Source organism: Lissotriton helveticus, chromosome 10 (assembly GCF_964261635.1).
Source record: "Lissotriton helveticus chromosome 10, aLisHel1.1, whole genome shotgun sequence".
Lineage (NCBI taxonomy): Eukaryota > Metazoa > Chordata > Amphibia > Caudata > Salamandridae > Lissotriton > Lissotriton helveticus.
Genome location: NC_136071.1, coordinates 706,660,244 through 706,732,332, shown reverse-complemented (window position 1 = coordinate 706,732,332; position 72,089 = coordinate 706,660,244). Strand labels below are relative to the sequence as shown.

At 43.7% G+C, this 72,089-nt stretch overlaps 1 long non-coding RNA gene across 1 annotated transcript; it reads left to right on the top strand.

The window, feature by feature from the left end:
• Positions 1–28,093: 28,093 nt before the first annotated feature.
• LOC144785462 (uncharacterized) lies at positions 28,094–29,827 on the top strand. Its single transcript, XR_013601908.1, has 5 exons — positions 28,094–28,233; positions 28,342–28,407; positions 28,512–28,618; positions 28,872–28,951; positions 29,373–29,827. It is a non-coding gene; the product is annotated as an uncharacterized LOC144785462 (long non-coding RNA).
• The last annotated feature ends 42,262 nt before the right edge of the window (positions 29,828–72,089 follow it).

Sequence of the window (72,089 nt, the reverse complement as noted above, 5' to 3'; positions counted from 1 at the left end):
ACTCGTTCGCGCATAACAATATTCTACAATTATCCCACTCACCTCCAAGTATAAGCTCACCAAAGGAGCATTTTGTTGCGTTGAGTCCTCGGCACACAGCTCTCTTATCACCGGTATCCTTATCGATCCCCCCACAAAAATCGCCCAAAAACCCTGATCCAAACGACCAACTTTTAGCTGACCTCTCATTCTTCTTTAAAAATAACCAAAATCCAACCAACCCCACGCCAATCCTGAAGTCCAACCAAGAAGAGTCTACAGCTATAGGGGCTTGGCCGCAACTTCTTCAGACGATGCAACAAATAGTCAATGCGCTGAACTTTCATTCGGACAAACTGGATGTGCAGGTCGATCTTCTGAATACTCTGGCACTATTCACGGCGGGGATCGACAGCAAACTTGACAAACTGAACAATCTAATAATAGGAGCGCAAGCTTCAACTAAGCTCATACAGTCAGTCTGCTGCTGCTCCCCAATTATTGACTCACTATCATCACTTCCAGGCTTTTTAACCAGCGTAATAAATGAAGTTAAGCTGCTGAAGGGAGGCAATCCCCACACAACTTCCTGTCAGCAACCACAAAGTATAGAAGATCTAGACAACCCATGGTCTATTGCAAACAAAGGCATTAAGTCAAGCTGGGGAACCACTCTCAGGCCAAACCTGCTCAGCGAACAGCTAGAAACCGGCAAATCCAATGCTTCACCAACGGGTCCTGCACCGTCCAAAACGATGACCGATAACACTGGGGCCCTCAGCGAGTGTTCCATCCGTCCGGACCACCAAGTGACAGGGCAAACGGCCTGCTCAATGTCTTCAGACCTTATTAAAGCGGAAGGAGCATCAGCCCCCCCTCCACCCTGCAGTAAGAGAGAGCGTAAACGTTTGCGCAAACAGAGAAACAAAATAAGGGCAAAAGCAACAGACGCCCACCCAAAATTCTTTCCCCTTTTCGATATGGAGGCCAACAAAAAAACCCTAAGTGAGACAGCTCCACCATCAGCCCCAGCAAACTCTAGTGCCAACAATACTAAAGCAGTTCCACTAGAACCTATAATTCAATTAATTGAGGGGAACGCTCACGACTCAACCAAATCAGCTGTGAGAACAGCAGCTGCCGAGTCCAGCACAGTGATAGAACAACAAAGGACGACCACTGATGACCCATCTTTACCCGAGCCCATAGTGCCTCAAGAAAAATCTAAATTAGCAACAGGCACGACACAGCCCAGTGTAAACCCTAAAACAATGACAATGAATTTTACAAAAACTATTCATAATCCAAAAACAACTGCATCTAAAAACAATCAGCCTTTATGGAAGGCCCCTTTTAGGCCACCACAACAGGATCAAGAATTGCACGCAGACCCCGCTTTGAATAACTTCAATAAGATGGCTCCAAGTGAAAATAATAAGGAGAACAACAATGACTCATCACACTCCCACATCCTATTGGTACCAGAATACAAATCAAAGGGACGGCAAGACATTCTCAACAGGTCGACTATAATAAAGTTAGCGGTTGGTATCCCGGGGCTCACAGGACTGGTATCAAAGGACATCGAAGCTATCGAATTCCTTCCACCAAGAGGTGCCCAACCTTCGGAAGCTACTTTGGTGTCTTTTAAATCAGCCAGCTGGGTCGGAGCATTTCTGGATCATAAGGACATCCTGCGGGACTGGGGCATCCGAGTGTATCCATACTCCATCCCAGGCTATCCTCCTGCTTTATTAAACCAGCCAATTACCTCTCGGAAAACAGGACCCATCAAATTGGAGGGTCACCCAAGACCCTACTCAATTTTAAAAAATGCATCGGGCCCAGACGATCAATACAAAAGCCCTCCAAGACTGGTCACCTACGCCGATACAACTCAAGATTGGGAGTGGCTTCCAGCCATTTTGTCAACTAAAAGTTCAGTATGACCGTCTGAAGTAGAGAGCAGGGGCCCCAAGCCAAAAACCCCGGCAAAGCCAACACCCTCAGTAACCCCACCAGCAACTGTGCCTAACTCATAAGCAGACTCCACTTTCTCAATATGTTCTTGGAACATAAGTGGCCTTCTCCAGAAAACTGCGAATTTGGAAACACTTTCCTTTCTATGTGAGCATGCCGTAATAGCTATACAGGAATCCTGGGCACAACAAGGATGCCCCATTCTTGGTTACACAGAAGTATGGAAACCAGCACTCAGAGCTAGCCGCTATGGCCACCCCAAAGGGGGCCTGTCAATATACATATCCAACAACCTAAAAGGCCCCCACTCACGATTACCTATAGATGAAGAATGGCTCCTCGGGGTCAAAATCAACTCTTGGCTGAATCAGCGCTCACTTTTCCTTTTAAACGCGTACATTAACCCAAGTACACGAACAAAAAGAGATCACCTGGCTCGTTTATCGGAAATTATGAGCGACATAGCTGCGGAACACCCCAACACTGACTGTATCGTCACAGGTGATTTTAATACCAACTTATTCCAATGTATCCCAGTAGACAACGAAGGGCCTTTCTTACCTTTGATCAACGAGCTTGTTACACAATCAACACCGCCCAATCAAGCCCATTGCGTACTGGGAGAACTCTGCGTGACACGATTCTATAGCGCTGGCTACCTGGTAATCAACGGAAGATCGGAGGGAGACATCCCCCCTAATTGGTCTTGGACAAATGGTAGCAAGCGCTCTTATTTGGACTACACTATCTGCAATACATCCTTGCTCCATTTTTTGGCAAGCTTTCACATTTATCCACGAACTGAAAGTGATCATAGACCTCAGGTCATATCATTTAATATAAAACCAGCAACTCACAAACCTGCCTCCTCTACTTGCCGTGGTATATACACAGAGAACCTAAAGCGCCTCAGGTGGAGTGAAGACCTTAGCCAGAACATCTTGCGAGAAAGCATGAACGCAATAAGAGGCGGAATCAAACAAGAAGCCTCGCCGACAGCGACATGGTCAATGCTCTGCTCACACCTGATTAACCTCTTTCCAGCCAAACAGCAGTTCCAGAGGCCATCCCAGCATTGCAAGTTCACTTTGTCAACTCAGACAAAGTCACTTAAGAAAGCGAGAAACAACGCTTTGCGGTCACTCGCAAAATCTCCAGGGAACAGTGGTTGTCTAATACATTATCAAGCTGTACAGAAGTCTTTTCAGGCTGGCGATGACCAAAGACAAACAGCTGCATGAAACCCAATTCTGGTGTAAATTGGTGTGGGAGAGTAAGAGTAAAAACTCAAGAAAATTCTGGGCCTTAATTAACAATGTTAACCAGAGCACATTGAGCTTCGGAACAGCAAATATACAAGAATCGGACTGGGCAACATTTCTAACTGACCACTTTGGATCCTCTGAACATTCAGGACCAACAGGTCCCCATTCTCCAAGAGAGATCAATGGAGTACACTCTGCCAATGAGGTCCTGGAGGTGACACAAGAAAAGGTGGCTATAGCAGTGACAAAAGCTAGATCAGATGGAGCACCTGGCCCAAATGGCCTGCCACAGAGCCTGTTCAAATCTGACCCACCCTTTTGGTCAGGAATTTTAACAAACCTTTTTAACTACGCCCTGAACACTGCAACAATCCCTGACTCGTGGCGGGGCGCCATAATCCACCCAATTTACAAATCAGGATCCCGCTCTTCGCCGAATAATTACAGACTTATCGCCCTATTGGACATTGAGGCCAAGCATTACGCAGGCCTCCTCTTGCAGGACCTGAGGTTATGGGCAACAGAATGTAACTTGATCCCGCTGAACCAGACAGGGTTTGTGGCCAACTCAGGGACCATGACTAATTTATTAGCTGTATCAACCATAGTCGACAAGGCACTCTTAACATCTAGGCAAGTGTTTTGTTGCTTTGTCGACTTCAAAGCAGCATTCGACAGGGTCCCCAGGGCAGATCTATGGGAAAAATTAAGAAAATGGGGGATCCCAGACAAACTTCTGGAAGCTATCTTTCAACTTCACTCCCGCACTTGGGTTCGGGTGAAATTGGGGTCCGGCACACACCTCTCGCGGAAAATTATGACAAACAGAGGCGTGAAGCAGGGATGTGTGCTGGCCCCTCTTCTTTTTAATCTTTTTATATCAGATCTGTCAAGTTTCCTGGACGACACAAACAGTCACCCCCCAAAGGTGGGAGGCATGGCCATAAACAACCTATTGTACGCCGATGACCTGGTTCTCTTTAGCCTTACCAGGGTCGGGCTGCAAAGGCTACTCGATAAACTGTTCAGCTACACAATTTCTAATCATTTAGAGGTCAACCTTAAGAAAACACAAGTTGTCCCTTTTGGCAAAAAATGATACGCCGGGGGTGGGTGGCTACTTGACAAGTCAAACATCGCTATCGGTCAGTCATATAAATACCTAGGTGTCCACTTAGACTCCAGAGGTAACCATTTAAAACAACGCAATGAGATCGCAGCTAAAGCCACCTTCCTGGCAGTGTCACTAAGTAAGCTCTCCAAAAACCTATCAGGTCCAACACTGGCACCTCTCCTGGAAGTCATGAGAGCTAAAATTGGCCCCACTCTTTCTTACGGCATTGAGATACTCAGGGGAAAACTGAACACTGCCTTAAATCGGCACACAACTAGAATTTATAAAAGAGTTCTCCGTCTGCCAAAGACTGCATCCCCAGCGCAGATCAGACTGGAGATGGGGCTTTTGAACTATGAGGCTTTAAACATGGGCACTTACCTAAAGCTTTGCCATAAACTAAGACAGGCGGACCCATGTACACTAGAAGCCTTAGTCTGGCTAGAAATCACTCAGATCAACCCATGTGGAACGTATGGTCGCCTCCTTAAGGACGCCATTGATCAAATGTCAGTGAGTGATCTTTGGGTCCTGAACCCCAGTCAGTCAGCTTTTAAAATTGCTATTAAAAAATGTGTCAGAATGAGATCACTAAATATGGACAAAGCATTTTTTGCAAAACGTAGCCACTCCTGGGCACTTATAAACTCATACAGACGGCTAGCCCCCGCAACGTATTTGTCGTGTACATACTCTCTGTATCTTAAACGTAGTCTTGTAGCTATCAGAATGGGTGACTGGCGTTTCTTGCAAGACCAGCCCTCCTGGCAACGTTCGGTGGAAGATACAACCTGCAGAGGTTGTGGCAAAACGGGGGAAACTTTGCTGCATGTGGTCTGCCTCTGCCCTTTTTACAATTCTCAACGTAGGTGCAAACTAAAAGCTGAATGGAACAGGTTGGGTGCCCGGACCTGTAGGCAAGCCATTATTATGGCCTTGAACCCAGAAAACACAGTTTTAAATATAGGGCTAGCCATTTTTATACAGCAAGCATACCGTAATTTTAACCAATTGAGTCCACACTGAGTCTTGCCGAGATCTTTTTAACTACTAATATACCATACAATACCTATTAACTTCTAAGGAAGTAAAAATGAAACGATCATAAAATGTATTGTAAGAGTATTGGTCTGTTTTTATACATAAGATACTACTGGTTGTGTTCAGCTTATAATGTTATTTAATAAGAAGGATCAAGCTGTGGGTAATTTCCACTTTTTATACAACCGTCAAATAATTAACCGCGTCTTTTTACTCTTTTTCAATACTTGTATTATAATGTGAATTTTGTATTCTTCTTTTAAAGATATCCGTGTTATATCTAAATAAAGACATTTGAAGGCTGTCTGGCTTTGGAGTGACAGGGGCTGAGGATGTGCATACTCTCAGACAGCCACCTGCCTTTCCTGAATGAGTCAGGGCTGGGCTGAATAGACCTGGACTGCATTCAGAGTTGTAAGAGAAGATTTCACTAGACTGAATAGGCCTGGTCTGCATTTAGAGAGGTGGGAGGAGATTTCCCCTGCACCTGAATACCTCCTGTCTGCCTTACACAATGCTGTCTCCACCTCCTGCCAGGAAGCTGCACCAGAGAGGACAGAACTGGTTTTGGTTGGGCAAAGAGCTTCTCTGCCAACAAAAAACAAATGAATTTGTTCTATAAAAAAGTGGGGCCCAGACCCCAGAATTTTAGATTACTGCTGAACTAAGGAACCTGCTAGGAAGAAGGGCTGGACAAGCTGTCAGGAGGAACTGCCACTTTGCTGCATGCTCTGCTGTGTTGGCCTGCTGCTTGACACTTCTGTCTTGGGCAGGGAAAGGACCCGATTGTACTTTCATCATCCTGGTGTTTTCTCTAAAGGCTTGAAGTACAGCTTGAATGCTGTTAGAAGTCTCAGGGAGATAAAAGACTTCAGAGAACTTGCTGGAATCAAGGAACCTGCCAAAAAGAAGAGCTGGAAGAGCTGCCAGGAGGAGTACTGCCCCTTTGCTGTGTTGTTGCTTTGTTGGGTTGGCCTGGCAATTGCTGCTTCTACCGTGGGCAGTGAAAGGACTGGACTGAACTTTCTTTACTAGTGCTGAGTATCTCCAAGGGCTTGAAGTAGAGCTGGCATTCTGTTCTGAAGGCTCAGGGACTGTAAAGACTTCACAGAATACACAATTAATAAGGGGTCCAAGGGGAATTGCACTTATTGACCAAGTAGTATTCTATCCCCCAACCATAATATGCCAAAACAAAATGGATACTACTGGTCTCCCAACAAAGTAATATACGGCCAAAGAACAGAATCTGTAGCAGCTAAATCTGTGTTAGGCTCGGTCAATTATATTTACCTACATCTGGCCCTATGTTGTATACATTTTTCCATGACATATTGTTTGTTAGACTTCAAATACAACACCGAGGATGTGTCTTAAATCATTGAGGCTAATGAATCAATTGACACACAAGTGACAATTGAGAACAACACATTTGTCAATCTTATGCCCATAACTACAACTGAAACTACTAGGCTGTCTTCTTCTGGGCACAGGAACCAGCTAATGTAGAGTCAAACAACAAAGAAGCACATGGCATGCTATGACGAACTTAGAAAATCAATACATTGATTGGCAGTAGCCACCACCACTCTTGCCAGGTAATTTGTAAACAACCAAAATTACATGAGGCACTGCTGGCAAGCTGTAGTACATGGGTTGATCCAGGGGACCACAACTCTGGAGAACATTCAGACACATAACCTGTCTGTCCCCAACTTATTACCACCACCTGAAAGTGAAGATGGCCCTAGCCTCAGTGGCATATTGTGCCAGATGGATGCTGTAAAGGCAAACACACCGACAATTGGGGCACAGATATATCTCCAACTGCACAGCCATGTCCTGCTGAGAAGGCGACCAACCACAGAGAAAGTTACGTCTGCATTCTAAAAATGTGTTTAAACAATGACGTCCTATAAGGATACAGTTGATGATATACAATTATAATACATTGTTAAAACTTGAATAAAAGTTTATCTTCCATTAATGGAAAAAAATTACCATCATGTGTGTTGGCTATTTCTTAGATTTGGTCATCATTCTTACTTTAAAGATAGTTGTTTGTGATCCCTGTGTCGTGCTTCACCCTCTGCTGCACGTGTCCTGTACTGCTGATTCTGAAGTGGTGGTAGGTCATCATCTGAGTCTGACTCTGGCTCTATGTTGACATTTTGAAGATCTTTCTTCATGCCTATGTTGTGAAGAATAGCATATGTGCCAATGATCTGGCAACAGGTCTCTGGTATGTAGAGTACTGCTCCCCAGTCTTATGTAGGCATCTAAAACGTGATTTCAGTATTCCAAAAGTCAGTCCAATTATTGATCGAGCTGTTTTATGTGCCCTGTTGCACTGCCTTTCACTTCTAGTTCTTGGATTCAAGTATGATATCTTCATCCAAGGCACAGGCATATGCACTGTCTCCTTAAATTGTATGAGAAGGAGAAACAGATTATTTTACAAACATGCTATTGAACACTGTAAGAACTAAGTTTGTAATCCTCTTACCAAGCAAAATAACTATCACCACATCTATCCTGAGACAGACGATTACTGATTCCACTGTCTTGGAACATAAAGGAGTCATGTGTGCTGCCTGGGAATATGGCTACAAGGCCAGTTAGTTACATAAGGCATCACATACTGCCTAGACATTGAGTGAATAGATGCTTTTCCTGTTTCTATAAATTAATTCATTTAAAGAGAGAGGACATATGGCAATATGTGTGCCATCATCACAACCAATAATGTGTGGAAACTGTGCTACCTCATAAAACATTAGTTGAGTGTGTTGCATATCTTGAAGAGTGTTTGGGAAAAACATATTGGGTCCATTTGCCAACCATGATGTCCAAAGACTTTTTTAAAAAAACTAGAAAATTCACTTTATGACACTCCCCATGCCACTGCTATAGCTTCCTGATAGCTGCCACTAGCTAAAAGGTGTGGACTGCACAATACCTGTCCATGTGCTGGAATTGTAATGCTCACGGCTATTAGGGTTCATTACTGAGACTGTAACTCAGCTATTACATTCAAAATCACCTCACTATTTAGTCTATACTAAATCTCCTCCTCAGTCTGTTCAAACAGGGTGATTCACCCTAAATATCCTCCCATGTCTCCTGTCTCCTTCTTCTACTCTGTCTACCAGCCATAATCCTCATCCTCTTCGCCAAGACATACAGAACCGCCATTCTGAAAGAGCCAGATGCATCTTGGGTAACTTTCTATAGTTTGCACCTGATTACCACCTCAAACACATTGATGGTATTTGCATTTCATAAATGGACATTTTGTAACTGCAATTAGGAAATCATTTTTACATAATGTTATCGAATAGCTATTTAATAATTGCAATTTCCAATTTCAAAATGCAAATGATGCAATTTCTACATAATGGAAATCTCAAATTGCACCATTGAAAATACCTTGTGTACATACCAAAACACCATTTTGGATTTCCCAACTATGCTAAACAGTGATTCGCATTGTAAGGAAATGCAAAATAGCTTCATACATATGGCACATTGTACCTAAGCATCCTTCCACTATGTGATTCAGATGTGTTTCATATTTTTTCTCTCCAATTATTAGCAACCTCCAGAACAACAGAAAGAGGTGTTGGCCATGAAGGTGGCCAAGCAGATGTCCGGTGGTTACACCAAAAAAGAGGGTCCCAGCAACATGGAAGTTGATAGGGCTGGAGAGGTGGCCTTTTCAAACCAGCCCCAAGTGATGGTGAAGCCAACAACATCTCATGGACTACCATCATCAGCGACCACCAGCAAGATCATCACCTTCCCCTGTTCAGTTAGCAGAGATGTCTGAGGAGGCTCTGGAAGTGTTGCACATCATATCTTTGATCAGACTCCACTGTTCTGTGTCATCCATTGAGTCACTCACTAATTGACCCATTTACTGGCCTTCAAGAATGACATGCAGTGTGCAGTGTGCGCTATACAAAGAGGCACTGCACTTCTTAGACGCCACTCAGACATCACTGCTTCTCTCCCACCAATACCTGCCCCTTAGTCTCAGGGTACTTCCTCTTCCATAATCCATCCTACCATCTCCATAATCACACCAAGCATCTCTGTCCCAACACCAACATCAGACACTACACTCACACACACACACACAATCAGATAAACATAAACACACAGGCACCCTCACAGACTCTCCTAGTAATAAAAAGAAACCTACCCACGAAACATACACATGCAGACCCACAAAAGTAGCCACACACCCTCCAAAACCACAGACATGTCCACAACACACAGAGACTCACATCCATCGAATTCATTCATCCACTAATGATTTCTATTATCAGGCTCCAAACTCTCAACTACCTCCACACCCTTAATCACCACAACACTCTCTACCATCCCTACACCCTCTACTATCACTACACCCTCTATGAACAGCACATCCACCAACACAACGTCTATTACCACCACAACCTCATCCAAACACAAAACAATACACAAAGTATGCCATAAAAACACACACCCTCAGACAAACACACACATTCACCCAAACAAACCACACCACAGCAAAACACTCTCTCAGACAATCACACACCATCACCCAAACAAACCATACCACAGAAACACACATCCTCAGACAAACATACATAATCACCCAAACTAACTGCATCACAGACATACACCCTAAAGCCAGGACATCCACGTGAACAACACGCTCATCTAAACCTGCCCCACAATACACAGCCACCAACACTGCAACAATTGCAACAACCTCTGCTTCCCACCCACTTGTCAGACTCACCCCATCCACTGTTCCTCGTCCCTCCCAAACTACCTCTAATCCTCTCTAGCTGCTTAAAAAAAGATAAACTGCTAATCCCCATTGATGATTTAAGGTGCCTGGCTCTCACCTGTTAATGGAGTGACATTTTAGATACCATGGACTGAAAATATGTCAAATTGAACACCACTGCCCTGATTATTTGTGTTTATTCATCATTTATGGTTGTTACAATTGTTTATTTGAAGAGTTTTCTATAGCGCTGGCTAGACCCAAAGGTTTCAGAGCGCTTTACATGAGGAATCGTAGCCTTAAAAGTTATAAATTACATCCGTTACCAGTGCATAGTAAAACATAGGCAAAACAACAATGTTACAGTAATTTGTCGAAGGGAGGGGGAGGAAGGAGACTGGGCGGGGAGACTGGGAGAATAGTGCCCAATGTCCGGCTGGGTAGGTGACTACCGAGGTGGTGAGCCAGGGCAAATCTCCTCTATAGCTGTCTAATAGCTCCACCGGGCTTCAGCCATGTTGCTCAGGTCTCAGCGGTCAGGAAAAACAAGGTTGCATTAGTTACGGCTGCATCGACGAGACGGGGAGAACAGTGCTCAATGTCCAGCTGGGTAGGTGACAGCCGAGGTGGTGAGCCAGGGCGATCTCATCTATAGCTGTCTAACAGCTCCACCGGGCATCAGCCATGTTGCTCAATTCTCGGCGGTCAGGGAAAAACAAGGTTACAATAGTTATAGTTGCATAGTCAAACACAGAAAAAACAAGTCCCCAAATGAGGAATAGAGGGAGTGTGGGAGGGGGGGGCGTAGTAACAGGGGACTAAGAAGCAGTACAGTTCTGGCAGATCTGCAGTGGTAGAGAAATACCTGACAACAAAAATTGGTAGTGGTGTTCCCTGAGAGGGAGTAACCGCACCTTCACATACATATTAGATAGAATACTAATTAGGGACACACGGTATATCCGAAATATTAGGAATCTAGTCGGAGTGCTAAGGAGACTACTGTCACTAACTACCAAGGGTGACTAAGACAGACCCAAAGGATTTACGGCCACAAGCACCATTAGTGACTATTTCGGTCTTTATTATGTCGGACTGGCAAATAACCAGAATTTTGGGTATGCGTAATTGTAACTGACTTTTGGGGCCATTATCACTCTTACATAGAGTTTAAACATATCCAGTGTTTTTGGCAAACTAGCTAACATATCCTCAACATCCCCTCTTATAGAACTTTGACGGCTATACTCTGGAAGATATCACATCCATATCGTTATCTACAGTGGGTGAGTTCGTCTATCGACAATATATAGTAGGTCATATCGCTAATCTGGGTGTTTTTAATGTTATGCTTACTGTTAGGCTGAGCTAACAGGTTACTTATGGGCTTACTCTCTTCTTTGTATTTAACAGGTCTCTTACGCTCACAGGTGTAGACTTTACTAAAGTTGTTTTCATTAATAGGTTCATCACTTAACCTTCAATATCCCTTATAGGGTTGACCTCATATCTGTTTAAAGACTTATGGGCACATGCATCAAAAATCGGTAAAATGAGTCCTTATTTGCGAAAATTAAGGATTCGCAAATAAGGACTCGCATTCCGCGATGCATCAACAGATTCGGTATTTAAAACCGAATCACTAGAAATCGGTAAAATATCCTGAAACCACGATAGCGAGTGTCCAAAATAAAGAATAGCAAATACCGAATTAGCAAATACCGAATAGGTATTTGCGATTTCGGTATTAGCGAATTCGCAAAAAAAGGTCGCGATGGAAGCAGGTTGATGGCATCACAACCAGGAAGTCTCCCTGCCCATGCTTCATTCAGTGCCCTGAGGAGCTCAGAGGAGGAGGCTGAGCACAGGAGCTGAGGAGAGAACCAGTGATAGCACAAACCTGCTATTCCACTGCATACCAGGATGGAGAAGGATGCACACCAGAACAAGGACACGCCCAGAAAGGGGAAGAGGAAGCTTTCTGACAAAGAGCTTGAACTTCTAATCGAGGGGGTGAGCAGCAAACATGACAGGCTGTTTGGCAAGCTGTCCCTAGAGGTGCCTGAGGCGGAGAAGCGCAAGATCTGGCTCCGCATCAAGGAGAGGGTAAATGCTGTAGGAGTCACCCACCGCAGCATAGACGATCTGAAAAAGAGGTGGTATGACCTCAGGAAAAGGGCGAAGGAGAGGATTGCAGAAAGGGTGAAGGATGCAGCTGGCACAGGAGGGGGAACATCCAACGTCACACCCAACACAGCCCTCGAGGATCTCGTTGAGGGTACCATTGAGCCTGAAGCAGTTGTGGGGGTCACCCAATTGGACACTTCGGGTGCTGCGGCAGGAGAACAAGTTAAGATGCATGCCAGTGCAGATACGCAGCATGTTGTCTACCCCTGCCCATTCCCCCAGGGCAATCACAGTGCACATGTAGTAGTACCTAACGCATATACCCACACCAAAGTGGTGCATCATGGGAGTTGTAGTCATATCATCAACGTGTGCATGTATGATCCTCAATGTTAATGAAATGAGACCAGCAGCACAATGACAATAGTCAGTCCAAATATGTCATTTATGTAGTTGAAAGTATGCAACACATATACATCCAGACAAAATAACCCCGGCAGGGACGGATGCAGAGACTCCGCCAACACCATCACCACCATCACCACCACCACCGGGGACAACACCACCACCGCCACCGCGGACAACACCACCAAGCCGCAAAATGTCCCCTCCCTACAGATGATGGAGACGGAACAGAGGCCAGCAGCCACAAATGTTCCACAGCAGTCAGTTGTCACTCCGCCAGCTCAAACACCAGCACGTGTCCGAGTCCGACAGCGGGGCAGGCCCCTGGGAAGAGCTGCAGAGAGATCTGAGGAGCCACTACACGGCTAAGGTGTGGTAGAGTCACGGATGCTGCATGTTCAGCGCCTGCAGGGGAGACACATGGGTGCTATCAACATCAACATTGCAAAATTGGCAAACAAAACGGGCACCATGACAGACGCTGTGCGTGAAATGACCACAGCCGTTGCTGAGGGTAACAGAGACATAAAACCGTGCCTACAGGAGCTCACACGTGCCGTCATAGCAGGGCAACAGAGCGAGTGCAGGAGGCATCACCAGAACATGCTCCGTTCCAATGCCTTCATTAGGGCCATCACAAAGCTCTGCAACAGCATAGCTGTACTGTCACGGAGATCTGTGTCCCTGCAGGTCAACCTAGGCCATTACTGTGGAGATGTGGCAAAGGCCTTGGGCAAAGTGATCACTGCAGTGGAGCATCTGCAGTCTGGGACTTTTAGTGCCAGCAGTTTGGAGTGGAGGAGGGGAGTGAGGCTGCATTAAGCGTCAGCAGCGTCTCTGTGCCGGAGGCCTGCGAGAGGAGGCGCAGTGCGCGCAGTTCCACAGCCACTGACGCACATCGTGGTGATATGGAGGAGTCACGTGACAGGAGGCTGGGGGTAAGTGGGAGTCGCAAATAGCCATGTTCCATAGGGTCCTTGGCCATGGTGATGTAACCATGGGCCACCTACACTACTACAAGATACTCCCATGATGACAACGGACATGTATCCTCACCTATGTTTTGAGTCTGCGTCATGTAGACGTTTCATTAATATTCACCTCACAAGTGCTCATGTGCATTAAACATTTGCACACCAGATTATGTTGTGATGGCTCATTCTTACCTGTCTCTGAAGTGATGTTGTGTGATGTATGTCCGCCTCCTTTGACCTTCAGCTGTGTTAGGCACGTGTGCCTGTTGGTGTTGGGGGGGTTGCTGTGCACGAAAGTCGTCATCTCCGTCCACCTCTATTTGTATCCCCCTTTTTGTGGCAATGTTGTGCAGCATGGCACACACCGTTATTATCCGGCAGCAGGTCACCGGGTCATTCTGCAATGCACCTCCTGTCTTGTGTAGGATCCAGAAGCGACTCTTGAGGATGCCAAAGGTTCGCTCTACCACATTCCTGGTACTGATATGTGCTGCGTTGTAGCGCTGCTCCTGAGGTGTTGCTGGGTTGAGGTAGGGAGTGAGGAGATATTCATGCAAGGCGTAGGCGCTGTCACCTGCAGGGTGGGGAGCAAAGGGTTAGCAGCATGAATACAGTTACATATGTGAGGATGGAGTTAATGATGAGGCATTAGTATGTACCTAGTAGGTGTCCCTCTCCAAATTCAACGTTGAGCAGACGCCTGTGGATGCCACTGTGTCGAAATATGTATGCGTTGTGTGTGCTTCCAGGAAATGTGCTACAATGTCCGTTATAATGTGCTTGGCATTGCACACAACCTGCACGTTGATGGAGTGATAGGACTTGCGGTTGCAGAAGATGTATTCGTTGGCTGAGGGGGGACAGATGGGGACATACATGCAGTCAACGCATCCTATCACATGGGGAAATTGTGCCACCCGGTAGAAGTCTTGTTTGGTGCGGTTCAACTGCTGTGGAGTTGTGGGGAAGGTGATGTGGTTATGAATCAATGTCAGCATGGCATCTAGGAATTTTTTTGGAAGAAGCGTGAAAGTGCACTTGGCGACACGCCTCCGGCTTCTGCTATGACCCCCTGAAAGCTTCCAGACGCCAGCAGGTGCAGGCTGCATAGGACCTGGACGTGGGCTGGGATGGCGTTGGTCCTACGGGTCTGGTGCCGCAGTACTGTTTCCAGGTCAGCAATGAGGCACATGATCATTGCCCGAGTCAGTCTGTACTTGTCATAGATGAGATCCTCTGTCTGGCCCAGCAATGTGATGCGCACCCTGAAAACCCTGTCCTGGATCCTCCTCCTGCACTGTGCAACAGCGTTGATTCTCATCCTCCTAGCAAGCATGTAGAGGGCAGCCATTTCGGAAAACATACAGGGTCTCCAGAGGCATATTTGAAGGGTTTCTGATTGTATACACCTGTCTGTTTCTTTTTTTTTTATGCCTTCCACCAAGTTTACCTCCTGGTTGAGTTTCCCCTTATTTTGCTCATGCAAAATAGCGATTCGGTGCATTTTCGTTATTTGCGATTTGCGGTGCATATCGTAGCGACTTTTTTATAGCGATTCGGTATTTCCAGGGGCTGATTGCATTCTCGGTATTACCGATTGGCTAATTTGCGATTCGGTTATTTACCGCGAGGGTTTTTTAGCGATTCTTTATTTTTTCCGTAATTGGGGGTGATGCATTGGGATTTGAGGTTTTGCGTTCGGTAACAGCCTGTTTTACGAATTCGCTATTTTACTGGGAGCTATTTTGTTTGATGCATCTTAATGTTCAAGGCTTCACAGAATAGTGAGGCCTACTGTCTAGGGCTTTATATATGAATATGTCTCCGCAATTTGTACACTGTATTATTTTCTTTATTTTCTCCTTGGTAATACTCTGATTTTTTATCAATTCCTATATTGAGGGCTACATGGGTCCAGTATTAATTTATATTGAGGTTTTTCGATGCACCAGTTGATACTGTGATCTTTTAATTACATGACGTTGGTAATACTAGGTCTAGTTCATTCTCTATTCTTTGCCTTTTAGAGATATACTGTGAACACGTAATCCGGCCACTACCTAACTCCCCTCCAGCGGGCAACTGAGAGTTGCTCTACGGCTGCTTTTTTCACTGTTTCTTTCTAATCTTCTTCTAACGGCAACTGAGATTTGTGCTCCGGGACACTATTATTGTACGGGTGAGCTAATCTAACCACATGTCCCTTTATTTATATATGCCGGATTCATGTCCTCTGTTATTTCTTGTCCCTATGACCGTTTTGCTCAACAATACGTACATTGGTTCGTTGTTATGGTGCTGAACTTATTGCTTTAGATTTTCTCTACCCTAACTATGCATATGTTATTATTGCTCTACTTGTCCCCTCTAGTGTGTAGCACTTTGTCCTCTACTGTGGTGTTATTTGATGACTAGATTGCTTTGCCATCACCTTAACAGGATACAACACTGGAACCTTATTTCCTATTGCTTCTCAACTCATAGGTCTGGGACGGTACATCTTCTCGTGCCCTCACCATTCTTCTATTTACAGTGTTCCATTCATCCATTGAGGTTTGATCAGTATATGTTTGCATTATATGTTCTATTTATTACCTTGTTTATTTTGTTTTTGTGCACTCACTCACTAAGTTTAATATCAGGTTTTACCTACACTAGTCATTGTGGCTAATATGATCTTGATTCGCCTTGTAACCTTCTCTGACCTACTTCTTCATCCGTGCCAATATCTTCTCTCTATCAATTTATTTATGACTAAACTGTTAACTAATCTTCTCTTGTTCTCCTCTTGGCTTTCCTCATAGTCCTAAATAATTTTCTATTTACTAAAGCACCAACAATCTTTAATTACCACTTCTACTTGGGTCTGATTTCTCGTCTTCTTCCGTGACACAACATCTGGTTCCATCCACACTTTTTCGGGTGCCTGTTCTTTCCATCTTATCTCGATAGTGAATTTTTATAGTAGGACAATTTCCTGATATAATCTAATGTCCTTTAGGGGTTATTTATATTTGTATATTTATGCATTGTTTTTATGTTTACAGCCTTGAGAAAGTCTTGGTACGGACTGTGTACCGACGAAACACGTGTTGGCTGTTCCTTTGATGTTTATAAATAAATTGAATAACATATATATAAGGACTTCGGCTTGATCATCTTGTCTCAAGGATCATATTATTGATGACATTTGCATATTCTATGATCACCTTGCTTTGATTTGAGAAATAAAACTGCTACGACTAATAGGTCAATGTTGAAACTGATTGCAGGATAGTTCTTAACCGACCCCCTTTTTTGTGGTAGAGAAATACCTTGTGGGGGTCCAGGAAGTAAGATTAGATGGGCCCATAGCTCAGATGGGGTCACATAGTCATTAAGTCCAGTGTCAAGATTAAGCGTTATGTCATCTCGGCAATAGGGGGTACCGTGCAGCATCGCGTTTCATGCCTCGGTCTGTGATATCTGTAGTCCAGAGCGAACCATCCATGCGATTGGGAGGTGAGTAGCAGGCTTCTACACTATCGGGTCAGAAGTGCGTGGATGTTGAGTGTACAGTCACAAATGATGTGGAATGTCAGGTTTCCACTAGGTGGGCGCCATCTTATATGCTGGGAGATCAGAGTCAATGAAGATGTTCATTATTGTACCAAGATAACAAATGGGCAGCTGGCAAGTGAAGAGTTAAGGATCTGGTACAAGTGAGGTAAAGCGTTAACTTCCCTAGACTGGTAATAAGCGAGCGCTACTAGCTCGATCGCCATTTTAGAGTCAGGCAATGTTAAGGGGTTGATCGCCCCGCAAATCATATTGGGCTATTGCAGGTAGGAAATAAAAGGTTACCTTGAATAGAAAATTGAGAGTCATTGAGAGGCCCTCTTTTTAGGGGCGCAGCAGCTCGGGAAGGTACCTCTTAACAAGCAGTAAAGGCGATGCCTGGTCAGGAGCTCCCAGCCAGAGCTCCTCACCGGTCGGCCATCTTGGGAAGTAATTTCCAGTCAAATTGGCAATACCTGTTGGCTTTATTTTCTTTGCAAACTCCATCACTAGAACCATCAGTACACATCCTTGCCGTAATGATTAATAGAAAGCGGTGTATCCTGGAGACATTTCAAGTACACAGAAATACTGTGCTCTTCTGTGACTATTACGAGTGATTGCAGCGCATCATTCGCCACAGCTGGTGCTTACACGCACGTATCAGTTAGCGCTCTTTTTCGTCTCCGCTCATCCCCCTGCACAGTACCTTGGTACAAAACCTCAATGCCTCTTCACGCGTCCAAGCGGATGGTGGGAAATAAAAGAGAGAAGACATACAGCCGGACCATTTTCCCCTCCAAAGAGTCGCCACAACATGGGCATCACTCGTTCTTGATCACTCCAATATGGCAGAGCCGATCTGCAGATCGCCTTTACAGAACAAAGAAACCACTCGCAGGGTGCGCCATTCCGCCATTGTGAGATCAGGCTATGTAACGCGTAGCTTTGCGACCCAGCTCTTAGGCAGCAAAATGGATTTTATTTTCCTCATCAGAGCATGAGAAGGGTTGTAGGCATGATGATCTGATGCTTGGCAGGGCTCAAAGTAGCTTCATTCACCTGCCGCGGCAAATAAACTTCAAGCAGCACCGCCCGCCATCTTGGAACCTCGCATCGTAAAATTCAAAGTCAGTTTAAACTGTTAAATTCGCTTTTCCGGGATCACCAAATTATAGCATTAGATGTCAGCAGCATTCCGATATCAATTTCTATTAATATCAAGCCTGAGTATTTCCATTAATGTGGGAAATCCGGCACTTGATTTCTGCACTCGACAGAGTGACGGAATCAGGCAGCCATCATCACTATATATATAACACTTGTTTCCGCATGATTAGGCCTCTGCTGCTAAGGAATGTACTATAAAGAACAAATGTTGATTAAAATGTATCTCTGAGCTGACCTCAGGGAAGACTTGGGTCTTTCAGTTTCTCTTTCAATTTGCAGTATTTTGCCAAAGCCATGCATCAACTTCACCTCTTCCTGATTCGCCAACCCTCCAGCTTGGAAACAATTATGTTTATTTTTGTGGATCACACAGACACATTGTTCAGGGTGTATTTGTTTGTCCTCATTCTGCCATTGCTCTTGTTTGGACTCCTCTTACCTCGCTATACCAACATGTGAAGCCCCCCCGGGAGGATAGAGAGAGCAGAGATTCCCCACAAAGACAGTGCTGTTTCCACTTCCATCTCCTGTTCACTTAAAGGGGCCCTTGCAAAAAATACTGGAGAGGCCAGGACCAACAGCATGTTTGGCTTAATCATTGGGCTCACTTGTCTTCTTCCTCCAATCCACCAGTACAGACCAAATCTTATTTCTACTTCTTGGGTCGCAAGCCTTGTCTGATTCACTAGTGTAAATAATGTTCTTTAAACATTCAACAAAGTTTGGGGGATTTTCTGATTTACAGAGCCTGCATATCTCCCGTCTCGCCAATTCTATCACATAAAATATTAGCTTAGAACTAGGTGTATTCAACTGGTAGTCATTCGAAGTCCAAAGAATATCAAACTAGTGCTTACTTCCATTGGTTTCCCAAGTATTTCCTCCAGGAAATTGCACACCCCTGTCCAAAAAGTTATAATTATTGGGCACTCCATAAACAGATGCTTATCATCTGCTGCAGGATACTTGCACCTTGGACAGTTATATGTGTTACCTGTGACATTTGATAACTTCTGGGAGACCAGTAGACTTTGTAGACAGTATACAAATGATTCCTCTTAAGCGATGCAGGTTTTACTACTGTCTGTAACATACCAAAGGAGTCAAACCAGAGTTTCTTGATGTCTTCATCCCTGTATTCTCTACTGATGAGCTTGTAATTTCAGTTTCTATGTTGACCTTGGTTTTCAAAAGGACCCAATACCAAAAAGATATTTATTTTTTCCACTTATCTGTTCTTGTCACTTAGTCCAATTTTGGGTTTTCCTCCTCCGGGGGCCAATTTTATGTAGCCCACCAGGAGCAAAGCTGGTAAAATTTAAAACTGTAAGGCTGTTAAGCACTTCCAAGCTTACTAAACTGGATTACTTTATAAGATCTGCTCAGTAATATATGCCTCCCATTCTCAGAGGCTGACTAAGTTGATCTCTCAGGCGTTCAGGGGTGCCTGGAGATTCCCAAATCGGAGCCCGTGATGAGTAGTATGGAATCTTCAATCTCTTTCTTATAAAAACCTAGGTTTCTAAAGCCGCCCTTAAAATCTTCAGCCTTACTTTTTTTTTACTTTGGATCTCAATATTTATAGAGAAAATGTTGCTGACCTTTGCAAACATCTCCTGACATGGCTTCAAATAGTAATCACAATGATGATCTGTCTGTCTTATTGGCCAACATACACATTTTTTTTTAATGGAAGGCATAACAATAAGTAAGTAAATCCGGTAAAGCCAATCCTCCTGCATCAAGCAGTCTTCTAAGCTTTTTCTATGCTATACTTGGGCCTTTGAGGACCAGATAAAGCTACAGATTTTTCCCTGTAGCTTAGCTATATCTTCTTTCCTGAATGATAGGGGGATAGAATTATAGAGGAAAGTAATTTTGGGGAAAATAATCACTTTTACAAGGTTTAACCTCCCATAGATGTTTAAAGGGAGGGTTGCCCATTGTAAAAAGAAGCTCAACATCTCCTTGCTAAATTTCTTCCAGTTTACTAAAGGAATATCCTCTCATTTTTGGGTTAACTGTACATCCAAGTACCTCATTTGTTTTTTGGCTCCCTGACTCCTAGACCTCTGATTCCACTCCATTATTTCAGTTGTTCCCATATTGACCTTATACCCTGAGATTTTACCAACACTCTCTGCCTTCTTCATTAAACTGGGGATTGCTTCTTGGGGGTTTAGCGTATAAAGAATCAGGTCATCTGTATATAAAGCTAGTTTGATTTCAAACTTGCCAAAACTAAAGGGAGAGATTGAGGTGTCTGCCCTGATCCAATTAGCGAAAGGCTCAATATACAAGTCAAACAAGAGCGGGGACATGGGGCACCCCTGCCTTGTGCCTCTTGTAATACTAAATCAATCTGTTAAGTCCCCATTGACAAGCACCTTTGCCATAGGGCTTAGGAATACATTTTGCACCGCTTTAACCAGGTTTCTCGGGAAATCAAAGCTATTTAACGTCTCCCACGGATGTGCCCAGTTTACTTGATCAAAGGCTTTGGCAGCATCTATTGCAACTACAGTTAATGGAACCTCTCTAGTTTCTGCCATATCTATAGTCCCCATTATCTGGAAGGTTAATTCATTGAGCAGTCTCCCTGGTATAAAGCCCCTCTGGTTAGAGTGGGCAACCCTCTTTATAACCTTAGCAACCCGTAATGTCACGATGCCTGAGAAAATCTTATAATCTATATTTAATAAAGATATGGGTCTATACGAATCTAACATCTGCGGATCTTTATTTGGTTTTAAATTAGCATGACCGTAGCCTCTGCCCATGAGCTGGGTGGATTTTCCCTATTTATATATATTTTATCAAACATAGTTTTTAAGATTGGCACCACTCTACCTATGATACACAGATACAACTCCACTGGTAGACCATCTGATCCTGTGCCTTTCCCCTTGCCATTTTTATACACTGTACCCTAACTTCTTCTTCTGTATGTCTGTTTCTAGGAATATCTTCTGTTACACTGTTAATTGGGGGAGTGTTATAATTTTTAGCCAGTTCTCTATATTATCTCGACTTGGTGTTATATCTTGGCTATACAGATCGCTCATGAAACTTCGGGCTTTTTCACGAATATCTATATCCGCCTGAAGGACTCCTCCAGACCCTCTTTTAATTAGGTTTCTTATTGTATTTCTGGCCCTATCTACTTTAGCTTTCCACGCCAGCAAAGAACTACACCTTTCCCCATATGCGAAATGCTGAAGCTTACTTGCTCCCCATCTGTCTAGCAGCTTCTTATCTAGCTGTGCTTGAATCTCAGCCTGCCGACTCTCCAACTCTTTCGCTAACACTAGTATAGTTACTTAGGCCTTCCATTGATGCTTTCTGCAATTCTCCTTCTTTTTCCTTAATCACTCTAAATTTTCTCTCTTCATCTTGTTTCATAGCCTTCCTCTTTCCCCCATTATTAACCTGATTGTCCCCCTTAAATATGCTTTGAAAGCATCCCAAACTATCTGATCTTTAGCTGAACCTATATTAAATTGAAAATACTCATCATTTTTTTCCCCACAGATCACTTCCTCATCTAATAAGATCATCTTGTCTAATGTCCACTTCCTCTGCCCTTCTTTTTACTGAAACCTCAGACTCATGGCCACTGCTGAGGGATCCGATAATACTACAGGTATGTGATTTACTGTCTCCACCTCTGTATACAACTCCTGATTTAGAAGGAAATATCCTATCCGTGAATAGTGTTTATACTTTTTACTATAAAAAGTAAAATCTCTATCTTTCCCCATCTTGCTACGCCAAATATCAAACAAATTGAATTCTCTTATCTTTATTCTTTAAGCTTGCAAATATTTTTGGGGGGCTATTGTATTTTACTTGTGAGGTGCAGTCTAATTCTTTGTTTAGAATTAAATTAAAATCACCTCCCATATTAATCGGTACTGTTGTCTCTAATAGGCAAAATTCAAGATCTAATAGTGCTCCCGGATTATCTTCGTTTGGCCCATAGTATACTGCACACACTAAGGGTCTGTCCTGAATCAATATAGTAGCCACCAACTATCTCCCTGATTAATCTATCTCATATTTAACTACTTTAATTCCTGCATTGATTCTTATGATAAGGGCCACTCCCCTTGTACTTCCTCTTTGCTCAGAACAGAGCACCTCCTGGACCCATCTTACTTTAATATAACTCTGTCTACAGTCTTGTTCTTCCATATGAGCCTCTTGTAAAAATATAATTTGTGCCTCACTGTTATTTAAAAATTATATTACCAGGGACATCTTTCTCCCATTCCTCAGCCCATTCACGTTCCATGTTAGTAATTTGATTGTATTCGACCTATCCATGATTAAAGCTTTTTTCCTTGTCGCATCCTAAATTCTTCAGTCTAGAGCCCAACTCAGGACTACATTTTTTCTTTTTTTTCGCTCTGCTCCCCACACCCTGTGCTCCCCCCACCCCTGGGAAACCCCCTTTCTACTCCTTAGGCAGTTAAAACCGCCTTAGTGACCCCCCATCCCAGCTAGAAGCGTTAAACAAGAAAACAAAGAAAAAGCCTATTTCTTCCTTTTAAATACTCTACTGACGGTACCCCTTTCTATTCTCGTATAGTTGTTTAAAACTCATCCCTCCATCTGTGCCATAAAGGTATCCACTTCCTCTGGACTACTGATGTTGTACATTTTGATTTGCCACATTATTTTTAACATGGCCGGAAACTTCATTTGGACTTGGGCACCCCTATTTCTCAGATCACTCATTCTGATCCCCCGCTCCCACTGCCTCTGAGTCATTCTTTTCCTGAGATCCGATCTTATTTGGTAGCTGAATGATTCGTACATTAGAGAAGCCTCTTTCAGAGCTCTCCCCAGTACTAACTCTTTCACCTCATAGGTGAGGAAATTCACCAATATTTTCCTCTGCGCCTTCCTGGCCGGGTTTAACTTGAAAGGGCCTCTATGCCCTCTCTGGATCTCTTTCCAGAGCTCAATATCAGGCCTGTCTCTCAGAATTCCTTCTCTCAACATTTTACATATATAGGCCTTAATATCTCCTCCTTGTGGCCTTCCGGTGCCTTGAGAACTCTTAAGTTGTTTCATCTGGCCTGCATCTCAAGCCTCTCCATGTCCTCTTGCAGGGCCCTGTTCTGTACCTTTAATTTCTCTAGATCTTTAGTGTTCTCTGCCACTGCTTCTGACAAGACCTTCACCTCGCTCTCTAAAGCCCCAGTTTGCTGTACTATGTCATCCAGCTTTTCTTTCAGGACATCACATTTATCATGAATCCCTTTCTGGTTGGTCTCAGAAATATTAAACATCAATTCAACCTGACTCTTCGCGCACTCTACTCCTTGCGTGTTATCCATACTTGCCCCCTCCAAGGCCCTGCCACTTTCTTGAGGTAGACTGATACCAGAGGTGAAAAGGTTGGAGGAGAGATTGGCGTTCCTTTCTACCCCCTGGCTTTCACACTGGCCATCTCCCCCTTGTACACATTCTAATGGAGCAAATCGATTTTCCAACTGAAGGGGGACCGAGTTTAGCCGGGTGAGCTTATTCCCTCCTCCCTTAGGTGCCGCAACATGCTCCATTTTTTTAAAGTAGGAGCTAAGGGACGGGGCAGGTTTTATCAAGGTTCGAGTCGCCTTATCACCACACCGTTTTAATTTCCCCCGGTCTTTGTCACTTTTCTTTTTTGGGGAGACTGGTACCACCTCCCTGACCTCCTGTTCTCTAGCCACATTGATTCTGCCCCCTCTACTTTTGGCCTCGGGTGGGACCTTAACGGTTTCCTATTTTTAGTCTGTGTGGGCTGAACTTCCTTGCTCACAATTGTATTAACAGTGCCTCTGCCCGCCCTTCCAATATCTCTGACCCTCTCCGTGGCCCGACTGTTCCTTCCTTCGCTATAGTGTCGCCCACCTCTCCCTTCTTCCTCCTCTCTTTATCGCGCTGCAGTGGCTAGAAGAGCGGGTCACTTTCCATCAACAAAGTTTCTATTACCTCTGTTTGTTGATTTTCCGCGCTCCTGCGCCTTACCCCCTCCTCCGGTCTTGGATTCAGGCTGGCTCCTCACCGCGGCACACAGTGCATCCCTTCTCTGGCTTTTCCGCAGCCCCCAGTGGCCATCATCTTGTTCTTACACTGCCTCCCCCAGCCTGGAATCTGACCAATGCTGAAGCCGCTCTCATTCTCCTCCAGAGGTCTGCTGCACGCCTCCAGATCCCCAGCAGACTCTCGGTATCTTGACCCATGTATCAGGCCTTCATAAGAATTCTCTTTTGTTTTAAAGGTCTGTCCTGTCCGTTTTGTTTTACATTTCTTTTCCTGGCTGAATCTTTGTTGAAACTCCGCTTAATTCAGCTCATGCCTCCCGCTGCTCAGGGAGCTCCTGCGACCGGCGTCAGCCTGCCGCCATGTTTCCCCGCATCCCTACAATATTTACATTTTGCCGGGCCCCGGGGGAAGCAGAGTCGCAGACTAGTCTTCCCCCGGGGTCCTTCGTGCAAGGGGTAGGACCAGGCAGGGGAAGGGGTGGAGTTAGGAGGTGGGTATAAGAGCACAGGGGAGGAAGGGAACTTCCTCTTCCTGCGGTCGGCACCATCGGGAGGGAAGTTTTTGAAGGGTCACCCTCCCACCCTGCAGTTAGTAGGGTTTGAGGGTAGGGTTGGCCTTAGCCCTGCCAGTTTAGGCCGGGCTGTGTTTAGGCGATTCTTTGGAGGGGTAGGGGGGTCAAGAGTGGGCGCACCCATCCCACGGGGGGGAGATTAAATGAGGTGGGGAGCTGGAGGCATGACTGGAATGCCAGAGGATATCGGGGTAGGATGCTAGGTGATTTGTGGATATGGATGAGGTACGGAAGGGGCATGGAGTGGTTGGAGACATGAGTCAGATTGGGTGGAGAGAGTGAAGCAAGGAAGAGTTGATATGGGGGTTTGCTGTTATTAATGTTGATGTTATTGGTTTATTGTTTAGTGGTGCAGCCTGGTCCTAATAAATGGCCTTTTACGCTTTAACATCTGCATGGTCTGTTTATTGCGCGATTAATACACACTTCAACTATCTGGATGTATAAGTGGACTCTTAGTCATCTGCTCTTATAACTAAACTGCTATGTGGGGTACACTTCATTATTTTATGACACATCTAATCTTCCATCCCTTTCAGGTCATATCTGTTTATATAGAATTGTTTAGTGGTTGAGGGTATTATTAACTTATTCTAACAACAAGCAATTTTATTGTCAGGCTAAAACATGTTTGTCTATACATGGTTTACGGCCTGATTCACAAAGGGCCTCCACCCTAGCAGTGGAAGACAGGCAATCATGGGGGGGTAAGAAGAGATCTTCCCTTGGCAAACTGATTCACAGGGCACAACCAATGGGGTTGTCGGAGCCACCCAAACTTTAACCACTAGATCCTTTTGCTATCTAGTACACTCACACAACAGTAATATAGCTCATTGTTTATTATCATAAAAACATATTGTCTACAAATACAGTTTTTGTTAAAAACAACTCATTGCGCGCCTGCATTGAAACCACATACCAATTTCATAAAATACAATTTTGATACACGTATAAATTAAAAAAAGGGTTTTTCATCAATTTATGTTGACATTCATTAGCTATAACTAGAAGAATTACACAAAAGAAAAGGAAGGAGAGACATACAGAGACATATGTTGTTTGTCATTGAGTTATGCACGTTTTGAGACCTAACATAAACATAACCAGAACCTGGACTTGTTACATTTTTTTGCTACAGGCTAGGTTTGGTCCCTTGATCGTGCGAAGAAGGCGTTGACGCGTTTCGATGGTCTCTATTGATACTCTACCATCTTTTTCAAGACTAGGTTATGAGTCTCTCCTGTTGTTAGGCACTGGTGGGTTGCCACTGAAAGACTCCTGCAGATAAACATATTTCCATCAGTGTTTTACATGGATTTCATCTTAATGTTATCTATACATCCTACATATAGTAAATGCATTCACACTATTCCTAATATACATGGTAACAGTTTCATAATAGGTTCAACAGTATGTAGCCCTTGCGTGGTTATATTGTGGTCATGTTCACATAATACAATTTGGTGGGATTGTAATCTGGTTTTAATTATTATCTGCACATATTTGGCTTGTCTGTTTAGACCCACTCATGTCACATATTAGTCATTTGTCCCTACTTTAGAGGCATATTAAATCACATCGGGCATTGGTATCTTAACTTAGTAGATAATTACATCAGTGTCTTATTCCTCTAGATCTATACCCATACTGTGCATGGTAGAGCAGTTTCACATTAATTCAACTGAACTAAACAATAGTATCATTTACCTGATCACATAGCACAAGATCTTATTGTCGTAGATTTTCTAAGTACAGAGTGTTCAGACCTTCATTTTGTTCTGTTCATTCTGAAATATGGATACATATTTTCATTATACTATACGTTTTTGGAGGGAACTACAGATGTGGGTCATGCTCAATCTGCCCTAACTGCATCGAAGGGAAAACACTGCAATTCAATGGAAAAACATTGACTCCTAAAAGCTTGAACAACTGCAGGAGTAAGAGCGTAATCTACCTCTTGATCTACCCATGCGGCTACGGCTATGTGGGGGAGACGGGGAGAGAGCTTCACATCAGACTGCTAGAGCACAGATCAGCAATCAAAAACCAGAAAGAGAATGCCCCCTTAACAGATCACTTTAAAACAAAGAATCATGGCTGCCATGATTTCACATGGTTCATTCTAGAAAAAGTGAATGTGAGCAGGAGAGGAGGAAATTTAGAAACAATAAGAAAGTCACTGGAACAATAGTTTATGATCCACCTCAATACAACTAATAAAGGCCTAAATTCCAGGGAGGATTGGATTAAAATAGTGGCAAGTCAGTAAAATAAAAACTAGTGTAATTACTGTATGGTTTCTGGAGTAGGGCATAACAACGACAAAGGAACGTAATACAGAATAACATTAAGAAGTTCATAATACAAACAGAAAGTGTTCTTGCTCACTTATATCTAAAATTCCTATATAATCATTGAGGCTAAAAAATTCAGTGGTTTTTAACCCTATATACAATCTTAAGGATCACAAGATAATATAGTATCAGCTAGTATAACAACCCATAGTAAAAAAGAACTAATATGTGACTACATTGAGACATAGGATCCAAACCGAAATCAAAATACAAAAATAGTGTGATTACCTTTCACAAGATATGCCAAGAAATAACCACATGAAAATTATCCATTCATGATGCTAGTTTTGGGTAACATCTGTACTTAGCAAGATGCGGATTCCGAATGAGCAATGAACTTTCACCAATAGTCGTGATAATAGCAACTGCGCAAAAGTGGGTCAATTAACATTACAGAGAGGTGCAATATACAGCGCCTCAGTTTCCCGAAACGAGGCTTGGCAAGGAAAGATGGCCGGCAGCGAAAGCGAGGCTTGGAACTCGCTCGCGCTGCGGTGTAAAACTAAGCTATAGGTAACATTTCTGATTGAGCAAAAAGTGGATTTCCAATGGAAAATGGATGTCCACTAATAGTCATTATTATAGAAACTGCAATAAGATAGGTTAATCAACATCCATGATAGGCGTCTTCTTGATTCTCATAACGAGGCTTGGTGAAGCAAGATGGCCATGAGCGAAAGCGAGGCTTGGAACACGCTCGCGCTGCGGTGTAAATCTAACTAAACCCAGCTGATAACTATCGAGTGGAGCCAATGATAGACCAGGGTCTTAGGTTTAAATAGAGCCACATCAGTCACGAACGGTCTTTTACATTTGATCGTGACGTCGCTGACAACACGAAGGACCGCTGATTCTAGAACGGGGTGTGGAAGACTAAAGTTTTGCTGATAATAGGTAAGGACCCCTCTCCCCTCTCCCCAAAATACCAGAGCTCAAAATAGAGTCAGTCAAACTAACTCACATGAAGAGTTTAGACTGATCCTTTTTAATCTCTCTTTTTAGAAAAGGATCTAGCAAGCAAACAGGACCTACCCTCGTAAAAAATGCGTCCAGAACTGCAGATCCCCGGTAAGACGTGTGACTGCACTTTAGCAAACTGAGAGAGTAGGGACAAACCGGTAAAAAACTAATGCTTAGATCGTTCCCCCCCCCCTTTCTTCTTTTGATTTCAGATCAACTGAGATAACCCTTGAATTAGTAAAGAAAAACATTTCTGACAAAAACTTAATAGAAGAATTGCAAGTGGACCATATAGAGACACAGAATATAATAACAGAAGGTAACAATAAACAATGTATGAAAGTGATAGAAGATAAGTAGAACATATAGGTGACAATGTTGGGTGAGCCTATTCGTTTCTTCCCTAGGAAACACAGCACGATGGAAAGATTTATTTAAAAAAAAAAGGGGGGGGGGTCCTAGGAGACAAGGAACAGCAACAAGATGGTAAATACAATAGATAGTGGTAGCATCAAGTAACATCGTTTAACCAAAAACGTAGAGTATAATGAAAATATGTATCCATATTTCAGAATGAACAGAACAAAATGAAGGTCTGAACACTCTGTACTTAGAAAATCTACGACAATAAGATCTTGTGCTATGTGATCAGGTAAATGATACTAGTGTTTAGTTCAGTTGAATTAATGTGAAACTGCTCTACCATGCACAGTATGGGTATAGGTCTAGAGGAATAAGACACTGATGTAATTATCTACTAAGTTAAGATACCAATGCCCGATGTGATTTAATATGCCTCTAAAGTAGGGACAAATGACTAATATGTGACATGAGTGGGTCTAAACAGACAGGCCAAATATGTGCAGATAATAATTAAAACCAGATTACAATCCCACCAAATTGTATTATGTGAACATGACCACAATATAACCACGCAAGGGCTACATACTGTTGAACCTATTATGAAACTGTTACCATGTATATTAGGAATAGTGTGAATGCATTTACTATATGTAGGATAACATTAAGATGAAATCCATGTACAACACTGATGGGTATATGTTTATCTGCAGGAGTCTTTCAGTGGCAACCAACCAGTGCCTAACAACAGGAGACACTCATAACTTAGTCTTGAAAAAGATGGTAGAGTATCAATAGAGACCATCGAAACACATCGACGCCTTCTTCGCACGATCAAGGGACCAAACCTAGCCTGTAGCAAAAAAATGTAACAAGTCCAGGTTCTGGTTATGTTTATGTTAGGTCTCAAAACGTGCATAACTCAATGACAAACAACATATGTCTCTGTATGTCTCTCCTTCCTTTTCTTTTGTGTAATTCTTCTAGTTATAGCTAATGAATGTCAACATAAATTGATGAAAAACCCTTTTTTAAATTTATATGTGTATCAAAATTGTATTTTATGAAATTGTTCATGTGGTTTTAATGCAGGCGCGCAATGAGTTGTTTTTAACAAAAACTGTATTTGTAGACAATATGTTTTTATGATAATAAACAATGAGCTATACTACTGTTGTGTGAGTGTACTAGATAGCAAAAGGATCTAGTGGTTATAGTTTGGTTTGCTCCGACAACCCTATTGGTTGTGCCCTGTGAATCAGTTTGCCAAGGGAAGATCTCTTCTTACTGTCAAAAGTACCCTATTCCCCTGGCCACTAAGGGGTCTCTCTCATTTTTTGAAACAATCATGGGGGGGGCCTCTGTAATCGTGGCAGAATCTCAACAGTGAGAATTCTCATTGCAGAGATTCTACCCTAAGTGCGGAGACTCCCTCATTACAGTGAGGCCTCTGCCACGAGTTCAGAGGCCCTTTGTGAATCAGGACCTGTTTCGTTAAATAATAAATATGCACATTACATTTTGCAATACTTGACTGTACATGGACTGTAATGGCATGCCACAGACCTTTTATTTAGCATACCTTCATATAGTTCCCACAAGTGCTGCAAGGCCACAAGTGTACAGGCACTGGCAACATTAATTCACACTTTACTGGACATGTAAGCGTCAATGCATTATTGCAAATAGGTGTAAGGCAAATGAGCATTGAAAACCATTTTTCATTGGATTGCATAGGTAAAGCAAGCATATTACTAAAATATGACATAATAGGAGATTTGAAGGTCAAAATGTTATGTGCTGACCCTTCAGAGAGGGCAAACATCAACCCATGACATATGTCTGTAGATTTCTAAAAGACTTTTCAGAATAGGTATTTTTTTTAATCGTTTTATTAACTGAAACAAAATGAGAACAGTGCCATATAGCATCACATAATGGTACAAAGAAATGCATAGTAGCATGGGGAAGCAAGAAAGATCTCTAAGGTTACATCAATATAGGAAGGTGGGGGGTCCTGGTGGTTGTTTTTGGCACATAGTTTCCATGAACAGCATCATATGAGGTAGCATCAAGAGAAGCAGTTGCAACAGTTGAGCGGGGTTCAATAACAGATATGTTTAAATTGTGATGAATGAATGAATGAATGATTAAAATTTATAATGTGCAGACAGTAACCCGAAGGTATCAAGGCGCCTAACAGAAAGAGGTCAAAAAGAGATTGTTACTTTGCTACAGGTACGCTTGCGTGAAAAGGTGAGTTTTCAGGGCCCTTTTAAAAGCCTGAAGGGTAGGCAGTGATCTTATTTCCAGGGGAAGAGCATTCCACCAAGTAGGGGCCAAGGTGGAGAAGGCCTTACCACCCCATTTCGCTCTCCTGAAACGAGGGGTCGTTAGCAAAAGTCTACCGAAGGACCGTAGATTTCTGGTGGGGAGATAGCGGAACAGGATGGAACCTAGGCCAGAGGGGCTGTTTCTGGCCAGAGCCTTGTATATCAGGCATAGGATCTTAAAGCGGATCCGGGCCTCTACGGGGAGCCAGTGTAGCAGCTTTCTAGCTGCTGTGGCTGAGGAGCGCTTGGGGAGGTCCAAAACGAACCTAGCAGCGGCATTTTGGACTACCTGCAAGCGTTGCAGTAGGCCCTTTTTCAGGCCCGCATACAATGCATTGCAGTAGTCTATCCTAGAGCCTATCAAAGCAACTGCTAGTTGTTTCCTGGCCTGAAGAGAGAGGTAATTCCTAATCCTTCTCAGGATATGAATAATGCCCCAGCAGGTGGAGATGGTACGACTAACCTGCTTGCTCATGTCCAGGGCGGGGTCAATCATGACCCCCAAATTCTTAGCCGAGGCAGTAGGGGTGGGACAGGCTCCCAGTGACTCTGGCCACCAGCTAGAAGACCATACTTCCTCTTTCCCTCCGAACACCATCACCTCTGTCTTCTCTCCATTTAGTTTAAGCAAGTTTGTTATCATCCACTTGCCAACTGCCTCCATGCAAGATCTAAAATTGGAGGCAGTTGGAGCGCTAGCATGGGAGAGAGAGACCAGGATCTGGGTGTCGTCAGCGTAGGAAATTATCTCCATCCCGTAAGATCTAATCAGCCTGGCAAGTGGGGTCACGTAGATGTTAAAGAGGGTCGGACTTAGAGCCGACCCCTGAGGGACCCCACATTGCACAGGGAGGGATGGAGATAAATAGTCCCCCAGCTTCACTCTTTGTTCTCGATGGGTGAGAAAAGACGTGAGAAGATCCAGGGCTGCTCCATGCACCCCAATCTCCCTCAGCCGAGTTGTTAATATAGAGGGGGAGAGGGTATCGAAAGCCGCTGTCAGATCTAGAAGGATCAGGAGGGTGGTCTGGCCCTCATCAACCCGTGTGCAAATGTTATCCAACACGATAATGAGGGCAGACTCCGTGCTGTGATCCCTCCTGAAACCGTGTTGAGAGAGATCGAGACAATCCGAACTTTCGATAAAAGCGGCAAGGTGGGAGTTGAGGTGCGCCTCTAGCATCTTTGCTGGGGCAGGGAGAAGGGAGATTGGTCGGAATTTTTTAGAACTGATGGGTCCAGGGTGGCCTTTTTTAGGAGAGGTTTTACCACCGCTCTTTTCCACTGCGTGGGAAAGACCCCGTCTCTCATGGCTCTGTTCATGATGTCAACCACAGGAGGTAGAAAGGTTTCTCTGCATTGTTTAAGGATCCTTAGGGGACAATTATCCAGAGGAGAGCCAGACTTCGTTTTGTTAAGTAGACAATCAAGATGCAGATTGTAAACAGTAAGGTCTACAATACAAACACACTTCCAGTATAATGACCTTCATAACATCAATGGCCATGTTATTTTTGTCTGCTTGTCCCATGTACAGAGTGTACAATGCATCTGGATCGGGGGATGTTCACATCTTCAGAGAAAGTTTGGGGAGTCTGCTTCCTTCTGACGAACCCAGTGTGTAAATGGAGCCCAGGTGTCTTTAGGTCTAGATGTGGGGGGTATTAGCTCACGGTAAATGGATAATTGTTCCTGACTGATTGCGACATCTTTAATCCATGCATCTGTAGAAGGAGTGGAAAGTTTGCCCCAATGCATGATCTCCATGCCTTTAGCTAATAGAAGTAACATGGCCAGGAGACGGCGCCAGCCTGGAGGGGTCTCCTTCACAAACCCAAGCAGGCCCACCAGGGGTGTACGCTCCAGTGTCAGACCCGTAATATCCTGAATACCATTAGGGACCTTATCCCAGAACCTCGCTATTGATGGACATAGCCATGCGACATGCAGAAAGGTGGCCCGCGAGGCGCCGAATCACCAGCAATCACCATCTGCTCTAAGGCCCTTACGATGGAGTTGTAGTGGGGTGCGATAGATACGGTGTAGGAACTTGAAATTAATAAGCCTTAGTCTGTGGTTAGGAGAGAGAAGTTCCAGCCGACCACAGCAGAACAAAGCGATACAAAAGGGGATGATGGACGGAGCGTTTGAACAAATCAAACACTCACCCCCAGTCAATTGATCTGGGTTTAATCCATCACCATTCTTTAGTTCACTCAGCCACCCCAGCTCAGACATGGCTATATGCAAATCAGTCTGTCCCTGTGCCTTATGGGAACAGTCCAGCCCGAACTGCCAAGCCATGTCTTCCCTGGACCGGAAACAAGCATCCTGGGACCGGTTTCGGATTCATAATCCTCATCAGCCAGGCTATCTTGAATCCAGTGGCCAAGTGAACAAGGGACCCACGTCTGAGTGTACCCTGCCACACTTAGGGCGAACAAAGCGATACAAAAGGGGATGATGGACGGAGCGTTTGAACAAATCAAACACTCACCCCCAGTCAACTGATCTGGGTTTAATCCATCACCATTCTTTAGTTCACTCAGCCACCCCAGCTCAGACATGGCTATATGCAAATCAGTCTGTCCCTGTGCCTTATGGGAACAGTCCAGCCCGAACTGCCAAGCCATGTCTTCCCTGGACCGGAAACAAGCATCCTGGGACCGGTTTCGGATTCATAATCCTCATCAGCCAGGCTATCTTGAATCCAGTGGCCAAGTGAACAAGGGACCCACGTCTGAGTGTACCCTGCCACACTTAGGGCGAACAAAGCGATACAAAAGGGGATGATGGACGGAGCGTTTGAACAAATCAAACACTCACCCCCAGTCAACTGATCTGGGTTTAATCCATCACCATTCTTTAGTTCACTCAGCCACCCCAGCTCAGACATGGCTATATGCAAATCAGTCTGTCCCTGTGCCTGATTGGAACAGTCCAGCCCGAACTGCCAAGCCATGTCTTCCCTGGACCGGAAACAAGCATCCTGGGACCGGTTTCGGATTCATAATCCTCATCAGCCAGGCTATCTTGAATCCAGTGGCCAAGTGAACAAGGGACCCACGTCTGAGTGTACCCTGCCACACTTAGGGCGAACAAAGCGATACAAAAGGGGATGATGGACAGAGCGTTTGAACAAATCAAACACTCACCCCCAGTCAACTGATCTGGGTTTAATCCATCACCATTCTTTAGTTCACTCAGCCACCCCAGCTCAGACATGGCTATATGCAAATCAGTCTGTCCCTGTGCCTTATGGGAACAGTCCAGCCCGAACTGCCAAGCCATGTCTTCCCTGGACCGGAAACAAGCATCCTGGGACCGGTTTCGGATTCATAATCCTCATCAGCCAGGCTATCTTGAATCCAGTGGCCAAGTGAACAAGGGACCCACGTCTGAGTGTACCCTGCCACACTTAGGGCGAACAAAGCGATACAAAAGGGGATGATGGACGGAGCGTTTGAACAAATCAAACACTCACCCCCAGTCAACTGATCTGGGTTTAATCCATCACCATTCTTTAGTTCACTCAGCCACCCCAGCTCAGACATGGCTATATGCAAATCAGTCTGTCCTTGTGCCTTATGGGAACAGTCCAGCCCGAACTGCCAAGCCATGTCTTCCCTGGACCGGAAACAAGCATCCTGGGACCGGTTTCGGATTCATAATCCTCATCAGCCAGGCTATCTTGAATCCAGTGGCCAAGTGAACAAGGGACCCACGTCTGAGTGTACCCTGCCACACTTAGGGCGAACAAAGCGATACAAAAGGGGATGATGGACGGAGCGTTTGAACAAATCAAACACTCACTCCCAGTCAACTGATCTGGGTTTAATCCATCACCATTCTTTAGTTCACTCAGCCACCCCAGCTCAGACATGGCTATATGCAAATCAGTCTGTCCCTGTGCCTTATGGGAACAGTCCAGCCCGAACTGCCAAGCCATGTCTTCCCTGGACCGGAAACAAGCATCCTGGGACCGGTTTCGGATTCATAATCCTCATCAGCCAGGCTATCTTGAATCCAGTGGCCAAGTGAACAAGGGACCCACGTCTGAGTGTACCCTGCCACACTTAGGGCGAACAAAGCGATACAAAAGGGGATGATGGACGGAGCGTTTGAACAAATCAAACACTCACCCCCAGTCAACTGATCTGGGTTTAATCCATCACCATTCTTTAGTACACTCAGCCACCCCAGCTCAGACATGGCTATATGCAAATCAGTCTGTCCCTGTGCCTTATGGGAACAGTCCAGCCCGAACTGCCAAGCCATGTCTTCCCTGGACCGGAAACAAGCATCCTGGGACCGGTTTCGGATTCATAATCCTCATCAGCCAGGCTATCTTGAATCCAGTGGCCAAGTGAACAAGGGACCCACGTCTGAGTGTACCCTGCCACACTTAGGGCGAACAAAGCGATACAAAAGGGGATGATGGACGGAGCGTTTGAACAAATCAAACACTCACCCCCAGTCAACTGATCTGGGTTTAATCCATCACCATTCTTTAGTTCACTCAGCCACCCCAGCTCAGACATGGCTATATGCAAATCAGTCTGTCCCTGTGCCTTATGGTAACAGTCCAGCCCGAACTGCCAAGCCATGTCTTCCCTGGACCGGAAACAAGCATTCTGGGACCGGTTTCGGATTCATAATCCTCATCAGCCAGGCTATCTTGAATCCAGTGGCCAAGTGAACAAGGGACCCACGTCTGAGTGTACCCTGCCACACTTAGGGCGAACAAAGCGATACAAAAGGGGATGATGGACGGAGCGTTTGAACAAATCAAACACTCACCCCCAGTCAACTGATCTGGGTTTAATCCATCACCATTCTTTAGTTCACTCAGCCACCCCAGCTCAGACATGGCTATATGCAAATCAGTCTGTCCCTGTGCCTTATGGGAACAGTCCAGCCCGAACTGCCAAGCCATGTCTTCCCTGGACCGGAAACAAGCATCCTGGGACCGGTTTCGGATTCATAATCCTCATCAGCCAGGCTATCTTGAATCCAGTGGCCAAGTGAACAAGGGACCCACGTCTGAGTGTACCCTGCCACACTTAGGGCGAACAAAGCGATCCCCTTTTGTATCACTTTGTTCGCCCTAAGTGTGGCAGGGTCATAAGGCACAGGGTCAGACTGATTTGCATATAGCCATGTCTGAACTGGGGTGGCTGAGTGAACTAAAGAATGGTGATGGATTAAACCCAGATCAGTTGACTGGGGGTGAGTGTTTGATTTGTTCAAACGCTCCGTCCATCATCCCCTTTTGTATCGACCACAGCAGAACAGCCACAGTTCATCTGTGATCGGTGTAGTCAAATCTGCACACTAGGTTTCCAATACTTTAGGCGTAAGTATTGGGGAGGAACACTGTGTGATACTCTATAGGCGCGTTATCAAATTCCGTTAGGAGGTGAGGATATGTTTAATCGATAAGAGAGGAGGGGGGCACCGGAAAGGTGTGATGTAATGCACTGCATGTAGCGCGTAGTTGGTAGTAGAGTAATATATCTGAGAAATTGGGTGGGGCACCCTCGACTGGTTGCAGGGGGGGCAATGAACTGGTTTTTGGGATATAAGTCTGTGAATCTTTTCAGGTTTAATGTGTACACCTATTTAACCGGTCCAGGATCTAGTAGCAGGGGAGTTTTGGATTGTGTGCTAGTGGGATAGATGGGGCACCGTGTATTGCAAGGCCCGCTCTACTACGCAGACCATCCCACGCAAATACAGGTACCCTCACGGGTGCCAGGATGAGGCCGTCTCCAAACGTCCACCAGGTTGTGTTCCAGGGTGAGTGTCTGCAGCATAGCCATGGCCTGGTATGTAGGCTCCAGGAGGTGCCTGACCTATCAAGTGTGTTATCCAGGATAGCGTTGAAATCTCTCCTCCCTCATATCAAGGTGCTGTGCCCAAATGCAGTTATTTTTTGCCAAAAAACTCAGGATCGTCTGTATTGTGCCAGTATATCACAACTAGAGTGAGCCTGCTTCCCCCCAAATTGCCATGGATCACGACATATCTGCCCTTCGGATTAATGGACAATGCCAGTGTAGACCAGCCTAACCCACTGGACACCAGTGTTGCCACGCCTCTGGCGTACTGGGAGTATGCAGCAGAAAAAACGCCTCCCTATCTCCGGGCATGTAGTTTGGATATCTAGGTGCTACTGAGATGTGTTTCCTGGAAGAAAACAGATATCTTTCTTGTGTCTAACTAAATATGCTTGTATTAAGCGTGTTTTCCTGTAGTCATGTAGTCATTTAGGCAGCAGATATTCCAAGTTATGCATGAGATTGATGTCATGTTGAGCAGCCAACTGTAGAGAGGTGTGGATTTAGAACCCCGCTGATGCTCATCGGGATTTCATAATGTCGGTTATGTTTGTGCAAAGGGGCTGCTCAGAATTTGTGAGGCACAGACATGTGAGCATGTGGTGGTAAAAATAACCAGGACCCAATGATTTTGCGACCCAACCCGAATAGAGAAATCAAAACTAACCCATCCCTCCCACCTCCTACACCAACCCCCTAGTTAGGTTGTGAATAAGTACCCACCCCAAGTCCAATAAAGAGCCCCAACCTGTAATTTGACATAATAATGGGAGTTTCCCCTGGGGGATTAGGATTCACCAGCGTATTGCCTTGCCATGTGGGGCAGGGTGGCCGGGGATTTAACAAATTAGGTATAGCATTGCGTAGACAAGAGACTGTTAACAATACATCAGAGCAATATAGTTACATTGAGAAAAGGATACCATTTGAGCAGAGTGTAAATTAAAGTAGTATGTTACTCGCTCTGCGGCTTTCTTGACGGATGTCCCCATCAGTTGGTGTAATTACGGCGGTAGTTCAATCATTGTCACTCAGCCTGGCGTCTACCACAGAGCACAGTGAGTTCCCACTGGAGCACTCTAGCATGCTGATTTTAGGGCAGACTTCGCATGTGTAAAAAGGTGCGGTTTTCCATCAGAGGTGACTCAAAGCTTAGCGGGGTATAAGAGCATGTAAGATGCACCCGCTTGCAGGAGAATATGTTTGGCTGGGAAAAATTCCCGAAGAGCCACTTGGACCAAGGGAGGAAAGTCAAGATAGAACAAGATGCTGTTTCCCTGATGCTGTATGACTCCACACTCTTGCGCAAGGTACAGTATCACATTTTGGTCTCGGCATTTGAGCAGGTGTGCAATGATAGGATGTGGAGTAGCATCCACCCACGGTTTTGGGCCTAGGGAGCGATGTGCATGCTCAACAATGAACACAGTCAAGAGATCGGAGCCAAACAAGTCCTGCAGAAGGATCTCCACAAATTCCTCCATTTTAGCAATAGCTGTGGTCTCCAGAACACCAGTGATGCGGATGCTGCTCCTTCTAGATCAGCCCTCTAGGTCTTTGTCTTTTGGCTTTAATGACATGCAGGACCTTTTCTATCTGGAGAAGGTGACGCTTGGATTCAACATGATAGTCGTGTGCATCAGAGACTCTGCTTTCTAGCTGGTGTCAATTGTCTTTAGGCGGGATTTGATCTCCAGGAGGATAGCCCAAAGGTTGTCGCCCTGTCTCTAAGTTTCTTCACGGGTGCCCTCCACCATATCAGATTCACCCCTGTACCTGGTAGGCGTGTCTGCGTTTTGTTTTTGAATGACAGCTTTGTTTTAGGTTGTGTTTCCCCATTTTCTTTTTGTCATTTGATATGTGGCACAATAGGTCAATGCCAGCACACCTACCCTCTCCCTGTGCCTGCGACGTCCGACTTGAGCATCAAATGGGGTTGCTATAGAGTTCAGAGGAGGGAGCAGAAATTAAGCTGGAGGGGACCTGGCATGCCTGACATGGAGAATGATGCAGAGGGCAGGTGTGGGCCTGGCTGTGGGGGCGATGTAGTGTCAGGGTTCACAGTTCTGACACACAGCGTGTGAAAAGATTTGACCCACATACTCTGGGAGGGCTCAGCGATCCATGCAGGAGTTGGCTGTTGGGCCACAAGACAGCTCAGTGCCAGGTAATCTATGAAGCAGGTCAGCATCAGGCACGGCCCATCTCACTCAACGGGCCTTCATAAGGCTCAGCCTCACTGTCCCCTACCCGGATCCGGCCAGCGATGGCGCAGTCCCAAGTTCTGGCGAGTCTCCCGGGTCAGTGTTGGTGGTTAGGGGGGTGGTTCTTGTCTGCCCTGCCCAATGCAGGCATGGTTTCCAGTTCGAACAAAGCAAACACAAAGAGGTGATGGAAGAAGCACTGAAACTTTACATAAACTCACCCCAGTCACAGATCTGGGTTGAATCCATCATCATTCTTTAGCTGACTTCACCACACAAGTTCAGACCCAGCCATATGCAAATCAGTCTTGACCCTGTTCCTCCTGGGAAAAGACCAGCCCGAACTGCCAAGCCAGGTCTTCTCCGGATGGATTAAACCCAGATCTGCAACAGTGAGTGAGTGTCTGAAAAGTTTCAGTGCTCCTTCCATCATCTCCTTGTGTTTGCACTCTTTGTAGGGCCACAGGACAGCGCAGTGCAGCAGCGTTCAAAGGCAGGTGGCGAGACCTGGAGGGTCTGCCTGGTCTGGCATGTAGGGTATGCTATTATCTTGCCCGCCACGCCTGATCCAGCTTAGAACCGGACGAGCCTCGGGACAGCCCTCAGGACAGGTGCTGCATGGCCCCGCTGAGTGCCGCGTTGGGCGCCTCCCCACCAATTTCCACTTGGCCCAGCAAGTGTCCACATAGTTTCAGATATAGGGAGAGTCCACTCAGCCGATATGGGCAGCCGGCGGTGTATCCCACTCAGCACTTTTGCTGAAGGTTCATCAGGTGGGGTCTCGGGCCAGCGCAAGCCAGCAACTGTCGCAGGCAGGTGGCTGGCCAGGAAGGGGCTCTCACCTCAGCTTGTCAGGCCCGCCTCACCTGTCACGCATGATCGGGCCTAATGCAGCAGGTCCTCGTCTCAGCAGGGCAGTGTCGGCAGGCACCAGCCTCCCATGTCTCTTTCTCGACTAGGTCGAGTCTGTTTAATTTGTCCGCTGCATCACGGTGCCACATTGCCTTTCGGATGTCGCACAGCTGGCTCCAGAGGGCCCAGATCGCTGACCTTGCCCATTTCAACCCAGGCCCAGCTCGGGCCAGGAGGGACACTCACTCCTGACAGGCCACCAGGAAGTCTCTGGTGCTAAGGCAGTCTATCGCTCTGATAAGTGCCTTCCAATGTCTGCCGTTAGTGCATGATAATTAAAGGATTTTCCCCCAGACCGGCAGAGCCCGTTCAAGGAGCGGCCATCTTTCAGCTCAGCTAAGCCACACCCCCTCAGACTAGGTATTTAGTTTCAAAAATTAAATGTTAAGTCTCCATGACATACACTAAAAATTTCAATTAATCGTTTTCTAATCATTTTAAATTTACATCTACATGTCATATTTGGTATGTGCTTCCATCATGATGAAGGATGATTACACAACATACACAATTGGGATGAACTTGTATATATACAAAATGTGTATGACCATATGTACACTTTATTTACTTAACAGTACAGTTCAACAGAACACTTTAACTAGTATTACAGACAGGACAATGTAAAAGTATTTTTCGAATGTCAAAGTTAACAGTTTTAGTACATTCCACAGAGTACGTTACAAAAGAGGACAGGTACAATAAATGCTATTTTAATGCAACAACTTTCATTTAAGTGCACATACCTCCTATTACGATGGTGACGTAGTGGGTCATCATCCATATTAAGCAGAAGGTAGTCAGCACCTTGCAATATCAGGTTCATTGTGGGAAGTTGAGTAGAACAGGTTGGTAAATGTAGCTTTCCTATTTAAATAGGCTGCAATCCGCAAGCTCAGGTGCAGAGGTGTAGCTGCCATGGTAATGCTGACAGAGTTGTGCCTGTAATACATCCATCAGCCAATTTTCTGCTCTAACTCCATTGACAGAGGAGTCTTCAGATGAAGGTGATGGCCTGGCCTGACAGACTTTTGTCCATCAAACCGGCAACATATAAATCAGATGGGATGACAATTCCGACAGGTGACAAATGAAATGAAGATTTTTGATGGTCTGGATGATCTGCCAAGATTTAAATTGGGTCCGGGGGTACAAGGGAAACCTAGGGGAACCTAATTGGCATATTCAAACTGTGGTCCATCGCTATCAGCCTCAAATTGTGCCTAGGTCCCAGTCCACCACAGCCATTTCATTGTACGAACATTCTAGCTCCACCAGAGCTTTGTATGAGGGCTTCCCACCTAGGGCACTTCTTCCTAGATCATCTTGTGCAGATAATGCCATTCCCTCATGTCAGCCTCAGTTTATGCCATAAGAAGAAAAAAAGGAGTGACCTAGCCACTTTGTACTGCCTTAGACCTAGCAAGCCTTCTTTGCTAAAGTATTGCTAACTGATCATATGGCTAAAACTGAAAGCAAAAGTGTCTACAGATGACCATAGTGGAGATACAGCCCATTGTGTCAGAAACAGACCAAACTAGTGACCCTGCAGAGGGAAGTGGACCTCCTGAAACGTAAAGCTGATGATGTAGAGGGGCGATCACATCAGAATAATGTTAGGGTAGGGGGTCCACCCGAGAAGATTGAGGGCCCAACTATGGATCTGTACCTGGAGCAATGTATGGTACAAACAGTTCTTGGAGGAACAAACTCCACTTTCTTTTCAATGGAATGGGCGTATCATGTGCCAGCCCGGCCACCCCCACCCGGTGCACCCCCATGCCCAATGGTAGCACACCTGTTCAGTTATCAAGACAGGGATAATATCTTCCAGATTGACAGTGCTAAAGGCCCATGGCTGGTAGAAAACCAGGTATTTATGATATTTCTGAACTACACAGCTGATGTTCGAAAAATAAAGGGCATGCTTTGAAGCCCAGACTCCGGCAGATGGGGCTTGAATACCTGCTGATTTTTTCTGGCTAAACTCAAAGTCATGGATGGTGACAAGGCTCTCATTTTCCATGAGGCCTGTGACTAATTGGAGTCTAGAGGGGAGCATCCTCTATTTGATCAACCAAACACTGAGGAGGGTTGGACCCTGACATGGAATCTGCGCTCATCAGCCTTCAAGTCCTGCTCCCGCCCTTCCCGGGAAAAGGCAGCAAAGGAGAGAGCTCAAGTTGTGGCTGCACTGGTGCAAGTGGGATCCCCTGGCTCTGGCACCGGCTCCTTGGACGCCTCAGAGACACACTCATTGGGAGGCTCCCTAAAAAAAAAGATCCTGTAGACACAAAGGAGGGGTCTCAAGGTCACCCCATTGACATCTGATCTCCACTGATGAGTATGTTGTTTTCATATTCTTTTTTTGGATGTTGGAGAATGGAATGCTGTTGGAGCAATGACTACTCCAGATTCTACTGTTGTAACTTTGATATGCCGTGGCAGTGGGTGGGATGGATTCAACACTGGTTGAGGTGCTAAAGGACACTATGGTTATTCTTTACTCGTAGGGGCACATTAGGATGGCGGGAGGATCGCCCTCGCCAGGCTGGCGGTAGGCTGGCGCTGACCACTCGTGTCCAAGAGGTGTTGCCCAGAGGGCCAATGAGGTCTCAGAAGAATAGTGTCTGGTGTCTCTGGGGGTAGGGTTTAGACTAGGGCTAAACAGGCTGTGTCTGTGAGTTTGAAAATCCATGTTTTTAACGCCTTCCGAAAGAGGTTCTCTGACGGGATCTGACGCAGTTGAAGTGGGAGTTTATTCCAGGCTCTGGCACCTAGCACTCCCAGAGATTTTCCTCCTTTCGTACCTAGCCTAAACTTGGGAGTCACCAGCAGGTTCAGGTTGGAGGATCTAAGTGAGCGAGAAGGCACATATCTTCCAAACCTTTTTGACAGGTAAGAGGGACCTAGCTGGTGATAGGCCCTGAAGGTGATTACTAGGATTTTAAACAACACTCTCTTGTGAATGGGCAGCCAGTGCAGGATCTTGAGTGCTGCTGATGCAGACGACTTCCTGGGCCATCTCAGCACAAGGCGGGTGGTGGCGTTCTGGACCATCTGCAGTCTATGCAGTACTGCTTTACTGGAGCCAGCATATAGACTATTGCAGTAGTCCAGACGGGAGGTAATAAGGGCCACCGCTACCGTCTTTCTGGCTGTCAGAGGGAGAAGGTCAAAAAACCTTCTGAGGCCTTTGATTATACTAAAGCAGGACCCTGCCACAGTACCTGCTTGTTGTCTGAATGATAAAGCCTCATCAAACCTGATCCCAAGGTTGCGGGCCGTGGTAATGGTGTTTGGGGGGATTTCTGCGTCTTGAGGCCACCATAATTTGGGGGGAAAAAGGTTTTGTTGTCCAAATGAAAGGATTTCAGTCTTGCCCGAGTTGCATTTGAGATGGTGTTTTCTCATCCAGTCAAATATGGCGGTAAGACAATCTCTCAGGTTTTCCTCTGCCTTTGTTGTGTTGCTGTCCAAAACGAGGATTAGCTGAGTATCATCAGCGTAAGATATAGCGCTTATGTGGAAAGATGAGATAAGCTCTATCAAGGGGGTCATATAAAGATTAAACAGTACTGGGCTCAAACTGGAGCCATGAGGTACCCCTGTTTTTAATGTTTTCTCCTCTGAGCAGTAGTTCCCTAATATCGTGACTTGCTTCCTTTGACCGAGAAAATTTTTCAGCCACTCAAGAGCAACTCCTGCTATTCCTGATTCTGCTAGGCAGCCAATTAATACGGGGTGTGAGATGGTATCAAAGGCCGCCGATAGATCGAGCAGAACCAGTACAGCCTTTTTACCTTGGTCCATAGCAGTTTTCAGAGTCTCCACAGTGTGTAAGAGTGCTGACTCCGTGGAGTGTTTAGCTCTGAAGCCCGCTTGGTTGGGATGTAGGATGTCGTTATCCTCCAGATGCCTAGTCAGTTGTTTGTTTACTGCTGCTTAGTTGGCAGATGCTGCATGTCATCCTGGTTGGATACCTTGGCACTTGGGTCTCAGTGTGGGGGGGCGAGTGGACCCCGTACATTGTATTAGAAGGCATTATGAATGAATGCAATTTAAATGTATCTGCCTTCCTACCGCCAATATAGAGTGTTGTTAATGTATGCCAGATGTGGTTCTGTCACACATACAAAGAAAGTAAAAATGCAATACAAATATTTACAAAAAAAACAAACTGATGATATAGCTGTGCGTAGGCAGATCGGGTGATATTTGCACAAAATATTGAGTATTAATATCAGGAGACAGAAATATCAGAAACAACATATCGTGATACAAAAATATTCTGATGCAGCTATATTGTTGTCAAGAAGTTTGTTTCTTGAGGTAAGTAATATTATTGTTAAGAATATCTTTTGTGCCGATTAAGAGTTTGGCAGTGGTGTGGCCGCTTTGCGCCACCACAGCACCACCACAGCTATGCATGGCCCACCCGCCAGATTACAAGTACAACTCGTGTCTAGTGGACTTTTCTTTTGCTGTTCCCGCGGCGGTGGCATAAAAATGGGCACCGGAAGGAGAATGCAAAAAAGTTCCAGCATGGCATGGACTGAGAAGTCCATGCCATGCTGGAACTTGGGGTGCATGTATATAGGTGGGCACATGTTGTGCTCCCCTGAATGCATCACCATGGCAGCCGGTGCATGGTGCCCTGTAGGGCCCTCTTTGTTTCCACACCACCAGCTTTTTCATGGTGGGCTCACCGCCATAAAAAGGTTAGGCGGTGGGGAAACTCGAAATATGGTTGGTGCACTGTGGCCTTGCATATTGGATAGCCCTGTCTGCGGCGCTGCCGCCACCTGATGCAGCTGGCACAAAGGTGGCGGACCAAATGACCGCCTCGGAATAGGGCAGCCACAGGACTGCTACCGCTGCACCACCATAAGTCTGGCGGACAAAGATCCCAGACTTGTAATCGGCCCCTTTGTTTTTAATATAATGTTCAATGATATAGTTGTTAAAAATATATATTTTTATTATTTTTATGTCTTTTAAGACATATATTAATTTAATGTGTTATCATTGTGTAATTGTTATTATTTTTTTACGATAGTTTGTCATTTTAAGTGATTTAGATTTTGTTATTTATTTGCTAAAGATTTCTAGTGTCATACTGGGTTCTTGGGTTTGTAGGGGGATAGTGTGGGGAGTTAAGTAATAATCAATTATTACTTAACTATGTGATTGATATTAATGTTGTACATTATGTCATATTGATATATTTTAGCTTTATTTTAGGTTGCTAGGTTTGTCTGGGTATAGGGTGGGAAGTTAATTAAGCAATAATCTCTTTTTTTGTAGTTTTATATAGCGCAAACGTGAGCCGAAGGTATCAGAGCACTGTACATGAGCACAAGTTACATTACAGATGGACAATTTCTTTTTTTGGGGGGGTCATGGGGTGATTAAGTGATTTGCCCAGAATCACAGGCTGTTTAAGCCTCCCGCCCAACTTGAGCTTAGGTGAGGGCTGCTGGGTTTGTAGGGGTTTACTGAGGGAAGTTTTTAAGCAATAGTCAATTAACAATGAATTATTAATTAATTATTTAATTGACTATTCATGCTGTAAGTTGTGTTATACATATTTGTTTTAGTTATATTTTAGATGTGGGCTGCTAGGTTTGTAGAGGTATATGGTGGGAAGTTAATTACGTAATAATTACATTATAATTATGTTTTATTTGATAATTACTCATCATTTTTATTAATTATGTAAATTGTTGAATTGTTTTTTAAATATATTTTTTGCAAGTTCATATTAAGAGTTTTATATTTTTAATAGTTTAAAGTTAATTACTTTCCCTACTGTTGTACAGACTGGAGTGGGAATAGTAAATGTAACCCTTCCGAACTCTAACACTTTCCCTACTGTAGCACAGACTGGAGTGTGAATAGTAAATCCTACCTGCTCTAAGTCCAAAACTTTCTCAACTATAGCACAGACTGGAATGGGAATAGTACGTCTTACCCCCTCCAAAGTAAGGCTTTCCCTACTGTTGGACAGGCTGGAGTTGAAATAGTAAATTTAACCAATCTGACGTTCACCACTTTCCCTATCATTGCATAGACTGGAATGGGAATAGTAATGCTTCCACCCTCCGAAGTCCAACGCTTTCCCTATTGTTGCACATGGTGGAGTGGGAATAGTAAATTTTACCTCTAAAAAGTCCAACACTTTTCCTACTGTTGCACAGACTGGAGTGGGAATAGTAAATGTAAGCCCTTCAAAGTCCAAAACTTTCCCTACTATAGCACAGACTGGAGTGGGAATAGTAAATCTTCATCCTCCGAAGTCAAAAGCTTTCCCTATTGTTGTATAGACTTGAGTGGTAATAGTAAATTTAATCCCTCCAAAGTCCAATGCTTTCCATATTGTTGTGCAGACTGGAGTGAGAATAGTAAATGTAATCTCTCCAAAGTCCTATATTTTTGACACAATATTTGTGTCAAACCGTATTGTGTACCGGCCTCCCACTGACACTGGATTTGGTACCGAGATACCGACGGATAGGGCGGGGTCTCCTTAATACCTGAGTCTGCACCAGGTGAGGTGAGGCCTGGACCTCATACAGGGCAGGTGTGGAATTCACCCTTCCTGTATGGAGGTACCGTGTATGTTCAAAGTGTGCACATTATCTGTTTTACTATATTTTTACCAATTGCAGTAGCTATAATTGTGAGAAGGTCCTGAAGAAAGCCAAGGCGACTTTGCCTTTTGTTGGCTGAAACTAGTTGACCATAAATCGGCGGTATATTTGTTTACAGCCGCTCCTGCATCTATTTTTAATAGGTATGGAGGCATACTTTAATAAAGGTTCCTGTATGCCCTCGTATCCTTTTTAAACTTTTCATTTGCCTTTGCACTGCACTATACTAGGCCAGTGTATTTAAGAACACAGGTTTGCCATCACACGATTGTGACTTTTTGATCTTCTGGCTCTCTGTTTATTACGCTCATATCACAGAGTCACCTCCTCATCTAATGGGGCTCTATGACAGGGGAGTTGGAATTCCAAATGATGACACTGGCCACAAAGGGCAGTTGATGGAAATCCAATAGTCACCTCTTTGGGTCTAGAACTTGTATATCTGTTTAGATAGAACATATCAGACAGTAAGATACATGATCAGTGCCTTTTTCTCTCTCTTTTTAACTCTGTTATTTATCTTTTGACCATCAGATTCCTTTTTGTGATTACAGTACCTTGATATTATGTCAGTGATTCAATCAGGCTGAAGACGGGCCACATGGTATGCACTGATACTGTGCCTGCTGCCCATCCTAGGGTCAAGTGATTCAATTTTGGCAATAATACATAGTTTGCCGCCACTCATTGATATATATATATGGTAGCCACTACAGCTTAACACACAAAGGCCCTCATTACGATGGTTGTTGGACGAGCATCTGTCTGACATCGTATTGGGATGGAGTCTGTCCTACATGTTCTTGTCTGCTCCACCTGCCTTACTATAATCCGACGATGTGAAGGCAATCAGAAACATACATTTATCAATTGTGGATCGTGCTGTGGCCCAGAAAAGGGCCGCAGCACAAGCCACAATCGAAATATGTATGTTTACAAATATCCCTGCACCTTGTGCCAGCCACTGTACGGTGCCTGCTGCAGGGTGCATGGCTGTTTGGGGGGGCACCACATGTGTCCCCCGGGCCCAGGAGTGGAGGCCCAGGGGGAAGGGGGCTCTACCTGGGGTCAGTAAAGTCCCTTTATGTGTACCTTTTCATGGTTGTTGGACCGCCAATAAAAGGCAGAAGGAAACGGGCATCGTAATCCTTATGGTGGTGCCTGAGCAGGCACTGCCCCTATTGTAGGGGTTAGGACCCCACCGCTGCCCTGACAGCCTCCTTGAGCCCTTCGGAAAAGCAACCGTGTGTCCATCCACCTGATGCCTCTGACCGCTGGATCATAGTCGGGCACTGGACCGCTTCAGTGGATGCCGGTGGGTCCGCCACTGGCGGCCTGTCAGTGGCAGGCCCACCGACATTGTAATGTGGGCCAAAATGTCATGGTCCTAAAACTTCAATCTGTGAAGAGAACTATGATAGTGCATTGCTCTCTGATTTTCAGGTGCCTCGTCCAAATTATGCAGCAATTCACCTGCTGTGCACCTGGCTACAAAGGCTAATTGCCTCATGTATAAAGTGAAAAACTGCACAGTACCTGTAAACATGACTAATAAATCTGTGAAAGCCCCTTTCCTCCTCAACTTTCACTCTTTCCTCAGGTGATTTACCAAGTTTTCTCTTATGGTTTCCTCTTTTCCAAAAAACAAAATTCCACAATTGTTGAAAGAGGACAAATTACTCATTGGCCAGGTACTGGACTGGCTCCTGCTATACTGCTATGTCATGCCTGACATTCAACTCATATAAAACTTTCTAGTTATCCCTCACACAAATGCCAGGGGGATATCACAGAACACAACAGTTTGGTATGGTTTTCCTGAACTATGGGTTAAACCTTCAAATTCAAGAAGTGTGGAAACAGCCACAACTCTACAGGATATGAGTAATGCTGCTAGCATGGAGAAAATAACTGTCAAACCAATGGAACAAAGAACTGTGAGGTTGCCCTCGACTAATACTGGCATCCTAAAACATGCCTTTGCCCACACATGTGAAACAGATCTCTGAACAAGTTGCAATTTCATGACAAAATTGAAGATGTGCATTTTACTGCCAGTGATAATGACCCACTTTTGGGTGAATGCTTAGGGGCTGCTTAGGATGGCGGGGAGACCGCCACTGACCGACTGTTGGTGGCAGTCTCCCTGTCATCCTAAGCAGCTTCTTCGCCCGCTACATTGGGATGGTGGGCGGAGGGGTGGCGGTCAGAGAGACTGACTGCCACGGATCCGACCATCAGAGGGGACTCAAATCCCTACAATGCTAGCGGTGCCTCCCAGGCACCGCTGTAGGGATTAGGATGGTCTCCCCTGCCAGCCTTTTCATGGCGGTTCACCCATCATGGAAAGGCTGGTGGAGATGGGTATTAGGGGCCCATAGCAGGCCCCCCCTTCACCCCGGGCCCTTTTCCAACAGATCCCTGTAACAAGTTAAAGGCAATGCATGGTGCCTCTCACGTAGTACAGGGATGTGTCACACATGCCATATTTCCATTGCGGCGGGTGCTGCAGCCAGCAGCACCCGCTGCAATGGAAAACCTATACAATGTGACCGCCACCGTGGCAGTCGCATTGTAATTTGACCTGTGAGACCCCGACACTATGTTGAACGGTCCCCTTCTCTGTTAGGCTGGCAAGCGGACGAGAATCCGCCCGCCATCCTAATCAGGCCTTTAGATTGGAAATTGAGGTTTAAAAATTTAAAGTTTTACCCAATCCTACTTGCTATTATTTTCTTTGCCTTCTTGCCTTTATTATACTGTTGGTTGTGGTTAATAAAGTGCTGTCCCTCTAGTGCCAGGATGTCATAGGGACTTTAAAAAGGAACCTTAAAACTAAAATTGAAAGCATATACCTTGACATATAGAAGAATAACAAGAGTGTAGAACAAGATGATTTGAAGTTACTGATGAGTACCAAGTTTTAGTGGTGGGTTGTGGACCTAACCATAACATACATCTTCCTGTATTTTTTCGTTCTAAATATGTAAGCTTAACTTAACTATTTTTTATAGATATTTGTGCATATATGTATGAGTGTGTGTGTGTGCATGGGGGTGTGTGCATGTGTGTGTATTTCTAAACCTAACCCTACTTTTCTACTTATAGACATCTCTGCTTGAGATTTTGGCATCTCAAGTTAGGGCTCTGAATTTAAAGAAAGTCCTACATTTTAAAACTGATTGTTTTTTTTAAATCAGATGTTAAGGGTTATAACTAAAGCTAAACATAATTTCACATTAACCGTGTTTTGTTGTTGTGAATTTCTGCTTTTTTGTTTATATACTTTAACTAACAAGTAAAGGACACAGTTCCCAACTTGTCAGGGAAGAACAATGCCGGATGTGCATGGCCAAGGCCAAAAGGCCAAAGGTCATGCGCAGTGCAGGCCAGGCCCCGTGCTCAACTCGCAGCAGGTGACCAATACCCACTGTGCACAGCCACGACTGACCAAGCTGGGTCAGGCTTCTTTTATTTTTTAAGTGTGTTTTTCAATTTGTATTTGTATGTTGTTGTTCCCATTTTTAATGGTCTGTGGACTGTTTTCCTTGGTTGTCGGCCCTTGGCGGTGTGGGGTTGGATGCCCAATCCCCTGCAGTTGACAACGCCCCACTACACATTGCCTCTAATCGTGTCAATGTGGCGTTGGATGCAGGACCTAGCCTGTGGCGGTGTCCTGTGCCCAACCCACCCTACAGGTGACTAACACCCCTTAGCTGACCTAAGATGCCCCCCCCCGTAAGGGCTAAAGGGTCAAGGTACTCCTACGCTTATATGTTGTTTTATTTTATTTTTAAGGATAAAGAGATTGAGTCCCCGAGTCCTAAAATGACAGCTGCAATATTTCTTTTCACATGGCGGTCAGCCAATCACAGTGGCTGTTCTTGCACTACTCTGGATTTTTGTTTGCACATTAACCCCAGCCTGACCCTCCATGGGCCAGGGTTTTAGGGTACATCTACAATGCACCCCCTTATATGTTGTTTTTTTTCAATATTCAGGACATGTTTCAAACTCCCCGAGTCCTAAAATGGTGGATGCAACATTTCTCTTCATGTTGCAGCTGGCCATTCACATTGCTCGATCTTATGGGTCTGGTCGCAGTCACGTGGAGCCAGCCAATGAGAATGCTTCATTTGTCATTTACCCCTCGATATTCCCCACTTTAATATTGCCTTGCTAGATATCTCTGAACTTTGCAGCTTAAATTCTCTCAAATGGTTGACTGGAGTTTTGTCAAATGACAAAAATCATGCTTCCTATCTATCTTTTTATGAATTTGGTTTAATTTCATTCAGCCGGTTTGACTATAGCACTATCTAAATTGCCTATGGAAAATTGCATGAGGAAATCTCTTTTTGGGCCCCCCCCTTTTCTTGGCTCCAAATTGTCGGATCACCCTGAAGCTTTCCAGGCAATAGCTGAGGAGTGTGAGCCTTTTTTGGGAAAGATTTTGCTGATTTGTACAATGAAGGCAAAGTTATTGGCATTACAAAAAAAATCACTGATGTGTCATAGAATTGAGTAAGGGATAGTGTATTCGCGTACAATGGAGTAGTGTAGAGTGGAGTGGCATAGAGTAAAGTGAGGTAGAGTGAAGTGGTGTGCAGTGGATTAGTGTAGAAGAGAGTGGTGTATAGTGGAATGACATAGAGTGGAGTGGTGTGGTGTACAGTGCAATAGAGTTGAGTGGAGTGGCAAAGAGTGGAGTGGCTTAGAGTGGAGTGTGGTACTTGACAGATGTAGCGTGAGTGGGTGAACGTATATAGATGTAATATGGCATGAATACAGATAATAATGTATAAATGATGAGTTTTGGTAGCAGGTGTATATTGTGTTAGTGGTATTAAAGTTATAAGTGTTACAATATATATCCTGCTGCGGTATAACATTGTTACCTTGAAGTATACGGCGGTAGATGCCAATGAGAAGGTACTATGTGAATGGCTAATAGCTGTCTTTACAAAATATAAAAGGCAGTCATGTAGTTTTAGGCACAGTTTGGCTGCATTGTGGGTTAGAGCTTTGTATATAGGTAAGTAGTAGGCTTATTAAGGCGCTAACAGGTAGCGAAATATATTTATATGTTTCTTTATATTTGTATAACCGTTTATGGTGAACCGTGCTTTTAAAAATAAACGTAAATTGTGTGCTAATTTTTAGGTATTACTTCAGTACTCCGTAGACTTTTTTGTAAAGAATTAAATATGGAGAACATTGAAAATACACTGGCGTACACTATATTTGTAAAATATAGTGCAGTAAAGTGTATTTAAAATTTTTTAATATATATATATTTTTTTAAAATATCGCAGTACTTCCTAGGAAGTACTACCGTACTCAGTACATGAAAAAAATATATAAATATTTAAGGGAGTAACGCAGAACACAGCTAAAGAATATTTAAAAACTACATTGCTGCGTTTAACCTTTGTAAAAGCAGTTAGCAGTCAATCACATAATGCCTTGTCATCACTATGTATTGCGGTACTTCTGCAAAATACTGTGAAATTCTGTGAAACTACTGCAAAAACAGATATCACTAAATTAAATTGCCTTATAACTTAAAAATACTCACCATACTTGTCTGTACTACCCAAAAGAATCATTTGCATACCATAATATATATTCCTGACAAATTTCATTTAAATCCATTCAGCCATATTTGCTCTACGCATGAGTTTAATGTCTATGGAAAAGGCATTGTTACCAAGCCGTGTTTTAGGACCCCCCCTGTTTTCATTGCACCGCCTTGACGAATCGCCGCAAAAACTTCCATCGTCTACCATGAAGAAAAAGGAATAGGTCTGGAAAGGTTTATGGAGATTCCTCAAATGGTACAAAGTTATTGGCAAGCAAAAATTGTATGAATTCCTATCTTTGGGAATCTTAACTATAAAGAAAGATTGGCTCCAGCCACTCTGAAATATATATACATTACATTATTATAGTCAGGTCAGAGGTTTCATAAGTAGAATCGTTTTGTTTATTTAATACCTTTGGTGCTGTGTGATGAATCTGCAAAAACCTTTCCCAAAAGAATTTTTCATCCACTTTGACACCTTCAGGGAAAGTTTTACATTGATCCCTAAAGCGGCAGCCAAGAAAATTGTAGGGGTCCCAAAAGCTTGATTTTCTATGTTAATTTCCATAGAAACATTTGCTGTCCGATACAGAAAACACATCTGAATGGAATTACACTAAATTTGGCAAAAACGTACAACTTTCCTTTGAAAGTGTGTTTTTTCTGAACAACGTGTAAGTCCTTATAGCCGTTTTTGAGCAATTAGCATTTAAAGAGGTGCTTTTGTTGCTCTTGAAGGAATTAACCCCTCAGAACAAGTTATGTATATATAAATGGTGGGTCTCCTGGGACACCTGTGGTACCAAAACATTTAAAAGATAGGCCCTTCTGATTGGCTGAGAGAACTTGTTCTCCTGTCTGTCATTTTGGTACCATGGAATCGGTGTTGTTACAGCAGTATCAAAAGATCTGATTGGCTGGCTGCAACACTGAAGAAAATGTCAGAACTACCATTACAGAACTTCACGACTATGTCTGAGAGACCTAAAAAAAAGTGACCGGCCTCATAAGGGGGCAGGTTGGGCACACCTTGACACTCAGGGTGTAAAATGGGGGGCCAAGCGACCCTCGCTTAAGCCACTTACAAAATATATATTCTGGGTTGCTGCCGGCAAATCGGTACCAGGACCAAGCTGTGGACTCCCTGTGGTACAGCTACTAGTACTACGGTACCAGAAAACATTAAAATTAATTACAAGGCGCTGTTTGTGGACCATACCTTACGGCCATCCGCCATTGTGCAGGCCATTGGTTGTGCACAGTGGATTTTAGCTTACTTCAGTGGGTTGGGCAAAGAGTTCACCCACTGCTGCACACTGCTGAAGGCTATGTGCAGTGGGGATATGGTGCTCACTGGTGTGTGTACCCTGCTGCCAACCCCCTCTGCACATTGCTTAAGACAATGAGCAGTGGGTGTTGGCCGCCACCAAGGACATTCGGTGCAGGTGTTGCTCACTCCATGGGATTGGGTTCCTGGGGTTTGGCTGCAGGCTCTGCAGACAAATCCAGCAGTGCATGGTTGTAGGTCATGGGCTGTGAGGTGTTGGGTCCCAGGCTTTCCCACGGGCCAAAGCCCTGCAACCAACCCCCTCTGGATACTGCCATAGGCAAATAACTACAGGGATTGACTGCTCCATGGAGTATTAGGTGAAGGTTGCAAAGGGGGGTTTGGGTGTATGATCAACTTAGAATATGATAGGAAAACCTAAAGAGACAATATTTAGGTATGGTATAAAATCTTAGCTTTGTTAAAAAAAACTCCAGAAATTCATTGGGGAAACCAATGGAAAAAGTGGTGTTGAAAAGTGATAAGAACTAACATTTACAAAAAAGCAAAACACTGAAATTTGCCATTTATATTTCAGTGAACTAGATGTAATCATGCACTGCTTGTAACCTTACATATTACACCACTCATGACATGTTAAATTACTTTAGAATTAGATGGATAGGGGAAAAAGCTAACAAAGTATTAAGTTCTATTGTTAATGAATGTTTGATTGATATCACCCTTATCCTCGAAAATAACACCGATTATGAACGGGTTTTATCTGCTTTTATAGATATTAATTCATCTATTGATGCAAGGTTCACCAGACCAATAAGAGACAAGTGTAGAACAAGTCCAGGCTGGTTTGACCATGCGTGCACTGCCTTATTGACCGAGCTGAAACATGTACTTGCTAAAAAACCCAGGAACAATATTCTAATAACTAAATTCAGAGTAGACTATAAGCGAGCCCTGAAAAGGAGGAGGGGTGAGCTACAGCAGGAAGCTTGGGATTCTCTTAACCAAGCAGCAGAGTTACATAATAACACATTATTTTGGGCTACGGTTAACTCCCCTTTTCTTAACCACATTGGTGCTAAGGCAATTCCCGCTGGGTGCTGATGATTGAGAATACCATTGTTCATGACAAGGTCAGCTCGTCATTAGCACAGCTCCAGTGCACTGCATGATGAGCTGACCTTGTCATGAGCATGGAAGGGGTTAAGGAGGGAAATTTACCTGAATTTACTTCTAATGTTCCTAGCGAAGGTTGGGTTACCTATTTTTCTAAAATGTTTGACTCTGATAACTGTGGGGTCAACATCCCTAGTAGGTGGCCCGTCTTACCTCCGGATTTTACCGTCACCGAGGTGGAGCATGGAATTAGTGCAAGTAAGGGGGGGAAAGCCCAGGGACCAGATGGGGTCCCTATTGATGTATACAAAGCAGCCCCAGAGATTTGGAGCCCCCTCCTGGCAATAGTATTTAATGCAGCTGTGTGTTCGGAAGCCCCAAAAACTTGGGGGGAATCCATTATAATCCCGATTTTTAAGAAGGGCAGCAGATCAGACGGTAAAAATTATCGCCCTATCTCCCTCCTTGACTTCTCTATAAAGATCATGAGTAGAGTTATGCTGGTTAAGCTTGAAGAGTGGGTTGAACAAGAGGGCATTCTGGCTGATAGCCAGTATGGATTTAGGAAGGGACGGGGAACATTAGATCAGTGTATTAATCTTGATCTTATAACTGGCAAATATATTGAAGCCAAAGGTGGTTGCTTATATCTCTGCTTTGCAGATTTAAGCAGCGCCTTCGACATGGTCGACCATACTTTATTGTGGCCAACTTTGTTACAGATGGGTATAATCTTTTTTCTTGCTAGGCTGTACCAAAAACTACAAACTTGTGTGCGTTACGGCACCAAGGGCGAATGTACCCCCAAGTTCAGCGTCCAACGAGGTATTAGACAGGGCTGTGTTTTGGCCCCGCTATTGTTTATTTTATTCATAAATGAAATTGATGCAATTTTAAAGAGTGTAAAATCTGATGCCCCTCGGATCAAGGGTGTCTCTGTGCCGGTGTTATTGTATGGCGATTACGTCATGTTTCTCTCTAGAACTCCCCTTGGTCTACAACGTTTAATTGACAGATTTTCAATGTTTATTAAGGATAGAAAACTGATCATTAACAAGGGGAAAACGCACACAATGACCTGTGGGGCAAAAAGCAAATCCAATGCCTTTTTTATTGATTCTGACAAGGTGCAATTAGTAGATAAATTCTGTTACCTTGGTATAACCTTCTCCCATGACAGTAAATGGTCCACTGAATTTAATAACATTAGTCATAAAATGGCGAAAAGCGCCTATGGTGTTTTTAGATTTGCGGCAAACGTTGGGGACAGAAGAACTAGGGATATGCTGCAAATCTATCAAGCAAGATGTGTCACGATTGCACTGTATGGGGCGGCTGTCTGAGGTCACAGATGTAACCATGACTTGCAGTTGGAGGAAAACTCCTTTTTAAAAAAGGTTTTGTGTTTACCTCCATTCGCCCCCACCGAGTTGACTCATCGGTAACTAGACATTGATTTCCTGACTGATTTAATATCCCTAAGACCTCTTATGCTATGGCGCTCCATTTGGCTCCAGGATGAAAAGTCTTTTAATAGACTTATCATCGAAGATTGTCTTTCCTTGGACAGTTATAGGAAAATCCCCTGGATAAAATATGTCGCCGATTGTTTTATGGAAATATTTCATCTAAATGTTTTGATTAACCCTAGGGCTGCTTCCATGATACCTAAAGCTGAGCTGAAAGCAATATTTTTGGCAAATAAGGCGAGTAAGCGAGCTTTAGCTAGTGGATCTATGTCAACAGTTATGTTTTTTAGCAGATATTCTTCTACTGAAGGTTTTCCATTTTATCTAGCCATGGTGACTAGGCCATCCCACAAGTTTTTACTAACTAGACTGAGGTTTGGAGTAGCACACTATTGAGTTGCCTTACCAAACCTTAAAAAACATCCTAAAGGCCCATGTTTGTGCGATGGCATATCTAAACAGAGCACCTTGCACTTTTTATTGTTATGTAAACTGTACACGAACTTTCGTATTACCTATCTGAAACCGATGTTTTTCAAATATGGTGTACGTACAGTTGATGAGGCAATGAATCTTATATTTAACTTGAAATCTGTAGACATCTGCTTTTATACTGCCATGTTTTTAAATCAGTCTATTAGTGCACGCAAAGGCATGTTATTTTAAATTTCCTGCTTGTATTTGTTGGTATCTCTCCACCTGTAATTTATATTTTGTTAAATTATGATTTGTATTCTGTGCTTTTATGGTCATTTTTATATGAACAGTATAAAGCTTCATGAAATGAAACTGAAATTACTTTATTGATGACATCACTGTTGACATCTCAAATTACATCTTTCACGACATTACTGGGGTTACCTCAAATGCCATCATCCTTGTTACTTTTATTCACAGTACTCAATACATTCCTCCATCATTTTAAAATGAAAGTTGTTAGTAAAGGGCCTATAGTCATATACAACATAGAATTACTGTTTATACACATGTGGGTTCATTCAATATAAATCACATAAGCCCTCGAGGCAAGTGTGGTTATGCACGTTGAAAATTATGATGTTGCACTGTTTACAGATCACTAAAGCTTGGGGTACATGTTGAACACCTCTGTTAAACAAGATAAACTCAGAGTGTTAAACAAGATAAGGGCATAGCACACCGTGGGTCAGATTTACAAACATTTAATGCAACTCAGCACAGCAAGGCAACTTGTTGTGCTGCATTACGTGAAAGGGAGACATCAGAAATTTGCCATTATTACAAAGATGTGGTGCATTTCTTTTGCCTTCTTGCACTGGTGCACTGTATGCTGCCTAGCTCCAACTCCTCCAACCCAGGATTGTTTCTATGCAGGGAGGGAAACCATCCTAGACAAAACCAATCCTTAAAGGCATTTCACTTTTTCTACGTGTGATGTGGTATGCATCTCTTTCCCGAGATACTTGTTGACAGATGGTGATTATTTAGATAATACGGCGCGAGACTTAGAAGAATTTTTTAGAATTAACGTAGGGACAGCATCACCAATAATTGTGTGGGGTACAAAGAAAGCATTTGCCCGGGGTATTACACAAAAATTATTTTTTTCTCCAGAATAAGAAACGCGAAAATGAAATGGAGCTTCGGTTTTAGCACTTTAAGAAATCTTGAGTTGCATCATGTGGAAGCAGTGAATAAGGGCCAGATAAATCAGGAGACTCTACTCCTAGCTCTAATTGATGCTAGAGTGTTAGTAAAGACGTTCCTAAGAGATAAAATGGCCATAAGCTATAACAAATGTCGACTTGAAAAATATGAATATGGGGAACATATAGGGCAGGTATTGGCCTATCAAACTGCAGAGGCAAAAGCAAAAACAAGAATAAGCGCTATAAGTTGGGCAGATAGACATTTGCATACTGAAACATCGACAATTTTAGAGCAATTCCATATGTTCTATCAGAAGCTTTATTCACTTGCATGGGCCCCAAACCACGAAGAAATTGATGGTTATATTGAGGATAGTAACATACCAGTACTAGATGTGGATGAGGCAATTACAATAGAGGATATAGTATCAGTGGAAGAGGTGGAATTGGCGATAATGACACTACCAACGGGAAAGGCGGCGGGAGATGACTCACTTCCTTTAGAATTCTATAAATCATTTAAAAAGGTATTGTTGGTGCCTATGTGTAGAGTGATCCAAGCAGTGGCAAGTAATGGACAAATACCAAACATCGTGGAACATAACACAAATCATATTTTTTTTTAATAAGGGTAAATCACCAACAGAATGCGGATCATATCGACCAATTTCTCTTATTACCACTGATGTTAAGATCTTCTAAAAAATGTTGGCTACTCGATTAACTCCACATATGCCTCATTTAGTTTCAGATATACAGCATGGTTTTATTATGGGGAGGGACACCACTACTCACGTAAATACGGCTATAGGAGCGTTTGACTTTGCAGAAAAGAAGGGGATTGAATTTGGGATGCTATTTTTAGACGCTGAAAAGGCATTTGATCGCGTTAGATGGGATTTTATATGGGCAGTAATGGCTAAAATTGTTTTTGGTATTCGGTTTTTGACCTGTGCAAAGGATTTATATGGCAATCCGCAGGCTAAGCTATCCTATGGGGGACTATGCTCACCTTTATTTCAGATTCTGTGCGGGACAAGGCAGGGATGTCCTCTGTCCCCTCTGCTATTCGCTCTGTATATAGAGCCATTTCTATGCACATTAAAAAATTGCATACAGGTTAAACCATTGGAAGCGGATATTATTAATGTTAAGATCACAGCTTATGCCGATGACATTGCGGTCTATGAAGTTAATCCGGATAAGGCCAAAATAAGTATTGGGGAAGAAGCGGAAACATTTGGTAAAGTTGCAGGGTACAAACTAAATGCAGATAAAACCCAGGTACTCACAACTGTTGGGCTCCATTCTTCTAACATTGGCTTTTGTGCTACTGTGACTTATCTGGGGGTAAAGCTAGCAGCGAAGACTAACCAGATCATCGATTTAAATTATGAACCTCTTCTAAAAGAAGCTATTAAATTGCTAAAAATTTGGCACAGGCTCCCTATAGGATTGATAGGTTGATGCAATTTGATAAAAATGAAAATCTTACCCAAATTCCTATTTTTATTCCGCTCTGTCCCTCTGAAAATCCCTAATGTATTCTTTAAAAAACTTGAAGGCGCTTTCAGTAGCTTTATTTGGGGTTACAAAAAACCAAGGAGGGCGATTGAGTTGCTTAAAGCGGGATTTGAACAAGGTAGACTGGGTCTTCCAGATTTTAAACGTTACTTCTGGGCTTCTTTTACGGGTCGGTTTCGGAGTTTGCTCGGTTTAGGCCAGAATGACTCCATATTTACACTTATGCTAGGAAAACAGAGAGAAAAATACCTGTATGGAATCAGATATCCAAACTTTTACAAAAGGGTAACATTTAAGACCATTAAAGATATTGTACATATTTGGCAGGCAATGGATACAAGGTGCAATTTACCGACATTTCACAAAAATTACCCTATATGGGGCAATCCTTTCTTTCCTGTTGTGTTTCACGAGCGAGCAGGTAAACCTGGGCGACTTTTGGAATAACTAGTCTGGGCGATCTATATAACGATAGAGGGCTCAAGCTATTCAAAGATTTACAGTTAGTTTATAAACTCACGGATCACTTTTTGTTTAAATATATGCAGATTAAAGACTATCTTACGTCCAATGAGGGAGCAAATGAAATTAAACAATCAGATATCTGGGATTGTATTTATAGGGGGAAATCTAAATCTATCATCGGTTTAATGTATGCTCATCTACATACATAGATTTAGGACAGAGGGTAGTGAAAACTGGCGGAACATTGGACACAAACATTGGGAACAATTGTTACACCAAGAATGTTCGAACAGGTTTTAAGTAATGTTAAGGACTCGGTTCACTCTGCTAGTTTGCAGTTCCAGCAATTACGCACTACTTGTATATTATATTATACCCCGGCAAGAATAGCTAAATGGGCCCAGGGAAACAAGACGGGGGATAAGGTAAATTGCCCAAAATGCAGGTGATATATACGGCCAATTTGAAACATATGTTTAAGGAATGCCCAAAATTAAGGGGATATTGGAATAGAATTGAACAAATACTTTATTCTTAAACTAGGACTGGATCAACCGCTCACAGATCTCGAAACTATGTTGGGATATAAAGATAATGCTCCAGCAATAGCACGCCTTTTTACAATCTTGATGGCTGCTGCCAGGCTGGCTATTGCTAGGGTGTGGATCTCTGATACACCTCCTGTGTCAGAAGAATGGTGGACGATTATTAGGGATACTTATGGCTTAGAAGCAGCCCTAGCAAAGGTAAGGGGAATCAGATCAATGGTCAAGCTGGAGATGCTTTGGATGGAATATAGTAGGCTGACTTGTCTAAAAAGTTTTAATAATATGCCCTCCTCAAAAATTTCCTTGTACACATCATGTTATTTTAAGGTTTTCTACTTAGCTCAATGTATTTATATCTAAACACTCTTTACATTTATGTATAATATTTAGCTTTGATGTATATTAAAGTGACTTTTTGCTTGATACTCAAAATTATACTACTGCTTAGTTTATGTATATTGTACAAAATATGCCCTATATGATGATGAATAAAAAATTCATATAAAAAAAGAAAAAGGCAGTAATGAGAAGGTATAAAGATATTTCTGCTCCTTATGCCTGGGTCTGGCTCTTTGTAAATCCGGGAATGAGCCAAAATGCATTGGTGGATGTGTGTGAAGGCCCATACTCCATCCATGGAATGCCTGCCTGCCGCACTGTAACACAAGGCAGTGAAATGCTCTGCCTTGGGTTACCATGGATATACTAAACCATGAAGTGCTGCACAGTGAAGGTCTTGCGTTGCCTTGTGTCGCTTTGCATCTTGTAAGGACAACACAAGCCCTGAGTAAATCTAACCCTAGATTTAGATTGCAGATACATGTTTTAAAGTAGATTGAGGCTTAAGGGCAAAGTCTGTTGGAAAGAATCTGTGGGAAAATCAAAAGCTTCTGTAGACAGTAGATTATCCACCAGTAGATGTCTGGACATGTGCCTATAGTAAGTAGTAGTAATAGATTGCCATAGACAAATTTTATGTAACAAGGATGTTTATGAGGTACAGATGTTTATTTCCAAATTTTACTGAAGATTTTCAGGCACTGTAGATTGTTGAATAATGAAGAATGTAGAAAGATGACCCATTTAGAAGTGTTTAACTCACAATGCAGTTGTAAGCATGACTTTCCATAAACAGATATAAATGTACTGAAAAAAAACTTAAGGTTAAAGTAATGTTATAGTTAGGTGACGGAATGAGGCAAAAGCTAACATTTTAAAACCTCAAAACCACTGAAATCTGACAGTTATTGTTTAGTTACCTAATTATAACTTGTGCCCCGTCATGCACTTCTTATGATCTCATGTATTACATCACTTGTGAGATGTTAAATTAGATCATTAATGATATTACTGATGGCATCTAAAATAGCATCATTGATGACATCACCGATGACATAATCCAATGACTTTCACAGTCTGCTTATAGGGTTTGTGGACTGAAATTAAATCAGTAAGCGATATATGTGCCACATTTCCTCCCACTAATTAAATGATAATGGATATAACCTTTGGCAACATGCGAGACTCATACCATATATGTCAATTCACCCACATTTTCTGGATGTCATCTTCATTTGCTGGTATTCAATTGGATAATAAACAAAATGCCTCCATAGACTTTAATGGCATCACACTTTTTAATCCTTGAAAAGCCTCCAAGAAAGTTTTTGTTCTCTATTGACCTTAATTGGATCACTCTCTTAAAGACTTCATATGACTGGCAATATTAAGTCAAGAGATTGACAGGTATGCATGTGTCACTGATAGGACACCTTCAGCCAGGACCCATGGACAACGCTTTATTGTTTGGTAAAAAACAAAACACACATTCATTAGGTGACCAGAATGGCATGCAATCTTAGAGTCATGGTTACAGCCACACTGTGGATTAAATTATCTCTAAGTGGATCACCCTTATGTTCTACATTATCCAACATTTTCAACATCTCAAAATCTTCACAGAAGTTCTGCAACAGAAAACGTACACACCTTCTAAATGTCTACTTAACATAAAGTTTCTCTTTAGCACTGTCTACCAATTTCTTAACATGGGCATGTGCCCAGACATTCACTGGTGGATAATCTTTTGTGAACAGACGCTTTGGCCTTTCTGACAGATTTGTAACCTAACCCTACTTAGAAATGTGCCTCACACCAAGTGAGGTGATCCTTTACCTTGTTTAACATGGACTACTGAGTGCACTTGCACTTTTACTAGTAGGTAAACTGTTTGCCATATACCTTTCACCATGTGCAGCCCACATTTTTTCTAGGCCCTGTGGTATTTGCCTTTTATACAAAAACATGTGCACACATAGTAATTCTATATTGAGAATCCGCATGCTGAGAACAAAACACATAGGATATTAAGTCAGTGTTCTTCAGTTGAAAATGTCTTTTAACTGTCTTAGTTGAATCACCAGTTTCAAACGTTTGGTCTCAAAATTTGCATCAAGTCAATAATTCAAATCATATATAATAACCAACACATATTTTATTGCCAGATAAAGAATTTTACCTTCTTTTTTCCCCAAACATTTTTATTGAATTTTGTAATTTTACTGCGCTGTGTAATGCAGTAAAACTATTGATAAGATAACAGCATTTGTCGGTGATGTCACTGTTTCACTAGAATATTAAAGCATAACAGTAGTCTGCTGCGTGGCATTTAACAATAGTTAGCCACAGAAAGAGTTAGGTGAGAAGAATAATGTCCCTTGTTATGTTTTAGTTTTTGTCTCAAGTAGAGAGATGAAACCACAACTCACTTGGAGCAATTAGCAATGAATGCTTGGATGAGCTAGGCTTGCTTTCCGCTAGTAGTGCTATTGCATTAACAATGTAATGTGATCTGCCAAATTTGAGTATATTTAGATATAACAGGATGCATGTGGCCTCCATTAGATTTGGGGTTCTCTAGTTGGCAAAGGTAGGTACTTTTGTCCAACTAGGGACACTTGCATCTAGTCAGGGTAAGGGGGTACACTCGTAAAATAACCCCTGCTCACCCCCTTGGTAGCTTGCCACAAGCAGGCAGGCATATCTCAGAGACAGTGTGTAAAGTATTTGTGAACACATACAGTAACCCAGTGACAACACTTCAAATGGACACCACACAAATTGTAGTATAAAAATAAGTATTTTTACAAAGACTTAACACAAGACCACAAACGACAAAAACCCACAATACTGTACTTTAAAAATGGTAGAAATAGCTTAGTTCTCTTGAGATGGTAAATTCAACACTTTATACTCAATGTACTTTGGATGCGTAACGCTATACAACGAAAGTGTTGCAGGGAAGGTGAAGCGTCGGTTCCTTACATGCAGAAAGGTGATGCGTCGGTTCCCTACTGCTGCATAGGGGACGTTGACGCGTTGGTTCTTCTCCGCGTGGGGAGGTGATGCGTCGGTTTCTTACTGCGCTTCCGTGGCGATTTGACCCGCATCGCCGTGATGCGAGGAAGATCTGGTGCAATGAAACAAAATGACATCTTCTCCTTGATGCGACAACGATGCGTGCACGCCCGACAGCCTCGCGCAACTCAACTATTCTTCTGAGCCGCGACAGGCCCTGCGGCATGCTTCTCCGGTGATGCGACAGCGGGGACACCCTTCTTCAGTGATGCGACGAGAGCGGATGCAGCGGCGACATACTTCTCCGATGATGCAACGGCATCTGCTGCGACGGCAACACTCTTCTCCGGCGATGCGAGGCCCTTCTGCGAGGCAAAGCGGCAACACCCTTCTTCAGTGAGGCAACTACAGCAGCTGCGGCGGCGACACGCTTCTTCTTTGTGAGTCGAGCTTCCAGCTCCTTGTGACACGCAGTCCCTCAGATGGCCCAGCACAACAGCAGGCACTTCAAAAGAACTCTGGGGAGCTAGTTGGTGAAGTCTGTTGTCCCTGAGACTTGAGCGGGAGGAAAGCTCTATCTCAAGCCCTTGGAGATCCTTCACAAGTTGATTTGAAAGTTGCACAAAGTCCTTTCTTCTTTCTTTGGCAGTCAGGCAACCACTGCAGGCCAATCCCCTAAACAGCACTCAGCTTAGGGATAGTCTCCTCCTCAGTTTCTCTGGTTCCTCTCCTCATCAAAGGTACTTCTTGTTTCCCAAAAGTGATCTAAAGTTCTTGGGTCTGTGTCCCAATATTTATACTAGCAAATCCCTTGTCCTCTGAAGGCAGAGGGTCCTGTACCCAGTCCAAACCAGTTCTGTGCAGTCCTGGAGCACTTTGTTGACAAGTCTCTTTTTTTCCTTTGACAGTGTGGGCCAGGCACTTCAGACGCACCACAAGAGGTGGAACCAGCATCGTGGAAGGCAGGCACAGCCCTATTCAGGTCCCAGATGCAACTCCTCCCTCCCATCTACATGCAAATAGCTCTTTTCAGCCCTGTGCTGACTCACCCTGTCTCCTGGAATCCCCCAGCCCCTGTCACTCAAACTCCAGACAAGGAACACACATCCTAGTAGAGGCAAGCTTGGACAGTTAGGCAAGAAAATACCTACTTTCTAAAAGTGGTATTTTCAAACACAGAATGTTAAAACCAACTTCACTGAAAGATGTATTTTATCATTCTCAGTTCAGGCATACTAAACTCCAATTTCTACCTAGTGCCCTGAGTCAGTTAGGATTATAAGATGTTATGATCAAACTACCCATTCTGGCCTTTGTGGAAAAGGTAGCCTTTCAATAGTGAAAAACGAAAATGGCTGTAATTCACCCTCAGGACAAGCAACACACATCAGGGCATGTCCTACCTTTTACATACAATGCACCCTGCCCTTGGGATTAACATAGGGGTGACTAATATGCAGAAAATGGAAGGTTTAGGGACTAGCAAGTGGGTGCACTTGCCAGTCAACATGGCAGTACCAGACTGCAGACAGGCTCTGCAATGGCAGGCCTGAGGCACTTTTTACAAGCTGCAAGGTGAGGAATATTGGAGGGATGCAGGGGGACGGGGCGGTTTCAGCAGTAAGCTCTCTGAAATGCGTTAGCATGGTACCCCAGGCTAGAAATTGACCTTCTTACAGTGCAAAAATAACTAATTTTCTAAATATAAAACCTTCTGTATATTACCGGTGGTCAAACTGAGAGATTAATGCCTTATCACATTCAAAAAAATCTAGATAGCACCTTCATCCATTTTCAATTATGAAAAAATAACCCATTCTCCTACATTGTTCTGCTACATTTAGGTCCAAGGCATCTCACTTATTGCATACTGTGAGCAGTGTTTTGATTCTGATAAATTGATAAATTATGCTCAAACAACCCTATAAATTCAGCTATGTGTGGAGTCGAATCTTCAACCTCAGTGTTTATTTGTATGTGTTTTTCACTCTGGACTACTGCAAGAACCTCGTAGATTTTCAAAGGAGTGTTTACCAACTATAGAAACTCACCCTCTTAAAGTACAAAAATAAATAGTCATCTAAACTGTGTCTGTCAGGTAGTTAAATAGAAAGATAAAGCCCTATCAGACTTATTTTGGGAATTGGGACTATTATGAGAAATTGAACCGTAGTTTTTAAACATGAATGATAATTGTATTCCCCCATCTTGGTGCCTGAATCACTTCTATTCATAATACATTTGGACTATTAATGATGCAAAAAGAGAATCCACATTCTAAATTATAGATCTTTTATAGTAAGGTATATAATCCCCTGTCTGAATTTAGACCTAAATGTACAGTTCTCAATCTATTTATCCAGTATATTTCCCTGGCTTTTACTTCTAAATCCATATTACCTCCCCTTATGTTAGGTATGGCATGTTCAATACGAATGAGTCTAATTTTATCCATATCCGTTATGGAATGTTCCTCTTCAAAATGAACAGCCATATGTTTTGTTTTGAGTCATAGTTTTTAAATGGCCCATGTGCCATGATTAACTTGGATTGTCTCCACAGTGGTCTCCCTCTGCAAAACACCAATGTGCTAATGATGATCAGGCAATCACTTTGGGATTTTGTTTATGCTGAAAGCTTAATATTTTAGTAGTTCAACCTGGGTGGCCAGTAAAATGGCTAATTATTATTTTTATTGTTTTCGGTTCCCCTTGATACGGTGGTACTCCCACAAGACCCATACAGCCAAAGATAGAGTGGTGCAGCACCTGCACAAGGCCTTTACTTCCATTTCTGAATACAGCAATACAAAGAAAGCACCCCTGGACCAGGATTTTTTAAAAGTCTTGTTTATGATAAAAGGGCATATTAATTCATGTTTCAGCGACAGGCCCAAATAATGAAGATATTTTGTATTTTTATTAAAGTTTCTGCATTTTTAACTGTCACTATACCACAGTACCAAACAAATGGTTCCGCAGTACCAATGACTCACGGTAATACCCCATTTGATTGGCTGGTGTGACTGTATTTCTGTATTTTAAAGTAAGTGTGTCCTCACTCATTTGGGATTTGCCCTTGACTATATCAGATCTTGTGAACTCTCATTTGAATTTCTAGGAGGTGTTTTTCCAGATAATAATCTCAGAACTTCATACCCCAATGCATTTGCTGGAGACTCAAGATCACCTGAAGACAATACATAGTTAGCTGCCACTCATTGATTTATATTGTAGCCACTACAGCTTAACACACAGAGGTCCTTATTACTATGCTGGTTGGACGAGCATCTGACCATCATCGTATCGGGATGGAGTCCATCCGACATGTACTTGGCTGCTCCACCTGCCTTATTACGATCTGACCGAAGTGAATGCAGTCATAAACACTCATTTACCAATTGTGGCTTGTGCTGCGGCCCAGAAAAGAGCAGCAGCACAAGCCACAATTGAAAAATGTATGTTTACAGACATCCCTGCACCATGTGCCAGCCACCTTACAGTGCCAGGTACAGGGTGCATGTGTGTTTGGGGGCACCACATGTGTCCCCCAGGTCCAATAGTGGAGGCCCAGGGGGGATGAGGGGTCTACTTGGGGCCCCTAAAGTCCCTTTCTGTCTATCTATTCATGGTGGTTGGACCACCATGAAAATGCAGAGAGAAAAGGGCATCATAATCCCTATGATGGTGCATGAGCAGGCACTGTCCCTATTGTAGAGATGATGGCCCCACCACTACCCCGACGGGCTCCCCGTCAAAAAAACAGCGTGTGTCCCTCCCCCCGATGCCTCCGACCGCCGGATCATAATCCGGCATGGGACCACTTCACTAAATGTCGGTGGATCTGCGATCTACGGCATGTAAGTGACGGGCCACATGCATTGTAATGTGAACCAAAATGTCATGGTCCTGAAACTTCAAGCTGTGAAGGGAACTATGATAGTGCGTTGCTCTCTCATTTTCAGGTGTCTCATCCAAATTAAGCAACAATTCACCTGCTGTGCACCTGGATACAAAGGCTAATAGCCTCATGTATACAGTGAAAAACTACACAGTACCCGTAAACATGACTAATAAATCTGTGAAAGCCCCTTTCCTCTTCAACTTGCACTCTTTCGTCAGGTGATTTCCTGAGTTTTCTGCTATGGTTTCCTCTTTTCCAAAAAACAAAATTCCACAATTGTTGAAAGAGGGCAAATGACTCAATGGCCAGGGACTGGACTGGCTCCTGCTATACTGGTATGTAATGCCTGCCATTGGACTCATGTAAAACCTTCTAGTTATCCCTCACACAAATATCAGGGGAATATCACAGAACACAACAGTTTGGTATGGTTTTTCTGTACTATGGGTTAAGCCTTCAAATTCTAGAGGATATGAGTAATGCGGTAGCATGGAGAAAATAACTGTGAAAGTGATGGTACAAAGAACTGTGAGGTTGCCCTGGACTTATAATGGCATCCTAAGGCATGCCTGTGTCCACACATGCAATGATTATTACATTTGCCTCAACAATGTGAAACAGATCTCTGAACAAGTTGTAATTGCATGACAAGATTAAAGATTTGCATTTTATTGCCAGTGATAATGACCCACTTTTGGGTAAAAGCTTAGTGGCTGCTTAGGATTGCGGGGAGACCACCACTGATAGGCTGTCGGTGGCGGTCTCCCTACAATCCTAAACAGCTTCTCCGCCTGCCACATTGGGATGGCCGGCGGAGGGGTGGCGGTCGGAGAGACCGACTGCCATGCATACAATGGGCTCATGGAGCCCGTCGGATGGCACTCCAATCCCTACAATGATGTTGGTGCCTGCAAGGCACCATTGTAGGGATTACGATGGTACCTCCCAGCCAGCCTTTCCATGGTGGGTCACCCGCCATGGACAGGTTAGTGGGGATCTACATTTTGGGCTTGTAGCGGGCACCCCTTCACCCGGGGTCTTTTCTTTCGGTGTAGGTGCCCCCAATAGATCCCTGTACCAAGTGACAGGCATTGCCTAGTGCTTGTCACGTAGTACAGGGATGTGTTACATATCCCTTACTTCCAATGTTGCAGGTGCAGCAGCCAGCAGCACCCGCCACAATGAAAAACCTATACAATGCAACCGCCATCATGGTGATCGTATTGTTATTTGGCCTGTGGGACCCCCGACACTATGCCGGGTGGTTCCCTTCTCCGTTAGGGTGGCCGGTGTACTAGAGTCCGCCCACCATTCTAATCAGGCCCTTAGTTTGGAAATTGAGGTTTGAAAATGTAAAGTTTTACCCAATCCTACTTGCAATTAATTTCTTTGCTTATGTCCCTATTACACTTTAGTGGTTAAAAAGGTTCTGTCCCTCTAGTACCAGGATGTCATAGGGGCTTTAAACAGGAACCATAAAACTGAAGTTGAAAGCATATACCTTGAAATATTGAAGAATAACAAGTGTATTGAACAAGTTGATTTGAAGTTACTGATGAGTACCAAGTTGTAGTGGTGGATTGTGGACCTAACCATAACATGCATCTTCCTGTGTTTTTTTGTCCTAAATATGTAAGCTTAACTATTTTTTTATAGATATTTGTGCATATATGTGTATGTGTTTGTGTGTGTGCATAGGTATGTGTGCATGTGTGTGTGCGTATTTCTCACCTAACCCTTCTTTTCTACCTGTAGACATTGACATTCCGGTTTGAGATTTTAGCATCTCAAGTAAAGGCATGTAAAATTATAGAAAGTCCAAAATTTTAAAACGGATTGTTTAAAAAAAATCAGATGTTGAGGGTTATAACTAAAGCTAAATATAATTTCCCTTTAACCGTGTTTTTTAGTTGTGAGTTTATGTTTTTTTGTTTATATACTTTAACCAACAGGTAAAGGACACTGTTTCCAACTCGTCAGGGAAGAACAATGCTGGATGTGCATGGTCAAGGCCAAAAGGCCTAAGGCCATGCGCAGTGGAGGCTGTCCACAAGCCAGGCCCTGTGCTCAACTCGCAGCAGGTGACCAATACTCAGAGTGCACAGCCACAACCAACCAAGCTGTCTCAGGCTACATTGATTTTTTAAGTGTGTTTTTCAATTTGTATTTTTATGTTGTTGTTCCCATTTTTAATGGTCCATGGACTGTTTTCTTTGGTTGTAGGCTCTTCGCGGAGTGACGTTGGATGCCCAATCCCCTACAGTTGACAACTCCCCACTACACATTGCATCTAGTCGTGTGCAATGTGGCATTGGATGCAGGACCTGGCCTGTGGTAATGCCCTGTGCCCAATCCTCCCCACAGGTGACTAAATCCCCATTGCTGACCTAAAATGCCCCTCACAAGGGCTAGGGGGTCAAGGTACTCCTACCCTTATATGCTGTTTTATTTTAATTTTAAGTATAGAGGGATTGAGTCCCTGAGTACTAAAAATTAAAGCTACAACATTTCTTTTCACATGGCAGTCAGCCAATCACAGCGGATGGTCTCGTACAACGGTGTATTTTTGTTTGCATATTAACCCCAGGGGTGGGTCCCTCTAGGACCACCTGACCCTCCGTGGGCCAGGTTTTAGGGTACACCTACCATGCACCCCTCATATGTTGTTTTATTTCAATATTCAGGACATGTTTCAAACTTCCAGAGTCCTAAAATGGCGGGTGCAACATTTCTCTTCATGTTGCAGCCAGCCATTCACATTGCTCGGTCTTGTGGGACTGGTCGCAGTCACGTGGAGCCAGCCAATCAGAATGCTTCATTTGTCGTTTACCCCTCGATATTCCCCACTCTACTATTGCTTCGCTAGATATCTCTAAACTTTTCAGCTTGTTTTCTTTCAAATGGTTGAATGGATTTTTGTCAAATCACAAAAAGCGTACTCCTTATCTATCTTTCTATGAATTTGGTTTTATTTCTTTCAGCTGTTTTGACTGTAGCACTGTCTACATTTCCTATGGGAAATTGCATGAGGAAAACTCTTTTTGGGAACCCCCCCTTTTTCTCGCCTCCCACTTGCCGGATCACCCTGGAGCTTTACAGGCAGTAGCTGAGTAGTGTGAACCTTTTTTTGGAATGATTTTTGATGATTTGTAAAATGAAGGCAGTGGGGCTCATTACAATGGCGGAATGGTCCCCACCGCTGGGCCGGCGGTGGCGATCATTCCTCCATCGTACTGAGATTTAACCACCGCCATATTGTGGTGGCGGTGGGTATCGCGGCGGAAGCAAAGTACGTCTGCCACTTTAGCGCAGTTGGCAATCGTTCCTATTGCCTGCCGGGCGGAGCAGCGGCACTAATATGGTGGTGGTGCCTTAGAGGCACCGTCCGCCATATTAAGATGTGGGGACTGAACAGCCTTTTCATGGCGGCTTTGCCGTCATGGAAAGACTTGTGGGGATTGGTTTGGGGGCCCTTTGCGGGCCCCCCTTGTGTCTGGGGGAGGTGGGGTGCACTTCGGGGGTTCGCTGCACCAAGTGGCATGTGGTACAGTGAAATGCCGGACATGAGAATTTGCCATTGCGGCGGGTGCTGCTGTCAGCAGCACCCGCCGCAATGTCAAATTGCAGAATGCGACCGCCATGGTGGCGTTCGCATCCTATTTCGCTGTGCTGTACTGCCGCATGTCTGGTGGCCGGTCCCAACACCTCGGGGATGGTGGGCAGAATCAGGTCCGCCCACCATCCTAATGAGCTCCAAAGTTATTAGCAAAACAAGAAATCACTGGCGTGTCATAGAATGGAGTGATGTAGAGTGTATTAGAGTACAGTGGAATAGTGTAGAGTGGAGTGGCATAGAGTAAAGTGAGGTAGAGTGAATTTGTGTGCAGTGAATTAGCGTAGAACAGAGTGGTGTACAGTGGAGTGACGTAGAGCGGAGTGGTGTGGTGTGGTGTACATTGTAATAGAGTAGAGTGGAGTAGCATAGAGTGGAGTGGCGTAGAGTGGTGTGTAGTGCTTGACACAGACTTAGCGTGAGTGGGTGAACGTATATAGATGTAATATGGCATGGATATAGATAATGAGGTATAAATGGATATTTATAGTGGCAGGGGTATATAGTGTAAGTGGTATTAAAGATAAAGGTGTTACAATACATAGTTATATATCCTGCTGCAGTATACCATGGTTACCTTCACGTTTACCATGGTAGATGTCGACGAGAAGGTACTATGTGAATGGATAATAGCTGTCTTTACCAAATGCAAAAGGCAGTCATGTAGTTTTAGGCACAGTTTGGCTGCATTGTGAGTTAGAGCTTTGGATATAGGTAAGTAGTAGGCTTATTAAAGTGCTATTAGGTAGAGAAGTATATTTATATTTTTCTATATATTCTTATAAAAGTGTATGGTGAACCACGCTTTTGAAATAAATGTAAATTGTGCTGTAATTTTTAGGTATTACTGCGGCACTCTGTAGACTTTTTTGTAAATAATTAAATATGTAAACAATTGAAAATACACTGGAGTACACTAGCTTAGTAAAATATAGTGCAGTACAGTGTATATTAAATTCTTTCACATATTAATATTTTTTAAAAACTGCAGTATTC